This window comes from Alnus glutinosa, chromosome 2 (assembly GCF_958979055.1).
Source record: "Alnus glutinosa chromosome 2, dhAlnGlut1.1, whole genome shotgun sequence".
Taxonomy (NCBI): domain Eukaryota; kingdom Viridiplantae; phylum Streptophyta; class Magnoliopsida; order Fagales; family Betulaceae; genus Alnus; species Alnus glutinosa.
In genome coordinates, this window is record NC_084887.1 from 7923219 (window position 1) to 7995307 (window position 72089).

The 72089-nt window shown below is 37.8% G+C and overlaps 4 protein-coding genes, 2 non-coding genes and 1 pseudogene across 6 annotated transcripts; 5 read left to right on the plus strand and 2 right to left on the minus strand.

Annotated features, from left to right (window-relative positions):
• The window catches only part of LOC133860254 (riboflavin synthase-like), an 18987-nt pseudogene extending 3877 nt beyond the window's left edge, over positions 1 to 15110 (minus strand).
• A 1748-nt stretch (positions 15111 to 16858) lies between these two features.
• LOC133861190 (CASP-like protein 1C1) lies at positions 16859 to 19417 on the plus strand. Its single transcript, XM_062296913.1, has 3 exons — positions 16859 to 17218; positions 17310 to 17412; positions 18958 to 19417. The coding sequence occupies exons 1-3, from the start codon at positions 17064 to 17066 to the stop codon at positions 19189 to 19191; spliced, it is 492 nt and encodes a 163-aa protein (XP_062152897.1). The 5' UTR covers positions 16859 to 17063; the 3' UTR covers positions 19192 to 19417.
• Positions 19418 to 29215: 9798 nt separating this feature from the next.
• On the plus strand, positions 29216 to 33547 carry LOC133860837 (uncharacterized). Its single transcript, XM_062296466.1, has 3 exons — positions 29216 to 29522; positions 30251 to 30535; positions 32127 to 33547. Exons 1-3 carry the CDS (start codon positions 29370 to 29372, stop codon positions 33339 to 33341), a joined length of 1653 nt encoding a protein of 550 aa, XP_062152450.1. The 5' UTR covers positions 29216 to 29369; the 3' UTR covers positions 33342 to 33547.
• Positions 33548 to 33691: 144 nt separating this feature from the next.
• Positions 33692 to 33764, minus strand: TRNAE-CUC (transfer RNA glutamic acid (anticodon CUC)). Its single transcript has one exon. It is a non-coding gene; the product is annotated as a tRNA-Glu (tRNA).
• A 4769-nt stretch (positions 33765 to 38533) lies between these two features.
• LOC133860838 (two pore calcium channel protein 1A-like) lies at positions 38534 to 47369 on the plus strand (the record flags this gene model as incomplete). The annotated part of the gene is made up of 8 exons (XM_062296467.1): positions 38534 to 38677; positions 40189 to 40332; positions 40526 to 40633; positions 41488 to 41583; positions 42950 to 43080; positions 44039 to 44112; positions 45800 to 45898; positions 47119 to 47369. Coding segments are annotated over 7 exons (714 nt in total), but the record flags the coding sequence as incomplete, so codon positions are not given.
• A 5167-nt stretch (positions 47370 to 52536) lies between these two features.
• Positions 52537 to 59124, plus strand: LOC133860836 (callose synthase 12-like). Its single transcript, XM_062296465.1, has 2 exons — positions 52537 to 57821; positions 58953 to 59124. Exon 1 carries the CDS (start codon positions 52565 to 52567, stop codon positions 57767 to 57769), a length of 5205 nt encoding a protein of 1734 aa, XP_062152449.1. The 5' UTR covers positions 52537 to 52564; the 3' UTR covers positions 57770 to 57821; positions 58953 to 59124.
• Positions 55491 to 55570, plus strand: LOC133862130 (small nucleolar RNA J33). The gene has a single exon (XR_009899153.1). It is a non-coding gene; the product is annotated as a small nucleolar RNA J33 (small nucleolar RNA).
• Positions 59125 to 72089: the final 12965 nt, after the last annotated feature.

The following is a 72089-nucleotide window of genomic DNA, read 5'->3' on the forward strand; positions in this document are numbered from 1 at the left end:
ATGAAGATTTATATTTTTTAGCTTTTTATTTGAGATGAGATTTACTTTTTTTTAGGTGTGATTGAGTGATTCATCTTTCCTTTGGTTATTAAATAAATTTTATTGTTTATCTAATAACAGATGACAGACACTTTGAGTGATGCAACCACCCCTATTATGGTAGATGACAATTCTGAAACACCTTCCACTGCAAATGTTGAAAGCCCCAGACCTTCCCAACAGTCACAATGTAAAAAATCACCTGTGAATCAATCCATTGTGTGGAGTCACTTTAAAAAAGTGGAACCGATCGATAAGGAAAACCCTAAAGCTATGTGCAACTATTGCAATAGGTTAATAGGGTGTCATTATAAGAGGAATGGCACTTCAGCCATGATGCACCACCTTACCTATAATTGCCCAGACTCTCCACTTAAGAAATCAAAAGATTCAACACTACCCAAAAACCAAACAATGTTGCAAATGTCATTCAAGAAACCGGTAGAAGGTGGTAGTGGTAACCAAATTGGATTCATGAAGTATGATTCAAACAATATAAGAAAGGATTCGATCGATCGACCAAGGATTCGATCGATCGACTAGTACATCCGATCGATTGACTTCAACACAGGAGGCAACTTTTGGATAAGTTCAGTAGCAGAAATTTTTGCCAAAACATTTTTTGGTCCAATCTTGTAAGTTTTAATTTTTGCCCTTGTTGCTACCTTTGTGTCATTATATGTATTTGTGTTAGTCTTTATTTTTCTTAATTTGTTTGTGCTATTTTTCTTTTAATCTTAAAAAAAAAAAAAAAAAAAAAAATTGCTAGTGTGGGTCTACTTAGCAATCTAAGGGCAATGTCAAGGTCAATTCTGGCAAGGAAAGGTCTTGGGATTTAAGTGTGTCCGGTGTGACCCCTCTCACCTACCTGGGAACTAACCTAGATTGTACCTTGGAGAATTTTGTTCCCTATTTGCAATTTCTTCTCTTTATTTATTTTGTTTGTCTTTTTGGTTAAATAATTGTTTGTACGCTGGTGCATGCTTGGTAGAAGATCTTTGAATCTAGACTTGACATCTTTAGATCCCGAGATTGAAAAAACTCTTAGGAGAAGGCTTAGAAATTCTGTTGAGATGGGAGATAACATGCATGCGGGTGAGAATGAGAGGAATCGGGGAGAAAACGTTGATCATACTAGGACACTTAGGGATTTGTTTGCACCCGTTGCAACAAATGCTCCTTCATGTATAGTGTTACCCCCAACCAATGCCACTCACTTTGACCTTAAGCCCCATGTCATCCAACTCCTACCCGCATTCCATGGCTTGGACCTCAAAAATCCTTATAGCCATGTGAAGAAATTCAAAGACATCTGTGCCACCTTCAAATTTCAAAATTTTTCTGAAGAGTCTATGCATCTTAAGCTATTTCCTTTCTCACTCCATGATAGAGCCAAGGCATGGTTGGATTCAAACATGCCTGGTTCCATCACTTCTTGGGAGAACTTGCTGAACAAGTTCTACAACAAATTCTTCCCCATGTCCAAAGTCAATGAGTGTAGGAAGGAAATAAGCTCATTTACTCAAGAAGAAGATGAGAATTTTTTTGAGAGTTGGGAGAGATTTCAAGATATGTTGATTAAGTGCCCTCCACTGCCCTCCACATGGATACGAGAAGTGGAGACTCGTGCAATTTTTCTACCAAGGATTGACTCAATCCAACCGTAGCATGATCGAGTCAATGAATGGAGGCGTATTTTTGAGTTTGACGGGAGAGGAGGCGTATAGGACCTTAGATCAGTTGTCCGACAATTCCCAGCAGTGGGATTTTTCAAGCTGTCGAGATAAAGCTGCTCGCATCCAAAAGAAGGGAGGCATTTATGAGGTGAAATAAGATGTTGGGTTGAAGATGAAGATAGATGCTCTCACAAAGAAGGTCGAAGCTCTAGTTGTAAGCAAATCCATCAGTGCTGCCAACCCATTCCATGTTGATTGATGTTCCATCTGTGCTAGTCCCATGCACTTAGCAAAGACTTGTCCATCTTTGCCAGCTTTTGTTGAGTCACCAATGGAGCAAGTGAACGTTTTCAACGACTATAGGAAGCAAGCCAATGGACCCTTTTCCGAGACCTACAATCTAGGGTGACAAAACCACCCTAGTTTCTCATGGAAGCAGAACCAGCCTATGACTCAAGGGGGAGTTCCTCACCAATCCCACACTCAATACCCCCCTGTATTTCATCAGTCGGTTCACCAGTAAAGTCGTCCTACCCAGCCTGCACCATCATACCATGCCCCTACTCAAGCCCTTGCCTCTTCTTCACAATCCATTCTGGAAGACACTCTCAAGGCCTTCATACAACTTACAGGGCAATCCATCAATGATGTGAAGAATGCTACCATGGTGAACACTCAAGCTATTGCCAAGATGGAGACCTAGATTGAGCAAATTGCTAGTCACCTGGGGGAGAGAGAGAAGGGAAAGCTCCCTAGTCAGCCGGTGCCGAATCCAAAGTTGCAGTTCCATGAGGGAAGTTCATCAAATGCAGGGCACGGGCAGGAGCATGTGCAAGCCGTTGTCACACTTAGGTCAGGGAGACAAGTGGATAACTAAGTGGTTCTTCCTGAAGAGAACCCTGTTGCACAAGAAGGACAAGGAAGCGGGAGCACAAAGGAGAAAGATGCGGAGCCATCCACAGCCACTCCCACTATTGAGATTCCTCCTAGGTCTTTTGTACCTAAGGCGCCATACCCTGACAGATTGCTAGCGCCCAAGAAATGAGGAAAGTTTGAGGACATTCTGGAGGTATTCAAACAAGTGCAGATCAACATCCCGTTCTTGGATGCCATCCAGCAAGTGCCGTCTTACGCCAAGTTCTTGAAGGACTTGATCATCGTCAAGCGGAAAACCAATGTCTCGAAAAAAGTTTGTTTGACCGAGCAAGTCAGCTCAATCCTCCAATGTAGGTTGCCTATCAAGTACAAGGACCCTGGATGTCCTACTATCTCTTGCACGATAGGAGTCAGCCACATTGAGAAGGCTCTGCTTGACCTTGGAGCCAGTGTCAATCTCCTACCCTATTCAGTTTACCTGCAATTAGGATTAGGAGAATTGAAGCCCACCTCCATGACACTACAGTTGGCTGATCGGTCAGTTAAGATGCCACGGGGAATAGTGGAGGATGTTTTGATTAAGGTGGACAAGTTTTATTTCCCCGTGGATTTTATAGTGCTAGATACAGAGCCGGTATAGAATGTTGGAGTTCAAATACTGGTGATCCTCAGGCGACCATTCTTAGCTACGGCTAATGCCCTGATCAACTGTAGGACAGGGGTAATGAAGATCTCCTTCGGCAATATGACAGTGGAGTTGAATATCTTTGACATCAGCAAGAAGCCGAGGGAATGAGATGAGATCGGAAGTGCCTGCTTGATTGAGGAGATCATAGAGGAAGTTATTGAAGAATCAAGCATAGAAGACCCCCCTGGAGGCATGCTTTGCTCAGTTCGGAGAGGATTTGGACTTGGACATGTTACTTGAGCAAGCCAATGCCATTTTAGATTTTGCTCCTCTGGAGAGCAATGAGAAAGAGGAGGCAGCAGTACCTGAGCCTCCAAAGAAGGAACTTAAGCCCCTATCGGACAATCTCAAGTATAAGTTCCTTGGTCCAGCAGAGACTCTGCCTGGGATCATAGCTTCAGATCTTCATGCTGCTCAGGAGGAGAGGTTGTTAGACGTCTTAAGAGAGCACAAGGAAGCTATAGGCTGGACCATTGACGACATTAAGGGAATCAGCCCTTCGGTGGTAATGCACAAGATACATCTGGAGGAAGGCACCAAACCATCGAGGGAGCAACAGAGACGGCTCAACCCATCCATGCAAGAAGTTGTGAGGGGAGAAGTAATCAAGTTATTGGATGCAAGCATCATCTATCCAATTTCTAACAGCAAATGGGTGAGCCCTATTCATGTCGTGCCCAAGCGAGCTGGAGTAACGGTTGTGCAGAACAAGGAGGGCGAGTTGGTGCCAACTCGAGTCCAGTCTAGATGGAGAGTCTGCATCGACTACCGCAAGCTAAACACCGCCACTAGGAAAGACCACTTTCCTCTTCCATTTATTGATCAAATGGTAGAGCGATTGGCTGGGCACGAGTACTACTGCTTTTTGGATGGATATTCTAGATATAACCAGGTCCCTGTGGACCCTGAAGACTAAGAGAAGACGACCTTCACTTGTCCGTTTGGGACGTTCGCCTACCGACGCATGCCTTTTGGGTTATGCAATGCACCCGCTACCTATCATCGGTGTATGATCAGCATCTTTTCTGACATGATGGAGCATTTTCTTGAGATATTCATGGACGACTTCTCGATTTTCGGTTCAACTTTTGAGGAGTGTTTGCACCACCTCACTCTAGTCTTAGTGAGGTGCAAAGAGAAGAACCTAGTGCTCAACTAGGAGAAGTGCCATTTTATGGTAAAGCAAGGGATCGTACTTGGGCACGTCATCTCTCATCGGGGGATAGAGGTTGACAAGGCGAAGGTGGATCTAATATCCAACCTTCCACCTCCATGAACGGTGAAAGAGGTTCGCTCTTTTCAGGGCCATGCAGGATTTTATAGGCGATTCATCCAGGACTTCAGCAAAATCGCCCGGCCCTTGTGCAAGTTGTTGGTAAAGGAGGCCCCATTTATTTTTGATGAGGACTGCAAGAAGGCATTTGAGGCCTTGAAGAAGATTTTGACGTCCACACCTATCATTCGGCCCCCCAATTGGGGCACACCTTTTGAGATCATGTGTGACGCGTTAGATTACACGGTTGGAGCTGTTTTGGGGCAGCGCATTGATAAGCTCCCCCATGTCATCTATTACACGAGTCGGACTCTGAACGACGCCCAGCTGAATTATTTGACCACTGAGAAGGAGTTGCTGGCAGTCGTTTTTGCTTTGGATAAGTTTCGATCTTACTTGTTGGGATCAAAAGTCATCATCTACTCGGATCACGCGGCATTAAAGTATCTTTTCTCTAAAAAGGATGCTAAGTCTTGCCTTATTCAGTGGATTTTGCTTTTACAAGAGTTCGACATTGAGATTCGGGACAAGAAGGGTTTCGAAAATGTGGTGGCCGACCATCTCTCGAGGATTACTGTAGATTTTACTAAGGAGGCCACCCGCATCTCTGAAACCTTCCCTGATGAGCGATTGATGCATATTGCTCATACTCACTCACCATGGTTCGCTGACATAGTAAACTATCTTGTCACCGGTCAAATGCCTTTGCATTAGGGGCGGCAAGATAAGTCCAAATTCATGGCCATGGTGAAGAATTTTTCTGGGACGATCCTTATTTGTTCAAGTATTGTCCCGATCAGATCATTAGGAGATGTGTCCCTGAGCCCGACCAATCTAGTGTCATCTCCTTTTGTCACGATCATGCTTGTGGAGGCCACTTCAGCGCGAAGAAAACCACTGCAAAGATTTCGCAGTGCGGATTTTATTAGCCGACCATCTTTCAAGACGCTCACACTTATTGTGTTTCATGCGAGCTCTGTCAGAAGTTAGGGAGTATTTCACCCCGAAATATGATGCCCCTCAACCCCATTCTTATTGTCGAGATCTTTGATGTGTGGGGCATCGATTTCATAGGGCCTTTCCCACTCTCCTTCGGCTATCTGTACATTCTGGTTGCAGTGGACTACGTGTCCAAATGGGTGGAGGCGGTTGCCTGCAAGACCAATGGCCACAGAGTTGTGGTTCAGTTTTTAAAAGACACTACATTTGCTCGTTTTGGTACTCCTCGAGCAATTATTAGTGATGGTGGAAAGCATTTCTGCAACCGGGTCTTCGAGCAGCTGATGAAGTAGTATTGCATCACGCACAAGGTTGCCACTCCTTATCACCCTCAGACGAGTGGTCAAGTGAGGTTTCAAACATAGAGATCAAGAGGATTTTGGAGAAGACGGTGAACCCGTCAAGAAAAAATTGGTCTCTTCGTTTGAACGATGCATTATGGGCGTACCGGACAGCATTCAAGACGCCGAATGGCATGTCACCCTACCGTATTGTATACAGAAAAGCATGTCATCTGCCAGTGGAGTTGCAGCACAGAGCCTACTGGGCCATTAAGCAACTGAATTTCGATCTCACAAAGTCTGGCTCACTGAGGAAGCTTCAACTCAACGAATTGGAAGAGCTGAGGAACGATGCTTATGATTGTGCTAGGTTGTACAAAGCACGGATGAAGAAGGTTCATGACCAGAACATATTGAGACGATCTTTTGAACCTGGTCAAAATGTCCTTCTTTACAATTCACGTTTGCATCTGTTTCCAGGGAAGCTCCGATCTCGATGGACAGGCCCATTCATTGTTCGTTCAGTATTTTCTTATGAGACCATTGAGATTGAGGATCCAAAGAATGGCAATACTTTCAAGGTGAATGGGCAAAGACTGAAGCCATTTTTGGAGTTACTGAACCCGGAGATTGAGACGACCATTTTGGAGGATCCGAGTTACTAGAAATGATTGTTGTCAGGATGGAAAGTCTGGCTGAAGACTGAAAACTTAGTGCTTGTGGGAGGCAACCCTCATTATTTTTCTTTATCATTTGATCTTGTTTCTTTTTGTTTTAGTTGTGATTTTTAGGACAATGTCTGCCGTTCAAGTTTGGGGGGAATTTTCTCTTGCAGTGTGCCCAGCTTGCAACACCCACTTCGGTATTGTATCTCTCACTACATTGGGGACAATGTGTCATTTTAGTTTGGGGGTGGGATAGACATGTCTGTCTATTTGTTATCATTTATTGTTTTTGTTAATTTTGATTTTTTATTTATTTTTTAAAATAAGATTATTTAAATTTTTTTTTAATTTTTTTTTTTTAATTATTAATTATCGAAAAAGAAAATAGCTTGGGTTTATGAAATTTCAGCTCCGCATAAATTCGATCGATCGATTTACTTTTAAAAACTTTTATTGTTAGTTGAGCATGGTTACATTTTACTATGGTTTGCATATCTTTGGTTTGTCTAACATGTTGAATTTTGCATGTCATTAAAATCTGAAATCTTTTAACTCATCTGTTGGATTATAGAGACTTGACATGTTTAAATCATTTATCACAAGCACGGTAGCATAGGATCTGTGAGGCATGAAATTTGATTTGAGAATGTGTGTCTTGAGACTTATAGGATGACTTGTTGATGAAACCTTGGCTTATTATAAAAATAAATAAATAAATAAATAAAATAAAAAAAAAATAAAAATTGGCTTAGAATAGTATCACCAATTTGAGTTCTCATTGAGTAATCGGGCCCCTTGCCTCACTAAGCATTGGGTGTTTGCGTAAAAAGATGAGAATTTCAAGATTGGTTGTTTGTTTGGCTAGTTTGACTTCGTAGCCTTTTTGACTTGAGTAAGTAAGCCCCTAAGGATGTTTTACATCTAATGCCCTAAAACCACCTGGTTTGGGAGTCACTGGCTCAACACTCGTTACATAGGTCAATTAGAAAGCTTAAGGGAGTCAAGCATTGCACAGCCGACACAAAAATAATGAATAAAAGTAATTAAACATTTAAGCCTTGGTTATATTCATCTGATGGAACTCCTGTGAGTTTTTGATACACATGCTTTGAGAAAAATTGAAACCTCATGATTCTATGTTATTAACACTTTACACTTTTGAACATGTGCTGTCTCAATTTTTCAACTATGAGCCAATCGATTTTTGATAACTTGATGATGTGATATTCATTTTGTTAAACATGCTCATGATGTGTGAACCAGGTGTTTTAATGCGGATTTTTGCTCAATTGATAATATGGCATTTCAATGTTTGTGGATATCATTTCTGGCAAACCCTCACGAGACTTCACTCGTCCACTAGGGAGTCCTAGAGGTTTAAAAGGCTTGTTGCATATGCTAAATGCAATCGTTTCTCCCACGAAAGAGGATTTATGTTTCATGCTTTGATTTTGTTTTTCATTTTGTTTTGCTAAGGTACTAACAAAATGTAAGTTTGGGGGTATTTGATGAGTACCAAATATTGTATATTTAGACCCCTTGATTTACATTAGTTAGACCTTTAGCCTTGCTATTTTCTGATGTTTTTGTTAGTTTTTGTGTTTTTGTGTTTTATAGATCAGTAAGAGAGGAATGACAAAATTTCATGTGAAAATGCTTGGAAATTCGGAAGTCCTGAAAAGTCGATCGATAGAAATTTTGCCCGAAGTCAATCGATCGAATAAAAGTCGATCGATCAAAATTTTCCAGAACTTACTTTTGCATAAGCGCGCCAGAACACCCAATCAGGAGCTTCTCCATGACAAAAAGTAGTTCTCCCTCTGATTTTCGCAGCAGAACACGTTGGTTTCGTGACCTTGGTTGTCTCTAGCAAGATAGGAACCCTAGAGGGGGTTAGAGGAGTCATTTTACATGGGTTTCTAACCCTAATTTCCTTCTATAAAGCCATAGCCATGCCTCCTTGTTGAGAGAGTTCAGAGAGCAGTATCTAGGTTTAATTTCGTGCATTTTATAGTTTATTTCAGTAGCTCTTTTCTTTAGACATTTGTCTTTGTAAAGCTTTTCTTCTATTTTCATGTTTGTTCTTCAAGTTTTTGTGGTGTTCTTAGTCATGGGAGGCTAGAACTCTCAACTAAGGTTAAGGATGAAACCTCTCTATTGATGACACTCACACTTTTGTAGTACTACTTGCACATTTAATGTTATATCATTATGTTGTTCAAGTTCCATTCATTTAATGCTTTATCTTTTGCAATGAATGTGGTTGGTGGTAGAAATAGGACATTTGATGTGTTTCAACCGATGGATACATTGTTTTATCGGTTTGAAAGACGATATCCATTGTGATTTATTCTTTGAATGGATACAATGGATGATTTGATTTCAAATGGGTACTCTTTGTGATTTATCTTTGAGTTAGATTCATTTGATGGTTCTAAGGTTTATGGTTGAGAAACTTGAATGACACCCTAAGCTTAATGCTCTTTGGGTGTTCAAGTGGAAACCAAGAGTGTGAGTTGTTGGATTTGGTTTGGTGAATTTCCTAGCCTTAGTCCCTTTTTACATATTTCATTTCTTCCTCTTTAACTTAGCATTTTTTGTGCATGTTTACCCCTCAAACTCTTGGAACTAGGTTAGAATAAGGTTGATTAAGCAAAACACTAACTTTTGACCATTTTCCTGTGGATTCGACCTCGATCTCGTACTTGCACACACTATGTTGCAAACGATTCGTGCGTTTGCAAGTACTCTTTTAAACTCACAACAATACCCATTAACCTAACATGGCCTTATATACTGGCCTTACAGGAAAACACCCAAAACGACATACCCTACCAACAAAATGCAACTTATAACTAAATGACCAAAACGACATTCAGTAGCATATAAAACGCACGGCCCAGAAGCATCCTTCACGCACCGTTTTAGTCTACTGTCTTTATTCCTCCTGCTACCACGTGTTCCTTCCATAGCCGTCCATTCGAAGTGGGACTTCTAGAACTCTCAGAACTCCTTCTCTCTTCACTTCACGCAATCTCTTTCCTCTCTCTTCAACTTCAAGCTTTCTCCTTTACCGTCATGGCCAACGAAATGGCCATGACAATACCCTCCCCTTTTAAAACACCTTGCCCATAAGGTGTGGGTAGGCGTCTTTCAATGCATGGAACTCTTCCCATGTGGCGTCATCCGCCGTTTGCCCCTCCCATCGGACCAAAATCTCGATGAGGGGTTGATTGTTCTTCGGTCGAGATCTGCGGTCTAGGATCTGTACCGGCTCAGGGTGAAGCGCACCCTGGTTGTCGATCGGTGGAAGTCTCGGTAGAGCAGAGCTAGCCGAACCCAGTTTGGGTTTAAGCTGGGAAACGTGGAAGACGGGGTGGATGCGGGCCTCCAACGGCAGATCCAGTTCATAGGCCACATCTCCCACCCGGCGAATAATGGTGAAGGGTCCATAGAAGCGGGGGGAGAGTTTGAGAGTCTGGCGGTAGGCCGCCGACATCTGCCGATATGGTTGCAATCTCAGGTAAACGCGTTGGCCCACTATAAAGGTCCTTTCAGTTCTTTTAAGATCTGCATAGCGTTTCATCCTCTGTTGAGCTTGCTGTATGTTTTGTTGGAGAAAGCTGATGATCCGCTCGCAGTTGCGCAGCACCTCATCCACGGCTTCAACCCAAGTAGTCCCCGGAATATAGGTTAGAAACCTAGGTGGGGATTGTCCATAAACGGCCTTAAAGGGGGTCATTTTAATTGAGGGGTGCCATGTGGTGTTGTACGAATACTCTGCCCATGGTAGCCAATTAGTCCAGTGCTTGGGGCTATCTTGAGCGAAGCATCTCAGGTAGTTCTCAAGACACTTGTTGACTATCTCCGTTTGACCGTCCGTCTACGGATGATAACTTGTGCTTAACTTGAGAGTAGAGCCCTGCAACCTGAACAACTCGCTCCAGAAAGTACTAGTGAATACAGGGTCTCGGTCAGAAACAATCGACTAGGGCATTCGATGAAGCTTGAACACTGTAGAAATGAAGAGCTGAGCCACCGTAGCTGCTGTATAGGGGTGAGAGAGAGAAACGAAATGGCTGTACTTCGACAGCCTATCGACCACCACCGTGATCACCGAGTGTCCTCTGGACAGGGGCAACCCTTCCACGAAATCCATAGAAATATCCATCCATATCCGAGTAGGAATAGGGAGAGGCTGTAGCAGCTCAGCAGGGGAGGTGTTTTCAGACTTGGTCCTCTGACAAACCTTGCATTCCCGGATAAACCTTTTAATATCCTTTCTCAACCCCTTCCAGTGAAAGTCCCTCTTAGCTCGGTGTAAGGTCTTCTCATAACCTGAATGCCCAGCTGAAGGATCATTGTGTATAAAATTTAACACTTGATCTTTTATCTGAGGTGACTGCCCCAAGAGGATCTTGTGCTTGTACAGCAGAAGCCCATCTTTGAGGGAGTATCTCTGGGAGTCTAAGTCATGGTTATGCCACTGAGACAACAACTGCTTGAGGTCTTCATCCTCCTCATACTGCTGTTTCAAGTCTGCTGTCCAACTAGGAGTCAAAATGGATAACAGGGATAGGGTTAACTCCTCGTCCCAATCCTCCCTCCTAAAAAGAGCATTTGCCACCCGGTTATCCACCCCTTTCTTATACTCAACTGTGAAGTCATAGCCCAATAGCTTAGTCACCCATTTTTGTTGAAAAGGTGTTCCAACCTTCTGCTCAAGTAAGAACTTGAGGCTTTGCTGATCTGTCCGTACGACAAAGGGTTGCCCTAGGAGATAGGGCCTCCATTTCTGGACCGCCGTCACTAGGGCAAACAATTCCTTTTCGTAAGTTGACATGTGGGGAGCTTTTCCTTTAAGGGCCTTACTAAGGAAAGTTATGGGGCGCTTGTTTTGCATAAGCATTGCCCCGATGCCAATCCCACTTGCGTCACATTCGATGACAAATGGTCGTGAAAAGTCGGGTATGGCTGGCACTGGGGCTTGAGTGACAGCCACCTTCAAGGCTTGGAAAGCCTCTCAAGCTGCCTCACTCCAGCCAAAGGAATTCTTCTTAAGCATAGCTGTCAATGGACTAGCTATAGAACAGTAACCCCTGATGAACTTCCGATAATAGCCAGTGAGCCCTAGAAACCCTCTTAGGGCCTTGATATTCTTAGGAAGAGGCCAGTCCACCATAGCCGTAATCTTCCCTGAATCTGCACTAACCTCTTCTGCCTAGGTATTCCACCTCTTCACAACCAAACTTGCACTTAGATGACTTGGCAAATAGTTGGTTCTTTCTCAAGAGATCTAGAGTAGTCCTTAGATGAGTGGCGTGTGTCTCCATGTCCCCACTGTACACCAAGATATCATCAAAAAAGACAAGTATAAACTTTCTCAAATAGGGTTTAAAAATCTGGTTCATGAGGCCTTGGAATGTGGAGGGGGCATTAGTTAGCCCGAAGGGCATAACTAAGAACTCGTAGTGTCCCTCGTGAGTTCGGAAGGCTGTCTTTGGAACATCCTCCTCTACCACCCGAATTTGGTGATATCCGGATCTTAGGTCAAGCTTTGAAAATACCTTGGCCCCCCATAGCTCATCTAGGAGTTTGTCTACCACAGGAATAGGAAATTTATCCTTTACAGTTACCTTGTTTAGGGCCCTGTAATCCATGCACATCCGCCACAACCCATCCGCCTTGCAAACCAACAACACGGGGGATGAGAAGGGGCTGTAACTGTGCCTTATCACCCTAGACTCCAAGAGCTCCTTCACAATCTTCTCTATCTTCTCCTTTTGGTAGTAGGGGTATCTATAGGGCCGAACTGAGATTGGTTGCACCCTGGGCTGAAGGGTGGTAGAATGGTCATGTGACCGAGCGGGTGGAAGTCCCTTAGGTTCCCTGAAGATGTCCTTATATTCTTGGAAAATGGAGGATATTGGACCAAGTACCTCTGGTCGGTGAGTGAGAGAATCTCCTTGGCCTTGCAATGCCCAACAATGAGTAGAATTAGTGACCACCTACAGTAACACCCCTCTTTGTTCCTGTTTAGGCAATCTAAATGAATCCCCTTCCGCGAAACTCACATTCGGGCCCCTCTTCAACCCAAGGAGCACGCACTCCTTGCCCCCATGCTGGAACACCATTTGGAGCTTGCTGAAATCCCACATAATAGGCCCTAGAGTCCGAAGCCACTAGATTCCCAGTACAACGTCACAGCCGGCCAGTGGCAAAATGAAGAGACTAGTGTGGAACACACTCCTTTGCATATTTATCTCCACCTCCCTACTCCGGCCTGGGCTCACTATTTCCTGCCCATTGACTATTTGCACCCGAATTCCTTCCTGTGGTTGTGGCTGAATTCCCAATGTGGCAGCTAATTTTGCATCCACAAAATTATGTGTGTTGCCCGAGTCGATTAACATGACCACCTGGTGGAGCCTAAAAAACCCAACTATCCTCATTGCTTTCGGGCTTGGCGTGCCTGTGATGGCGTTTAAGGAAATCTCGGGAAACTCCTCTAGGAAGAACTCCCCTGGATCCTCTTCACCCGCAGCTTCCACCTTCCCCTGCGTCTTTTCACCTTCCTTAAGAGCTTCAATTAGGAAAAGCTTAGGCACCGCACACACATGGCCTCGGGTCCATTTTGAATCACATGAATAACAGAGACCCTTCCATCGTCTCTCATCCATCTAGGCTGGTGTAATTTTTTGCACAGGTACTAGTACTTGACTCGGGTGGGCTTCCCCTTTACCTGTGGGCCCGATCCCTGTCTGGGGCACAAAACCTGGTCTGCCTTGTCCAGGTGCACTGTTCTGGGTAGTATTAGGGAGTCTATTGTTCTTCACGAATCCCACCGGCAACTTAGTGCTCCAACCTTGTCCGGATTGGTGCACTTGGTTCGAACTCCAACTAAGGCGGGCATTTCGTCGACTAGTCACCAAACACTCATCCTGCATTCTTGCCAGAGAATAGGCATCAATCAAGCTCCTCGGATTAAACATCCTAACCCTAACCCGGATATCATCACGGAGTCCTCCCAAAAAACAGCTGAGCTTATGGCCGTCGGGTAACCCGTGAACCTTAAGGGCCAGTGTGTCAAACTGGTTCTTATAGTCCTCGAGTGCGCCCTCTTGCTTTAATTTCGACAGTGTTTCCATCGGGTCATCATAAGAGCTTTGACCAAAGCGGATCTGCATGGAACGAACAAACTCATCCCAAGTTCTCACTGAGTTGCTAGCCTTTAGCTCTCAGTACCAAACCAATGCCTTCCCGTCCATGTGAAAGGAGGAAAGAGCAATTCGGTGCTCTGTGGGGGTGTTATAGAAGTCAAAGAACTGCTCAGCACGGCAGCTCCAGGTCTCGGGATCTTCACCGTCAAACCTAGGGAAGTCCAATCGGACTGTCTTGGCCTTGATAATTGCGTCCCCGGAGGTAGATCCTTCATGAAACGAAGTCTCCCCAGCAACAAAGTTCTTGTCGGACTATCCCCAGAGAGGCACATGCTCTCCAGACCCATTCCCGTGACCACCTTTATTAGCCAACATCTCCTGAATTTGCGCCAGCATTCGTTGCTCCTGCCACTGCATCTGTTCCTCCAGTCGGTTAGCCCGAGCCTCCTGGGTAGCAGCTTGGGCCTTTAAGGACTGCATAGCCACCTGCAAATCCTCCATTGAAACTATCACCTGCTCCATCCGTGTTACCCGTTCCTGCAATTCTTTAACATTCTGAGCTTCTTCTGCCATGGCTTGGGATCTAGTTTTCATGAGCTACGAACCTGACTTTGATACCAATTGTAACGGGTATCTTAAGATATTAGGGTTTAGATGAATTGAAAATGGAATTGGGAGTGTGATTAATGGATTGAATTGGGGAAATACTGAAAATTAAGATATGGCAACTTTAAGGGTGCCTGTCCTCCAAGAGCATTCAAGGTGCTCAGCCTCCAATTACAAGTAAACAATTAACCAGATTCAAGATAAAATACCCATTAACCTAACATGGCCTTATATACTAGCCTTACAGGAAAACACCCAAAACAACATACCCTACCAACAAAACGCAACTTATAACTAAATGACCAAAACGACATTCAATAGCAAATAATACGTACGGCCCAGAAGCATCCTCCACGCACCGTTTTAGTCTACTGTCTTTATTCCTCCTGCTGCCACGTGTTCCTTCCATAGCCGTCCATCCGAAGTGGGACTTCTAGAACTCTCAGAACTCCTTCTCTCTTCACTTCACACAATCTCTTTCCTCTCTCTTCAACTTCAAGCTCCAACCTTCAAGCTTTCCCCTTTACGGTCATGGCCAGAGAAATGGCCATGACATCACGTCGATTCTCATGTCAAATCCGCCGTGTTCAGCAATACCCAGCTGTTTGATTTCGCCCATTTCTTCGACGATGCCGGTGAAGAGGCAGCAGATATGTGATTTGAAGTGGGTTTTGATATTGGGTTTGTGGATTGGGAGGAAGAGGGTGAGAATGGAGGGTCTGAAAATGGGGTTGAATTTGAGGTGGGCATTGGATGAGATAGTGGGGGGAGTGAAAATGAGGGTCTTACGAAGAGAGAGTTTTGGGGTTTTGGAGAAAAAGCCGAGACAGAAAGTAGAAACTCCCATTTTTCAAAAACTTTCCGTTTGGTTCTCGAGAAAATCTAGGGTTTTGGGGATTGGAAAATTAGGGTTGCCAGATGGGTAGGGAAGGGGGCAGAAGAGCAAAACCCTGAACCTCTGGGTACAAAAGTCAACCATAACGTCGTCATATCTAAATTAGACGTGTGAGTGTGACTAAACCCTTCTGGGCCAGCCTATTGACATAGTGATGCTTTTAACCCACACATACATGTGCTACCAAGATTTTTGGTTTCCAGTTCTGCAAATTTTTTTTTTTTTTTTGGTGGGGGGGGGGGGGGGGGGGGGGGATTATTAATCCAAACTAATCATTATTTGAGTAACTATTTTGATAGAAAGTTAAGCAAAAATTATTAACCTCTTATGCAAATTGCGGTTAGTAATTTTAAAATAAACAAACACAGTTATACTTATATATATATATATATATATAGGCCATTGGGTTTCATCTTTAGTTTAGGGTTTTTTATTTTTAGGTCATGTGAAATCAAGATATAGATTTCATTTAAAACACTAAGAGTACTCATAATGATATCTTCATATTTAATTCTTCTCTATATTTTTAACAAAACCCACAAATAGACCCATATGACATACTCTTTAACAAATGTGTCAGATTTTCTCTCAAGATTCAAAAAGTCAAAAAGATAATATTATAATTTTTTTTAATAATATTTTTTGCAAATCGTGTAGAAAAAAATAGTATTTATTTAAAGACAACAGTATTCATGGTAATTATTGAGTATTTATTTAAAGTAGAGAAACATTTAGAGAGTTTGATAATTTAAAAAAGTGACTAGCTAAAACCCTTAAAGTCGATTTTTTAGAGTTAAATTTAGAGAAATTATGAAGAGGCTATTGTGAATACTTTAAAGGTGCGTGTTAGAATAGTTTCCAGTACGATGTTCTTCACGCTCTCCCGATCACTAAAAAACAACTAAAATTAAGTTAAAAGAGCCTTGCGAGGATCTCACTCCGATACCTAAGTCAGTCTTTGAGAGAAAAGTATGCTCAATGCATAAAATATTCAGTATGTCGTTTATACTTGGCATATTTATAGGTAAAGAGGTTGAGTCGGACCTGAATTAGGTTTTCTACTCTTACTTAAACTAGGAATTGGAGTCCTATCACATTCAACTGGGAGTTGAACTGTTGATCAGATTCTTCAAAGAGCCATTTTTTAACCCAGATTTGGACAACTACCCCAATTTAAATTGGAACAGTGTGTATGACATTGCGATTTCGTAGACAAAAATTACGATTTAAAACCAAATCACATAAAATAAATCGTTTTTAGGATTACGTTTTTAAAAAATTGTGATTTGAAAAACGCAAAAAATCTTACGTTTTCAAACCACGGGCAACTGGATGCTTTTTTGAAAACGTACAATTTCAAAAGCTAAACTATAATTTTAAATGTCAAACTTTAATTTTACCAAACGCTTAATATATCTTTAAAAATCATATTTTTATTAGCTAATTTTGAAAATCGCTATATTTTAAAACCGCAAGTTACGAAACTGTTAATTCGAAGTAACATTTAAGAATGGATGTTTTTCCTACTCTCAAATATATATTATATTTTAATAGCTAGATCCAACCCAGTCTAAGTTCTCTTTCTTTAGCGGTACATCTGATTACCAAAACAAAGAAGAAACGCCTTGCCTTTTACACACCTAAAAGTCTACAAAACATAGCAGAAAAAGTAGAAAACTCTTAACTGGTCACTCTAGTTGATGGTGGCCGGTGAGTGGTGACGGGTGAGAATTTCAACTAAAAAGGCAGCAAAAAAGTAAGAAAACAAGTCCACCACCCTCATCTGCCTTCCTAACACTCTCCGACTAAGGGGCCCCCTTAGCCTTTCCGTACGTCCTGACCAGTTAACATTTCCAAGTAATAAATTTGAAGCTGAGCTTCATCGATCGTAGCAATTAAGCATCCATGGCCAAGATCAAAAGGCTGTGCACCCTTCTGCTCAGGCTCATGGCGCTTGGTGCCACCGTTTCGGCTGCAATTGTCATGGCAACAAGCCATGAAACAACTACTGTCTTTGGAGTTTCTGTCGAGGCAAAGTACAGCAACTCCCCGTCCTTCAAGTAATAAACTTTCTTCAACCAATATCTTCTTCTTCTTCTTCTTCTTCTTCTTTTATGGGTTAATTACTAAAAGCTTGGCATATACATATAGGTACTTTGTGATCGCAAACGCTATTGTGAGTGTTTATGGGCTTTTGGTTCTCTTTCTTCCTTCGGAGAGTATGCTCTGGCGATTAGTCGTTGCCCTGGATGTGGTAATTATCTACAAACCCTTTCTTATATATATATAATAGCTGTTTTTCATTTTTTTACAGCGATGAACAATGAAATGTGGCTCTTGAGGGCTTCATTTTCGATTTTCTTTAATTTGTGTACTTTTAGCAATCAACCAAATGCATTTTCACCCATACATTCTTCTTTCTTTCGACGTATATGAAAATCAGAAAAGAAAATGAACATTTTCAGTCTTGAATTCTTAATATATATATATATATATACCTCTTGTGTTCAAATTTTTTTGACAATGAACACGCCCTCCTCGAACTGACATAATACGCCAGCTGAACTTTGAGACGTTCAGGTGGGCGGTTAAAAATCACTTCGTATCCACTACCTTCTGCCCGTCCGCATGGGTTAAGAGGGTGGATTTTCAGCCCCTAATTCCAAGTACGAAAATACCATATCTCCTATCCGCAAATATGTGAGTGGATAACGGAATATGGGTACACAAAGATGGATTTCACGTACCCATGTATATATATATAGTTTTGTTTTATAAAATAATCTCATTTTGGGATTTAACTCCAAAACACGCCATTGATGGTTTGAAATGTTACTAAAACACTAAATTGACATTAATGTGTGTCAACTATCCAACTATGGACATTATTTCAAAGCAATTGAAGTCAATTCATTTGTTTTTTTATTTTTTCCAAAGAATATAATTCAGTTCAAATTGTATTTTGTAGTTTTTTTCAATTTACTTGTATTGTTCAAAGTTTATAAATTGATTTTTTTTTTTTTTCCAAATTAGAATTCAGTTTTTAAATACTTGTATTACCTAATGGTTACAATTCAATTTTTGTTTTCATATTATAATTTTTACAGGTGTATTTCTCTCAAAAATGGTATTAAGCCCATTTAATAAAGTTCATAAAAAGGGTGTTTTTTTCTTTTCCTTTTTTTTTTTTTAGGAAAAAAAAAAAAAAACAGACCCATATAAATTAAGTAGTACTCCTTAGTTAAAAGAAAAAAAACCAAAAAAGAGCCCAATACAAAGTGATTGTTATGGGCGGATTTCGCTCCCTGACGGGCTAGTGGTGTTAGCTAGGCTATATATGTGGAGCCTAGTTTGTGATCGACCCGGTTCAAAATTAGAAGCGCTACGGTTTAAATAGGTTTTTCTGAGGTTCAGTCCATTAATATTACTAAAAAGATTCACTACCATCTAAATATACAACTTTTCACCATCTTGCCTATATGGCAAGGTGGTCCCTCACCTTAATTTATTTTTAAAAAATAAAAAAATTCAAAAAGTAGTGGGAGACCACCTTGCCACAAAGGTAAGGTGGTGAAAAGTTGTATCTTTAGGTGGCAGTGAATCATTATTCTTACTAAAATTCACCATCCACAAAATGCAGCCACAGATGCGGATAGGAAATAATAAGGGTATTAGCCGCATATACAGTGCGGTTTACGCTTTTATTGAGCTATACAGCTGATATATAGCGTGTAATTGAACTTGATAAAGGACCCTTATAGCACATATATAAAAATGATGCATTCATTATCTGGACCAGGTTTTCACCATGTTGCTCACTTCAAGCATGTCGGCGGCCTTGGCGATAGCTCAAGTGGGCAAGAAAGGAAATTCTTCTGCTGGTTGGCTGCCCATCTGCGGCCAAGTTCACAACTACTGTGACCAAGTAAAAGGAGCTCTTGTTGCTGGCTTCATCGGAGTCATTATATACATGCTTCTTCTACTCTATTCCATCCACACTGTCCTAGATCCTCTTCTCCTGCAAAAGACTTAGATAAGATCCATGGACTCTCAGTTTTTTTTTTATTTTCACTGGTGTGGTAGAGAGCAAGCCTTGTGAGAAATGTTATGTTAATTAGATGATTGTAGAACTGCAAGTATGTCAATTATGGCTTTATAAATCTGTAATTCGAACTATAAAAAGATAAATATGTAATTTAAAGCTCTCTCCTACTTATATAGTAAGGAACCACGCTAGTAAAAAATCAACGTTAGACTTAGCACTTATATATGAGTGTTAGAATAGAAATGTGTTACTTGTACACATTGTACATACTCACATTGGGTGTGGTATGGGTCTCACAACCAATGTGAGTGTGTGTGCAATATGTGTACAAATATCATTCGCCCTTAAAATATATTGTGGAGTTAAAGAATCAAAGCTATAGTTGAATACTATCACCTAATAACAGTTGAAGACTATGACCTAATTACAGTTGAAAACTGTAACCTAAATTATTACTTAGCTACAGTTGAAGGCTATCACATAACTACAGTTAAAGTCTATCACTTAGTCATAATTGAAGACTATCACCAAAGAATTACGTGGTTAGGTCCATAACCAACGTCCACAAAATAAAGTATAAAAGATTACATTTTGCTCTTATTTTTTTTACTGATGTTTACAATATATCAGACTCCTATTATAGGAGATTTAGGGTAGATGAGAATAATATAAATAGACTTGTAGCTAGATGATAGACTTCAACTGTAGTTAGGTAATAGTTTTTTATCTGTAACTAAGTCATAGTCTTCAACCGTGACTAGGTTAACAATGAGCACCTTTATAATCCATCTACTCGATGCGAATAATTTATCTTCCCGTGTTAAGACTAAATTTTTGAAGTGTCACAAAACTTCCCGAGCAAATCTCTTCTCAGGTAAGTTCTTCATTATCCATCTCAACAGAAGCAAACTAAATTAGGAGCATATATAACATATATGGACACAAAAAATTGCCTTTCTCTCCTTTTATTTGAAATATGCATATAAACTATGCGGATGTTAATCGACCAGAATCTGGTTACAACAGTGAAGAATCAAAAGAAAATAAAATAGGCACCATCCCAGAGTGTGCTTTTCATTAATGAAAATTTTCTTATAGGTTTGGTCTTGTCTTCCATACCACCAAATATAAACAGTTTGTCCATGAACACTGAACACAGATGTCTCGACAATATATATAGTTGTGAATAGGAAAATATTTGAATCCTACAGCTTAAATGAGTGTTACAAGTCAATTTATAAACATAATACTTGTTCCGTGATAGTTAAGAGGTTTATAGTAACTAATCTCTTATTAATTAACAACATTCTTGTAAATAATGTGTTGGGCCTAACGATCTGAATACTCGGCCCACTTTAGGGCCCAAGTTTAAAGTTCGTTTAATATAAATCACACATTAAACAACCCACTACATGGCAATAATCAAAAGGCATGTGGCAAGCATCTAAGTCTCATCATTATAAAAGGGACACTCTCCAAATGACATGGACATAGGTATTCCTCCCCCCCCCCCCCCCCCCCTCTCTCTCTCTCTAAGAAGTTCTAAATTCAATTTCTCTCTCTTAGGCAGAAGACTCTCTCTAAGAAACTCACAAATTCATTTAATGTGCCATGTCAGCGTGGCATGTGACATGTGACGCAGATAAAACTTAGTTTGCCACATCAACTCAACTTGGTGTGCCAAAAAAGAATTTAATCATTCTATACACCTAGTAGGGGGTTGAATATGTGTATGCCAAAGTAATCAGGAAGTTAAAATTAAGCAACCACACAAACATTCACCAAACATAATTAAAGCGATAAATCAATCAATACAAGTAATTTAATAACAAATTGGAAACTCTTTAGCACCTCAAAGAGAAACCATTTTATGGCAGCCAAATCCAAAAAATCAATTTGAAAATATAAATCACACTCCAAACAACACCTAGAAAGGGAGGTTGAATATGTGTATGACAATATAGTGCGAAATTAAAAATTTAATCAACCACAAACAAACAATCATTAAGATATAAAAGCAATAAAGCAATTGACAAAGATATTTAGTGACAAAGTGGAAACTCTTTGAACTCAAAGATTAAAAACCACTACAGGTTAGCCAACCCAGGAAATCAATCCAATAACGTAGAATCTGCGAATTATAAGATGTTAATACTCACAAAACCATTGCAGTTAGGGCTGAGCAAATACCTACAAACCCGCCCCGCCCCGCCCCGCCCCTAAAAACGCGGTTTTTAATTTTTTTTTTTGCGGGTACGGGTTTAATTTTTACCAACCCGCGCGGGGCGGGGCCGGGTGCTAGTTTAATCTCTTTTTTTTTTTCCTGAATCCCCGCCCCGCCCCATGTAAATTAAAAAATAAAAAATAAAAACCCTAATTTTTTAACCTAGACTCCCCCCCCCCCCCCCCCATAAATAATATATTTTCTTTTTCTTCTCTTCCTGATTATTCCCAGCAAGTGCCGTTACCCTTCATCTCTTCTTCCTTCTTCTTCTCTTCTTCTTCTTCTTATGTTGTTAGTTTCGGCTGGGCACCATTTTTTGTACAATCATCCAGTGATATGAGATTCAAATGCTCTTATTCCTTTCCTTCATTAAGCCCAAAAGCACAAAGTGATGAGTGCCAAATATTGTGTATTTGGACCCCTTGATTTGCACTAGTTAGACCTTTAGCCTTGTTATTTTCTGATGTTTTGGTTAGTTTTTGTGTTTTTCTGTTTCTGTAGGTCAATAAGAGAGGAATGGCAAATTTCACAACGAAATGCTTGGAAATTCGGAGGTCATGAAAAGTCGATCGATCGAACTTAAAAGTCGATCGATCGAAAATTTGCCCGAAGTCGATCGATCGAAATAAAAGTCGATCGATCGAAATTTCCCAGAACCTGCTTTTGCAGAGCGCGCCAGAACACTCAATCAGAAGCTCCTCCATGACAAAAAGCAGCTCTCCCTCTTATTTTCGCAGCAGAACACGCTGGTTTCGTGTTCTTGGTTGTCTCTAGCAAGAGAGGAACCCTAGAGGAAGGTAGAGAAGTCATTTTACATGGGTTTCTAGCCTTAGTTTTCTTCTATAAAAGCCATAGCCATGCCTCCTTGTAGGGAGAGTAGAGAACAGTAGATAGGTTTAATTTCGTGCATTTTGTAGTGTATTTCAGTAGCTTTTGTTCTCAGACACTTCCTCTTTGTAAAGCTTTTCTTTTATTTCTATGGTTGTTCTTCATTTTCTTGTGGTGTTCTTAGTCATGGAAGGCTAGTAACCTCAACTAAGGTTGAGGATGAAACATTTCCACTGATGACACTCACACTCTTGCTGTACCACTTGCATATTTAATGATATATCATATTTGTTGTTCAAGTTCCATTCATTTAATGCTTTATCTTTTACAATGAATGTGGTTAGTGGTGGAAATAGGACATTTGATGTGTTTCAACCGATGGATACATTGTTTTATCGGTTTGAATGATGATATCCATTGTGATTGAATGATACATTGGATGATTTGATTTCAAATTGGTACTCTTTGTGATTTGTCTTTGTGTTGGATTCATTTAATGGTTCTAGGGTTTATGGTTGAGAAACTTGAATGACACCCTAAGCTTAATGTTCTTTGGGTGTTCAAGTGGAAACCAAGAGTGTGAGTTGTCGGATTTGGTTTGGTAGATTCCTTAGCCTTAGTTCTTTTTAATTTGCACATTTCATTTCATCTCTTTTGTTTAGTGTTTTACTCTTGAATCAATCCTCAAACCTTTGGAACTAGGTTAAAATGAAGTTGATTAAACAAGACACCAACATTTGACCATTTCCCTGTGGATTCGACTTCGCACTTGCACACACTATATTACAAACGATTCGTGCGCTTGCGAGTACTCTTTAAAACACACATCACAAAGCACACCACTTTCACTCTCCTCCTTCACCAAGCAGATATGCAGAGCAGCCAAATACAAATTTCCCGACCCAATTCCCCGAATTCGCTGATGCCATAAGTCTCTATTCGTTTTGCATGTATAAACGTTGTGTTCAATAACTATTTTCTCTATTATTTAAGCTTCTTCATCTTCAACCAATGTATCAATCTGAGAGTTTTTGTTACACCCACGGGAATCCCCGTATACCCACAGATTCCCGCCCCATTCATCCCCACCCCACCCCATCCCCACCCAACCCGCACAGGTGCATTGGGTTTTTCACGGGGGTGCAGGGTCAAAACATCCCCATCCCCCCCGCCCCATGCTCAGCCCTAATTGCAGTCCTCACACTCTTGAAATACAACAAGTAACCCACTTGTCTGCTTCTCTCCCAAAACCTCTGGAGACTTCTTCTTCTTGACCTCCTTAATTGGAATTCCGATTGGCTTCAATTGTTTAAGGTTGATGATTAAACAATAACCAAAACTCTAACAGAGATTTAACATTAACAGTAATGGTCTAACACCTTCTCTTAGCACACTGAATTCTAGAGTAGAATTCTTAATAAATTTGTGACTGGAAGTCCCTTTAAATAGACCTCTGAAGAAAACCCAGTTCAAGTTGGAACAGGATTTCAGAAAAATTTGCCAAATTTTCGGTCTTATATTGCAGGGCAATTTGGGCAGAGTAACCGTCCAAATTAGGAAAAAGCTAATTCAGAGATTTTTGTTTTTTTTTGTGTCAGCTTTCCAACTATGCTGATTTAATTTGTTCATTTCCTTGATTGATTAAGCTTAACCATATCTTTTAGATATTCCAATTTGAGTTGGATTCAGTCTTGGATCAAATTATTCACCAACTTAACCAATAGAGTGAAACTTACAACCAAATAAGTTTTGACACCGAATTTACCAACACGAAAATCCTAACAAAACAATCCACTACAGAAAAATGAGAAATTACAATAAGTTCACACTTACAAAACCTTTGAGTTAACACTCTCTTGTACTGAATAAGTGACTTGTTTGACCATTACCGCAGTAGGTCTCCCAGAAATTTTGGACAATTCTTCTACTTGATCTCTTTTATCGGAAATCTGATAGACTTTAGTTGTTTGATGATGAACTTTGTGATTTGAAAAAAAAAAAAAAAAAAACTCCAAGAGAACAAGCAATGAAAGCTCTCAAGACATAAACTTCTTTTTGGCACATGAATGAGAGGATTATGCATTGTTTAGGCTCAAGAACATGGATGAAAGAGCCTATTTTTTCCCCGCCCCCTCCCAAAGTCGTGCAATAAAAGTAGGGTTTTTAGGTCAAAATCGGCTAAAATAAAATCAATGTAGAAATTTTGATCTATATGATTTAAATTTGATCAACCCAATTGTTTATGATCGATCCAAACTTGCGATCTTATCAAACGAACTTTTTCTTGTCCAAACAAATTTGATCAATCCAATTTGAGTTTGACATTCCAAATTGAATTTGATTCATCCAAATCTTCAACTCTTGATTTTTCTTGGTTTCAGCTCCAAAATTGTCTTGAACACACCCTTAGATCTAAAACTTACATCCAAAATTATTTTGTCACTGAATTAGCCAATTCAAAAACCTAACAAACTGTCTATTTGGAAATTTTGTGACAAAATTTACAATTTACATCTAAAAAAGTAAAGATACAATGAATTGCAACTGAAATTCTATTTAACCACCAAACTGGAATTCCTTTATCATTCATCGATAAAGATCATGTTTCCTGAAACACTCACAAAACATATCAAACGCATGCAGAGTATGAAAAATCAATGTAACATTAATATCACAATTTTGAACAGAATATAATCATTAAGAACTCACCAAATCTACTAGATCACAAAATATCAACATAGATGAGAATATGAGATAATTATTATCAAAATCAATATCATCTATGGTATACAACTAACAACTACTCTCCCTGTCTACAGACACTCCCAAAATATCTCCCCCTTTTTGTCACAAAATAACAAAATGTTTCATGTTCATCCTTATTTTATTCTCAATGAAAGGTTCAACAAAGTATCAAGCAACATGCAATTCAAATAACCAAAGATCAAACCAAATCAATCACCTAAAAAAACTGTAGAGATGAACATCTGTGGGTGATACACAAAATCAATGAACCTATCTAAGAACTAGACAGTGCCACACATGTCTAAAACTCTAACTAGGCTTTATGAATGAGAAACTCAAACACTATCCTCGAATCCTAACCATGATCATGAGCAATGCAAGACCATAAACAGTAAAACACATAATATGCAATGCAAAAAATGTCTTACCAAGTACAACAACAAAAATTGAGTTTCTTAAAAATAGAGTTTGTAAGAATTCTTAGCTAGGTCGAACTGCAAAACATCCGGTGAACAAAATTTTGCAGAAAAAATTATCCCCCTTAATGAAAGACCCAATTGTCAAAATAGCACACAAGATAAATGTATTAATGACTCATGTATTAAGCAATGAATATTCTACACAATAAATGCTCATAGTGTGCAAAATAGACATGACAATCAAAAGATGAATGAATCAAAATTTTCTTCAACAAAAACAAAGTGTTATGTTCCACTCAACTCATGCTTGTGTGTGAAAACTAATCATCAAGCGAGCTTAAGACCTTACTTTTGGTGAGGGGATAGTCCAGTAAGCAAAAGCTTATGGATCCTAATGAGAAAGGTTGGCATGTACATCAAGTCAAAAATCAAACATTATCATACTAGGATCTAGTTATTCTCATTCTATACACTCCCCCTTAGACTTAGTACAAGCTAAAACATTGTCCTTTAGTGATCACCTGTTTTCACAATAAATTGTTCACTTTTGTTTCTATAGGGACATGATAAGCAACAAATAGACACAGACCTTTTGTTCACTATTTTTCCTTTTGAGAATGTGTCTTTAAACATTGATGCTTAAATCAAATAGAAGGAATGCAAGAGTTTTTAGGTTCTAAGTTCAACTAGCGAGTTTGTCATTTTGATAAAAAAGCTAGTCGATCTCCCTCAAATGATTGCCTAATAAAAACTCACATAGCGGTCAAACTCAAAAAACCAAATAGAAGCTGTTAACTGCACAAAGAGTTCAAGCATAGATAAAATGTTCAACAAAAACTTATGCTTAAGCAAGGAAAATACAATCCACAAAAAATATTCATCTCATGTATAGCAAGCACACTCTTAAGTGAAAAAGATGAATTGGCTCCATAACTACATATGAGAAATTGATGGACTTTCAAAGCTCATATAAGGCCATCTCCAGCAGGTAAAGTTAAAGTAGCTACTCAAAAACTACAAATATTTATTTTAGCTATTCTAACAGTTAAAAACACTCCAACAATACTCTTTATTCTACGCTTCATTTTCTTAAAATATTATTTTTCATTCTTTTTTTATTGTTTTATTTTTTTTCTCTCTTCTGTACCCATCCCCAACAACCGGCCAACCCCATCAAACCCACAACCAAACCAGTAAAACCACCCTTGCCCACCCACACCCAAGACCTTCTCCGGCCCAGCTGCAGCCCGCACCGGCGGAATCGGAGCCATACAACATCATACCCATCCACAACCTGCTGGCGGACCACCCATCCCTGCGGTTTCCTGAGGTCCGTGCAGTGACGAGCGCCCTACGAGTGGTGGGGGACCTGAGAGTTGGGTGCTAAATTTGTGTATGAGGATATTCCTGCAGATCTTCAGGAGCCGGCATAAGAGTATCGGTCACAGATGATAGAAACCGTAGTTGAGTTAGATGATCAAGCTATAGAGAGCTACCTAGAAGGAGTTGAGCCTGATGAGGAAACCATTAAGAAATTAATAAGGAAAGGAACCATCTCGCTCAGTTTTGTCCCAGTATTATGTGGCTCAGCTTTTAAAAATAAGGGAGTTCAACCATTGCTTGACGCTGTGTTTGATTATTTGCCTTCTCCACTTGACGTGCCAGCAATGAAGGGGACTGACCCAGAAAACCCAGAAGTGACAATTGAAAGGCCTGCAAGTGATGATGAACCATTTTCCGGACTTGCTTTCAAGATCATGAGCGATTCATTTGTGGGATCCCTTACATTTGTGAGAGTGATCTCTACCTCGGCAAGAAGTCTAACATCTGGATATCCGATCGCCGGGAAATGGGGATGACAGAGAGAGATCGATGGAGAGGGACAGAGGGATGAAGAGGGAGAGGGGGGGAGAGAGAAAATATTAATAAAAAATTTTAACTTGTGTGAACAGTTAATAGGCAACTCTGCCTATTCACTGTTCAATGTTAGATGAAAAAATTTACTTTAGCTATTCTGCTGGAGAGGAGAAAAGAGCAAAAATTGTTAAATTTAACCATTTTGGCTAAAGTAGCCACTTTGCTGGAGATGGCCTAACAAAATATGAAAAGGGCAACTTTCAATTTTTTTTTTACAAAATTTTCAAAACACGCTTGATACCTTAATCTCGGGTTAGGGTTTGGTATAATCGAGTTTGAGTCAATTTGGATCAAGTTGCATTAATCTTTTTAATAAATAGGTCAATCTCGGGTCAGCCTGCTTAGCCCATGGGTGATCCCTTTTACCCCTATAATTATAAAATCATATTGTTTTTCTCTTATAATTAAAAATTAAAAAATAAAAAATAAAATAACAGGTTGGCCGATTAAACGAATTATTCATTTATTTGAGTTAGTTTTCAAATTAACTAACGAGTCATGTTTTGGTCAACCCAACATGACCTGTTTATTAAATGAGTTATACGAGTTGGGTCAAATCAAGTAAACCTAACACGACTTGTTTATCAAATGAGTTGTGTCGTATGACCATCTTATTTAAATGTGTCGTGTTAGATGTGAAGGGTTTGACCTATTTAACTAAATAGATAGTATCAGAGTTGATCCTTAACAGGTTGACACGAAACTTACAAACCAACCCAAATTGTTAGCTCTAAATTATGAAACCCAACTCCATGTGATCTATTAAGCAATATCTCTTATTATTACCATTATTTACAAGTTAATATGGAGACGTGTCGATCAACAGGTTTAGGAGGCGGGCACCAGAATAGAGATTCGGGTCAATGCCCTAAATGGGTATTTGCTAAACAAGTGTAAGTTGAAAAGTAAGTTTAAACGTAAATATAAAATGCAAATTATTTTATAAGATTGAAAAATAGTACTTATAGCATTACATTCGGCTCAATATTTTTTTTTTTTTCTCAATTTTAGCTAAAAAATTAATCAAATTTTTTTCTACCAACTATTTACTTTTACTATTCTATTTAATATTATTTTTCAAAAATTTATTTATTTTTTCATTACAGAAATGAGATAAAATCATAAAATAATATATATATTACATTTGTTGAGCCTACAATACTCATTAAATTTGGTTAAATTTGGTGAGCACAGTAGTAATTTACCAATCTACCATTGGGCGGCTTTTTATGAATGGTAAATTTTCATTCAAATTTACATCCTTTTTTTTTTTTTTTAATAGATATTTCAAATTTACATCTCGACTGATCAAAATAACGGATTATGATTATCTACAATTATTTGTCCGAATTTGAGAGAATTCAGACAGATAATTGTGAGAAACTACTTATGTTTATATCTCAACTGATCAAAATAACGGATTATGATCATCTATAATTATTTGTCCGAATTTTCAGGTGATTGTGAGTAACTACTTATGGGATCCACTTTACCAAATAAAAATTGAACTGTGCAACCACTCTCTGGTTATGTGAGTTTCATAAGTAGTCTCTCACAATTATCTATTCAAATTTTTTCAAATTCGAACAATTATAAGACCATGGTTCCAAAATAACCGGATGTGAATGCCATAGTTAGGTGTAAGGAGTTGCGGGCGCGACCAGGAAAAACATAAATAAACAGTAGAGTCATGAATCGTCATAATCATTAATCAACGTCAATATATTAATAATACATTAATGTTAAGGACTTAAAAGTCACATGCAATATTTAAATACACGAAAATCAAAGGCTATACCTGCAAAAAGCATGGTCGGTGAACCGAATCCTTATCTGACCGCAAGCCCCAACACAATCTTTTATCTAACAAAAACGTTTTCCTCTCGCTTCCCCAAATCCCCGTATAAAAAAAAACCCCACGAAACTTCGTCTCCAAACAAAGCCAAAGAAACTCTCTCTCTCTCTCTCTAGAAAAAAGCCCTAACTTTCTCGCCCTACAAACTTCCTGAATATCTTGATCCTTATCTCTACCGATGGCGTCCGGATCGTCGGGTCGGGGTAACCCGGGCTCCAAGGGGTTCGATTTCGGGACCGATGACATCCTTTGCTCGTACCAGGACTACGCGAGCCAGGACTCTACGAATGGGAGCCATGGCGACCCGGTCGTCGGCTCCAATTCTGGCAAGGTAAATTTTCCGTACTGGCTAGGGTTTCGGTGAAGTTGGAGGTTGATGTAATTTCATCCGTTTAGGATGGGCATTCCTGGAATCTGGGTTTGGGAATGTTGAAATGGCGATCAAGGTTTAGGATGTAATTCAAAAGGCCTAGTTGTTGCTTTAGTTTGTTGAATTGTAAAGATTAGATTTTTCATGTGCTATTATTTATGGTTGTGGATGGTTAAAGCCCTGGTTCCTATAGATGGAAAGAGCTTTAAGTTCCAAAACCTAGTTTTTTTTTTTCTTTAGCTGAGTTCAGTAATAGGATTTTTTCAGATGGGGTTTCATTTTGAGCAAATTAACGAAGCAAGTAATATGTTTTGTTTTAAATTGTATCAGTTTTGAATTGTTCGTAGTAAATTGATACATATGTGTATCTGTCCAGATTTTGAAAGGTTTGCAAGCTTTTTTTTTTTTTCGTTTGAGAAATTTTTCTGTCAATATTATACTAATAAAGCAGGAAAATGCTCAAGTGTCGTGCTGGTTATAGCATGCTTGTGCTGCAACTTTTTCATCCTTTGGTAGTGTTTATTGATTGGATCTAAGATTTTTCTTACATGATTTTTCTTACACGTTGATTCCGAAAAGCATCTTGTTTTGAATGCTAGCTAGTGTTATTGTCTAATACCTTTGAGTGACTACAAATGGTATACTGTTTTATTCACTTTCTATAAGCTCCTGTGTTTTTTTGTGAGCAGGATTTTCAGAAAAGCAGAATGGCAAGATCAGCATTGTTTCCTGCAGTCTATAACCAGCCTGAAGATTCTTTCGGCCAAGATGTGATTTCAACAGTTGAAAAAAGTATGAAAAAGTATGCTGACAACCTTATGCGCTTTCTTGAGGGAATCAGTTCACGGTTGTCGCAGTTGGAATTATACTGCTACAATCTTGATAAATCAATTGGAGAAATGCGGTCAGATTTAGTTCGAGATCATGGAGAGCAAGATTCAAAGCTTAAATCTCTTGAGAAACATCTTCAAGAAGTGAGTCTCAATTTCAAAAGTTTATACATCTGAAGTAGGGGATATTCTTTTATTTGTTTCGTATGAGATATGAAATGCAGCACCCTTGTATGTTCACTTTAGAGGACCTTTATAATAACATAGGCTCACATCAGCTTCTGAAAGTTTCCTGACTGCGGCAAAGAATTGCTGGGTCCTATAATTATTCATTCTGTGGGTGCGTGCAAATAAAGCTTTTAGGAAGATGGTTTTCTGCCCCCTGATACTTTGATGAGCCTGTTCACTTAGGCTGGGTGGAGTGAGAGTTTTAACTACATAATCCTGGAGGAGATTGTGTAATGAGTTAATTAAGTCACATTTTCTGGATACTCTGGTGGAGTACTCCTTAAAATAATATTAGTCATAGTGTAATATATTTTCTCAATTATTAGAAAAATATTATCTTCAAATAAACCTTTTGAACTCTGTTGAATCATGAACCTAGTTGTTGTGGAGTGAGAGTTATAACGTCTACTTGCCTTATCGCATCTTAGGGTTTTGAACAATTTACATACCGCCTTGTCTTTATTGTATTGCATCCTCATTTTGTATTTGTATCGGTGCTACATAGAACATATCACAAAATGCATAAAAGTTATTTATTGTATCTCTCTATGCGTATATAAATGGAAGCATCAAGTGGTGTTCTTTTTCATTGTCCTAGTCTTATGCCCTGTTCACATAAAATGTTTAATCTCTTCATGTTCATCTTAGAATGTTTTGCAGTATCAACGTGGTGTCAGTTATCTTATTTATTTATTTATTTTTTTGTATCATCAATATGATTGTTAATTTACGTTTTCCATTTTCATCTGTTGAAAATAATTGGTGAGCTCGGTTATTCTCTACATTGTCTTATTTTCCTATTGAAGGTATAAAGGCCAGTGGTTTATTGAGTTTTCTTGGGCGCAATAAAAGGATCTCCATGAATTGCAGCTTGGTGATTACAGCATGTTTTGTTTTTCTCTGCTCATTCTTCTTTCCTTTCCCCTTGCCTGGGCATCATCATCATTCTTTTGTTTTGTATGTTTTGTTTCCTTTTTTGTTTTGTTTTTTTTTTTTTTTCAATTTCATCCTCAACATGAATGTTTTATTTTTTATTTTTATCTTAGAATGTTTATGTTTTGTTCTTTGAGTAAGTCTTAGCGAGTCTCTCAGAACAATGACTTTGGATTCAGGATTATGTTCCAAGACTACTGTGATGATATCCAAACATTTCAAAGTTCTCTTTTCCAACTGAAGTCTGCCGGCCATTCTGAGACCAATCTTTTAATCCGCATACCTGCTTTTCTAAAGCAAGATAGATTGTATACAGTCTTATTGAATTAAGAACCATTCACCTTTTCTTTTTCTTTTTTTGTTCCTTTTGTCAAGTTGAACCTGATTTGGACCCATACATGTTTAGAGCTATGGTGTTTGGGAGGGAAGCACTCTGCTTTGCTGTTAATTAGCAGGCTCAAGTCATATCCACTAACATGTTTTACCCTTTTTTCTCTCAATGACTATATGCTGTGATCGTCAAGTACTTTGATGCCATTTGCTACAGTTGATTATTTCATATTGCCCACTGCAGGTCCACAGATCTGTACAGATTCTAAGAGACAAGCAAGAACTTGCTGAGACCCAGAAAGAGTTGGCCAAGCTTCAGCTTGCGCAAAAAGAGTCATCTTCTTCAAGCCACTCCCAAAGCAATGAGGAGAAATCTTCAGCAGCGGCAGCTGATTCCAGAAAGACTGACAATACATCTGATGTACATAACCAGCAGTTAGCTCTTGCGCTACCACACCAAGTCGCACCACAGCCACAGCCTGTGGCACCCCCTTCACAAGCTCCACCTCAGAATCTAACCCAACAACAGTCCTATTATCTCCCTTCGACTCAAGTACCAAATCCACCTGCGCAAACACAACACACTCAGAGTCAATATCCGCCTTCGACTCAATTACCAAATCCACCTGCGCAAACACAACACACTCAGAGTCAATATCCGCCTTCTGATTCTCAGTACCGAACACCCCAACTGCAGGACATCTCTAGGGTGGGACCACAGCCAACTCCGTCTCAAGTGAATCAAACACCACAAGTTCAATCATTCCCTCAATATCAGCAGCAATGGCCCCAGCAATCATCCCAGCCACCACAACAGCCCTTGATGCAACCCCAGATCAGGCCCCTACCAGCAACAGTTTACTCTTCCTACCCACCAAGTCAACAAACGAACCCATCTCCTCCAGAAACACTGCCAAACAGCATGCCGATGCAGGTTCCATTTCCAGGAATTCCTCAACCAGTATCCAGCCGTGCTGATGCCATGCCGTACGGATATGGTGGAGCAGGTAGAACAGTTCCACAGCAGCCTCCTCCTCAGCAAATGAAGAGCACTTTTGGAGCACCACCAGGTGACGGATATGCAGCTGCTGGCCCTCAGCCCACACTTCCTCCAGGAAGTGCATATATGATGTATGACGGTGAAGGGAGGGCACACCATCCACCTCAACCTTCTCACTACACTCAAGGTGGATATCCTCCAACAAGCGTCTCTCTTCAGAATCCACAACAACAAACAACGGCCCCCAATCTTATGGTCCGGAATCCAAACCATTCACAATTCTTTCGCAATCATCCCTATGCTGAGCTGATTGAGAAATTGTCGAGCATGGGTTTCAGGAGTGACCATGCTGCCAGCGTGATCCAGAGGATGGAGGAAAGCGGGCAGCCTGTTGATTTTAATACTGTGATTGACATGTTGAATGCGCATTCTTCTGGGGGTTCTCAGAGAGGATGGTGAGGGCAAAGAGTTTGTCCAATGTTTTTAGCTTACAATATCAGTGACTAATCATTGCGTGTTTTATTATGCATTGAATAAAGGATGATGCAATGTGCACGGTGTTCTTGTATATGTGGTTTGAGAGAGAAAAAATATGATGTATATCTATGAGCTCAATCCAATACTTTTGTTATCCGTTTGATTAGCAATAGAAGTACATTTGTTTCTCTTCCTCTTATTTATTTTCTCTAACTGCCCTAAATGAAGCACCTCATCCACTTTTGCCACTACAACCACTATCATCATCACTCCCCTCCCCAATGAAAAAAAAAATTCCTGTCGCGTGGAAACACTAAACCTCAAAAAGAAAATTCCGTTGCCGGGACTTGAACCCGGGTCTCTCGGGTGAGAGCCGAGTATCCTGACCAACTAGACTACAACGGAGTGTTGATCATGTGTTCAATCTATTTAAATTTAAATTATAACACCCTCAGGATGCTACTCGGCAATGCATATTGTCCTCACTCAATCATTAGCTTATAGCCTTATGCGGAAAAAAAATTGATGAATGCAAAGCATGAGTTTCACATGGCAAATGTTCACTAGTACTATATGATGAACTTACACATAATATGATAGGGACCATAAATACATTGCTTGTTAGTCAAGAACACACTTATTGGTCCAACATTGCAGTATATTATGCATTGTCGGCAGGGCTGGAGCCACATTAAGTATTTGGGCAATAATCTCTCCAAAAATTTCAAAATTCCTTAAAAAATTATATGTTTTTATGCGACAATCCCTTCAAAATTAATTTCTTATCACCTTAATTTTCTTTTTCTTTTTCTTTTTTGGCCCGTCCCCCTTTACCTAAAAGTCTAGTTCTGCCCCGATTGTTGGACACTTTTGGTTGTTGTCCAGATAACAGTTGCTCGATGGCAACCCTTTAGGCCCGGGTTTGTTATGGAGGGAGTCAATATTGAAACTCTCATTAACTATAAGTAATTGGTGGGTGCTCATAACGGGCATGCAAAAGACTAAAGACTAAGATTTCACAAGACAAAGGAAACACGTGAACATAAGATGTTGTTTGTGGTTCGACGAGTTTCCAGTTATTTTGTGCCTTTTGAGAAAGTTTTAAAAAGGTGTTAAAGAGTATTAAATGAAGATAGTCCTACATAAAATAAAATAAAATAAAATAAAATAAAAAAAGAAAAGAGAAAGTGTAGTTGACATTTATAAGGCTCATCACACTTTAAGCGTTTAAAGTAATGTTTTGGTGTATGCACTTACGTGCATACTCACGCACGCGTGTGGCAGTGGCTGTTGGGCATTAGTGGCGCTTTGATGGCAATGGGCTATAGGGCGCTAATCATGACCTTTCAATTTTCGGATGGTCATGATCAATCGATCTGGTGGTTTGATCTAAACTATAAGATGCTTTTTAGTTAAATCCAGTAGTTGGATTTATTGGACCATCACTAAAATAAACTGTAAGGTCAAATCACATTTGATCTAACGGCTGTGATTAATTAAAAACGATCTAATGGTTATTATTAAATAATCATTGACAGTTATTTGATCTGATGGTAAGAATTAAATGTCTGTTAAAATAAGCAGTTTATAACTGTTATTTAAGCAGTTATGGACAGTTGGATTAGCAGATATCAACATAATACAGAAGTAAATATTGTCCTGTTATCAACAAAAATACAGAAGTAATTGTTGTTCTATTATTTTAATAAAAAGATAACAAAATTTCTTTGATCTTCAGTGCTTTTCTAATACTTTCTGTATTTAAAAATTACAAAGTTCTTGTCTGTCTCTTGCTGTAATAGAAAAACTAAAAATATTCAGGTTTAATTTTTCATCCGTACAAAACACAATTAAACAAACAGAGATAGCATAGCTTAGAAATCTCAACCGATATATACCATCGGTTGTATAAAATTTAAGGATCATTGATGAGGATCTTGTTGGCACTTCTTTAGTGAAATTTTGAGTCTTTGACCCAAAATCATAGCTCAATTTGAGTTGACCTCTTCCATCAAATGAGACGGTGGCACGTGGAAAATTTGAATTGAAAAGCAACCCTCAACATGTGTTAAGATGGCATTAGCTTAGAAATCTCAAACGACGAGCTTCAGTTTTACTCTACGGGCATTCTTGGGCGAGAATTCTATATATTTTATTACGAATAATTGCGATTTAATTGGAGTAATTTTCACTATATATATATATATATATATATATATATATATATATATATATATATTTGTTTAGGGTTTAGGGCTATTCGTTTCATTCATATTTGTCAATTTAGGTTTGGTTTAGGGTTTTTGTTTGATATTAATCGATTTAGGTATCAATTAGGAATTTTGGTTTAATTGTTTTCAATTTTCTTTCAATCATCCAAAACAAATTAGATTTAGGGTTTATTCAAAATCTTCTTGAATGCCTTTACTGGTGGTATATTTCTTCTTTTAATTTGCTTTTATATTAATTTCATGTGTTGTTCAATTTTTTTTTGTATGGAAACGGATCCTCTCCGATTTAAATAAACGAGAGAGTATTCAATTCTTTATGGTAGTGTAGGGGTATTTTTAGTATAAAGAACTTGATACTCTCCTGTTCATTTGAACTGAAGAAGATATAAAATACTCCTACACTAAAAGGAACTGGATACTCTCCAGTTCATTTAAACTAGAGAAGAAATAAAAAAAATTGTGAAGGTTTTGGCCTTTGGGAGTGGCCCTTGTGGATGGTTCGGTTACCCCTAGGCCGGCCAAGGGGGTGGTTGAGCCTCCCCTTAGGCAAAATGGGGCTGACTATTTTTTTTAAAGTTTTAATTTTTTTTTTTAAGTTTTATTATTTTTAATTCTTTAATTTTTTTTTATATTGTGCCACGTGTCAACTTTTAAGAGTTAACACGTGGCAGACCGTTAAATATTAGACGGAAAAATAGATAGAGGTACTAAGTTTGTCTTTGCCTAAAATTCAGGTACTATCTATAATACGAATTGAAATTAAGGTACCAAAAAATAAAATTTTTAAACCGCAAGTACAAATATCTATTTAACCCTAAAAAAAAATTGTTAAGTTTGGACCGTTGGTTGGTTTTACAGACCTGCTGTTTTTTTTTTTTTTTAATACCACCTAAGCTGGATGTACAATCAAAAACATAAAACATTAAAGGGGAGAAGGAGGGAAAGTTGATTGATATAAATGTGTGACTTTTGTGAAAGAAAAATGGTAAAAAATAAATAAATAAATAAATAAAAATAAAAATGTTTATTCTTTTGGGAAAGTGAAAATAAGGGGAAAGGGGGAGAAAGTTGTTTGATAATCAAACTCATAATCATAGTATTCACTAGATATGAAGAGAAAACAACAACAACAACAACACCAAAAAAAAAAAAAAAAAAAAAAAAAAAAAAAAGTCATTACCAAGACTAAATCCTTTTTTGGAGAATTAATAGTCTGTGATCATTTCATGAATGAATAGTATGAAATCATCGAATAAAAGATTGTATTAGGATTCGTTAAAAAAAAAAAAAAATCATAATAAAATGAATAGTATGAAATCATCTTAGGATTCGTTAAAAAACAAAAATCATAATAAAATGAGACCACGCACACCCGGAATACCTTCCCTTATTTGCTTTTTCATTGCTAATAAATTAATGCTATGTTTGTTTTAATGTAAAATAATTTCAAAAAATGATTTTTGTTTGACCAAAAACGCTTAGTAAATTTTAGAAAATGATTTACGCTTTTTAAAAGCGTAAATCATTTTCCCAAGACGTCAGACGCGTTCAATCCCTTTTAAACGACATAGTCGACCTTCACGTTCAAATAGTCAACCATCATCGAATTCTTGTCTGTTTCGAAATTCGACAACATCCGGTAAATGTCACCGGAATCCGGTGAACTCAGATTCTGGGGACCAAACTGGTCGTATTCCGGCCATTTGGTCAGAACGGCCGGATCTGGCCAGAACATCCCAGCCAAAACGGCCGGTTGACTGGATAGATTTGGCTCCAATATCCCGGCCAGAACGGCCGAATTCTAGCTGTTCTGGCAAGATTCCGGCCGTTCTATGCCGGATTCCAGTAGTTTTGGCCAGAATCCGACCAACCTAGATGCCAACGAAACTGTCTGAATTCCGGCCTTTTATCTCGAATTCTAGCTATAGTAGCCAGAATCCGGTAAAAGTGGCAGGAATCCTGTCGGTCAGTGACGGAATCTCATCACCTTTGATTTTTATATTATTTTACATTAATATTTATATGTTTTGAATAACAATTGATTTTTATAGGTTAATATGATTGAATAAAAATATAAAAAATATTTGTGTTTTTCCGTACGTGCCAAAAACCGAAAAATGCTTTTGGCGAAAAATATTTTTCAGAAAAATGACTTCCCTAAAACCATTTTACGACGGAAACTATTTTACGTCGAAACAAACAGAGCATAATATTTGTCAACTTATAATAATGTAAGAGCATTTACATTCAACTCAACATTGTTTTTTTTTTTTTTTTTGTAGTAAGAATATTACATTTTTTTTTTATTTGTAATTATAACTACTCCCTTTTTTTCAAAGCTTTATATCTCATTCTATATTTTAACGGTTGATTTTCATTATTTTATTTAAATATATTTTTTTTAAGCACTTACATTTACATGTCTTATCCAATCAACATATATATATTAATTTTAATTTTTAGACTAAAATAATAAATTAAAGGCAAATTACATTTTCACCCAAATTTACAATCAGCCATCAGGCTTGACGAGGTGTGTGAATGCTTTAAGAAATGATTTCTCATGCTCTAATGTTTAATCGAACCCAAGAGGTTAGTATTTTTTAATGAGAAATTATATTTTTTAATCTCTTATTTGTTTTTTTTGTACTTTTTTTTTTTAAAAAAAATCAACCATTAAATAATTTGAATCTACATAACTTATATCAACGGTCAAAAACTGATGCACGTGCGTCTCTTGTTACCTTGCATTTTCAAAATGTGTAATTTTAGAGGAGAGTGCATGGAAGTAGCCGTGAGGGCTAGCTCATGGGAACCTCAAGCGAAAGGTTCAACACGTTCGCATCTCCCTTAATGACGAGACTTTCGTTTCATCCCTGTCGCGCTTTACGTCTCAGATCACCATTTTCCTCTCTGCGCCATTTTTGCTGAAAGAAAGTGTGATTTGGTTTCTGTTTCTTTGTTCTCTCTGAGATTGAGAAGCCTCTGCTGGGCGGTGAAAGCAGTGGAAGTAAAGGTCGCCGGAGAGAGCACTATAAACACTCTGATGCTATTGCTTATCAAAAGGCTGCGGCTCTGGTTGATCTGGTTAGTTCGTTTCTTCATTTCACCTGCAATGTTGTGATGTAATACATAATTCTTAGGAATGTCTGTTCACGTCAAATTTGAATTATGTGCTTTTCGATGACAGTTATGGTGGATTTAGCTGTGGCTTGATGATTTCGAATTGAGTTTGGTAATGGGTTTGTGTTTGGTGAAAATATGCAATGTAATGAATGATTTTAGTGATAGTTGTTTGGCTTATTTTGTTGTTTTGGATTGGAATTATGGATGCACTGTAATGGATGATCTTAGTGCTGGTTGGTCATACTTATTTAGTTTGTTTTGGATGTGAAATTATGAAGAATTGAAATGTGAGCTGATGATATTGAATTGAATTTTCTAATTGGTTTGTGTCTCATAGTGTATGCAGTGGAATGAAAGATCTTTCTTACACTTCATCTAGATTTATTTTGTTTGTCTTGGATGTGGAATTATGGATAATTTAGATGTATATAGATGATTCTGAAGTGAATTTTGATACAAGTATGTTTTGGAATATATTCAATTTAATGAATGACCTTAGTGATGGTTGATTAGTCTGCTTTTTCGTTGTTTTGGATGTGGAATATTGTGGGTTTTATTGATTTGAAGTGAGTTTTATAATGGGTTTCTGTTTGATAGTACTAGAATGGCCAGTCGGGTTACCTAATGATTAAATTTTTTGCGCTGCTTTTGCTATTTTGTATGTGTATTACAATGAAATATAGTTGTGATTTGTTAGTTTCTGAATGAATTTTATACTGGGTTACTGTTTAATGACAGTATTGTTTTATAATGGATTATTATTTGATAATATTGACTTGGCAATGTAATAAATGATCTTAGGATATTCAAGATTAATATTGTAAGCAACTGATAGTGGAGGTGGTATATGTATTTCTGTTTTTAGTTGACTTGTGTTGGGCTTAAATTTTCAATAGAATGTATCAATCTTCTCATATTTTTCTTGTTTTTATATGCCATATTTAATAAAATTCTTGTTAATATTGAATTTTAGTATCCGTTCCAACTGGGTTTGTCTTTGGAATTTCAATCTAGGTTTCCATGAAGACAAGTTATAAGCAGTTGCAAAGAGAGAGAGAGAGAGAGAGAGAGAGAGAGAGAGAGAGAGGGAGGGAGGGAGGGAGGGAGGGAGGGAGGGAAATTTGCTTGATTTTCGAAGTTTCTTTTTAATAAGTTTGCTTATATGTAACTAACCCAAAAAAAAATTGTTAATGTATATCTGTTTGTCTTTCCTTTCATCCTTCTGACATTTTCCCTTTTTTTAACCATTGTATTTTATTTGGAAGACTTGTGAATTGTAACTAAAAATGAAATAAATAGAAACTATAATCATGTCTAGTCTCCCTCTATGAACTTCTATATAAAATGTCTGAGATTTATTTCTCATTTCTTCATTAATGTTCTTATTCTCCTTTTTTTTTTTTTTTTTTTTTTTTTTTTTTTTTTTTCCAAACAAATAATTACTTGTTATGCTTTGAAAATGCATTCTGCAGGCTGAAGATGGTACTGGTCTACCGGAGGAAATTCTTGATCAATCAAACTTCCAGAATGCTGCAAAGTTATACTTCATATTTATTCGATTTGATTTTGTTTTGTCCCTCACTTACTTTGCATTGATAGTCCTAAATTTCTTAGAGGTTTGTACTTTTTTTTTTCTTTAATTTTGGTTGCTATTGTTTTCATTTCCATTCTGTGCATTGGTATAAGGCCTTTTGGCAAAAAGAAAAAGAATAGTGGGTAGTGCTGTCAAGGTATTTGTTTGTTGTTTATTGTTTTTTTTTTGGGGGGGGTGGGTATGTGTTTATTCTTAACTTGCTTAACTTTGTGCAGAAACCTTTGTGGTGTACAAACTATTCTACATATTCTTGTGACGATAGGGAGTACTTTTTTCTTGGGGAGTTCCCCTACTTAACTTGTGCAGAGTCTCTCATTTACAAGGTAAGAGTAGTACGTCAGAAAATTAATATATGGCTTGTAGAATATTTATGACATTTGTTGTTATTGTATCAATAAATTTTATTCCTCTACATTCTATTGGAGCTAGTTAAACGTGAATGGTGTATATATATATATATGCTTTCTGTCCTTGTGTCCAGAAATGCTGTGAATACATTCACTGCGAGTTTTAGTGCACACGCACACACAAGATTTAAGGTATTATGGAAGGCTGGAAGTGCAAATAAAATGAACAAACTGTTTCTAGGAGACTAGGACAAAGCCACTTCTGTTTAGCATCTGTTCTCTCAACTTGCTATCTTCATATGCCAAGTGGTTAAGTTATAAATTTGACATGATTGGAGTTTGTTGTCCTCCGGAATATGTGGTTCAGACATAAATTATCATCATTGTTGTCCTCCTACACCTACAGATGAGTCTCCGGCTAGAAAGAAGGCCCACTATGTTAGGTGGGAGAAGGTGAACAAACTCGTTAGTAGGTCTTGATTGAAAAAGATGATTGTAGACATATGTTGCATATAGAACGTAAGTCTGAAAAAAATTGAAGTAGCATAAGTGCTAGTCTAAATAGTATTAGTGATAGTATTCACTCATGGTTTGAAACATTAAAAGAAAAATCAAAATATTAATCAAAATTATGTTGAGTCAATCTTGTGCGGATGACTCAAACTGCAGAGTTGTTTATGTTAGACATGTTGGGTAGATTTCTAGGGTGAGCTTCTCACCTCTGTTGATGAGATTTTCATATCTTAGTTCTTTTCCAAATGTTTCTTTGGTATGATGTATTAGATAGCCAGTCTTTTGCAAGTTGCATAAGTTTCTGCTTTCTTATGCAGGGCATAACTCTCATCTTACTCGTGATACATACTTTCTTTCAAATTTCATACGAAGGGTACCATCTCTATTGGAGAAATCCTCTTAATTGGTTAAAGGTACTTCCCTCCATATTCTTTATCTTGTAGATTCTTTTGAAGTTCCAAAAAGTAAAAAGCTGACTACTCAAGTTATCTGTTTTTTTATTTTTATTTTTGTACAAACAAGAAGCTTTTTGTTTGTTAGATAGTTTTGTCTATGGCTTCTGCTAGGGATTTAAATTGTTGACTCATATGGCTGAGAAGTTAACCAAAGAGCGTAATTCTTTTCATGGGGTTGACCTTTTTACTTATTCATGTCGTGTTCTTAGATTATCAACCACTTGTCTTTTCATGTTGCTTTAGCCAATTTTCTCTTTGGTTGTCAATGCTCCTAGCTCTTCGTGCAATTTTGGGTCACTGACCATGTCCATATTATCTTGACTGACTTAATCTCATCCTTGTATTTCCACTTATTCATCTTCGGACAGAAATTTCCTACAAACCGGTTTATAAGAAATTTTCTACAACCCACATATAAAAAAGACATGTGTCCTTCTCACATGTTTTTAAGAAGCACATGCTATTGAAATAATATGTGCTTCTCACATGTCAAGGGATACATGTCAATCTCATATGTGGGTTGTAGGAAATTTCTGTACTTCATCTTCATATTCATTCTTATTTTGGTTGCATTTTTTAAATGTACATGGTGCTTCTTGAGTGACCATTTTGCACCTTACCGCACTGTTGTCAAACTTTTTTTGGGTTTCTCTTGTATACTTGGTATGGCCTCTTTTAATAAGATCTTTACTTACAGAAGAAAAAAAAACTCATTTCTTTACTTGATGGTTGATGTTGAACTCATATTAAATGCAATCTGAAAAAAAAGGTTAGCAAGTGGATTTATAGAAAGCGTTCCTTTTAGGATTTGGTTAAATCAAGCGAAAAGTATTGATCATGTAAGACAGCGGGAATGTGCCTTCAGTGTATGAAAAATCCGTATGCAGTTGAATTTATTATGGCTTAGAACCTAGGATTCTAAGCTGTGCAGAGATAGAGATGAATAATTTGTTGAAAAGGGAACGCGGTTGTGAGTAATGAAATATCCTTCATAGAAAGTAAATGGAGCCTCCTACAGTGTGTTACCACTGATTTCTGAATTTTAGAAGCTACAGCAGCATCAAGAATAAAAACATCAACAGCATTAATAAAAATGGGCAAAATAAGCAACAGTGTATCTTACAGATTTTATGATCTTTCAGTTTAGTGTGCAATTCATATGTTCAGTCTTTTGTATGTAAGCCAGAGAAAAGAAAAAAAATTCTGGTATGCAAATGAAATGAAAAAGCCAGCGGACAATATCTGATTTATCTTCTGGAAGTGTAATGTCATGATACTTTCTTCCGCCAGTCTGATTGTAACAGTTCTTTTTTCTGCTTTTCAGTTGACTTGCCTATTAATTTTGGTAGCTGATATACTGGTTTATGCTCTCTATTTGTCACCAGTGGCCTTTGATTATCTTCCTCTCAGAATTGCACCATATATCAGAGTTGTGCTTTTCATGCTGAACTTTAGGTAATGGGTGATAAAATACAGTTTTCTTTTTCATTTGCACTACCCATGTGTGTGTGTCTAGAATTTAGACTCAAGGAATCATAGGCATGCACACTGATTCGGCAGATGTTTGTCTTATGAACTTATGCTTTGAAACATAATAATTGCAGTTAAAACAATAGATCTACAAATTTTTTTATTTTTTTTTCCATGGTGAGAAAAGAAAGAGAGAGCAGAATGAAAATGAGAGGAGGATAGAACAATACAACTTCCGTGTCTATATAAGAGAAGAGAAGAAAGATGAGGGGAGTTAGAGAAGGACGAGAAGATTTTTCAAAACTCTTCATCTTTTATTTATCACCAAGGCTGATTCTATTAAACCTTAACTATTAATAGGCTCTAGAAAACCCTAGAACATGTAGGAACCTTGTAGAACTTTTCCTAACCGATATGTTAATATGCTAAGACTCAAATTTCCTTTACCATGAAGGGCGTAGCAATCTCTAATAATGTTAAATCACCAGTTTTTCAAAAAATTTAAATAAATAAGAAATTACAAATTTAATAATTTAATTAATATTCTAACAGTTTCCCACCCGTGTGGGTTCAAACTCCCCTTCAATTAGTGAGGCCTCACACGTGGTTTAATTGAAATGAGATGTGAATAATGGAGACAAGGTTTGAACTCAGGACCTTTGTTTCAATACCATGTTAAATGACCAGTTATCCCAAAAGTTTAAGTTAATAGAAAATTGTGAATTTAATTATTTAATATTAATATTCTAACAAGTAATATACTTCTTAGTTCGTTAGTAACCGGTAAACTAGCAGGAGTGTCATTTGAAAATAAAAGCACATCATTAAGATTTCTGAGTATGCAATTAGTTAAAGGGTTTCCCTTCACATGTCTTCCAAAAGTTTGAGTGCTGAGGTAGGGCAATCAAAGAACTTACTTTGTGCTCATGCTCTGCGTTTAAAGTGAACCTCAGGTGAATGGATCAGTGTTGTATCTTCATCCTAGCTGGAATGCTTGGCTCATACTTAAGTGTCTTGGTATGTATACCATCTTATTATTTTTACCTTTATCTATGTTGTTGCTGAGTTTGCAATCTTTTTTAGTTTCCAAATATTAACAATATGATGCTTTCCGTTCTTAAGGTTCTCTTTTCTTTTAAAATTTCTGACAGGAAAAATGTCTCTTTTTTTGGCATATTACATTATGCTTTTATCTTTTGCGCTTATTGCTGACAGATTTCGTTCAATGGCAGGCTTTAGGGTTTTTTTTTTTTTTTTTTTTTTTTTTTTTTTTTTTTTTTTTTTTTTTCTTTCGTTTTACGTTTCTTCGAAAGGAGCATGGGCTTTATGCACTCCATTGGCAGAGTGACATGCGTACTTGTTGTTGGCCACCATGGAGAGGTTGCTCGAAGCAGAGCAATCGATGGAGCTTTTGAAGTCCTACAACGATCATGGTTTTAATTTTTGTGGGGATGTTGTTGAATGGTTTTATTTTCTGGTTGTTGTAGATTTGTTGATTTGGGTATGAAATTTCTTGAATTGTATAGGTTTTGGCCGAATGGGGTTTATTGGTGATGGATTGTCATGTGGGATGAGTGTTTTGCTTGGCTTTGATTGGTAGAAATGTTGGATTTTGTTGTTGGCAGATTTGATGATATTACTTGAGTTTTGACTGAATTGGGGTTTTTGTTTGAAAGGTGTCTTGCAGTAATTTGGAATGGGTTTTATAGGATTGAGGTTCCCTTGGGTTTTGAGTGAACAATTGATTATGGATGCTTATGTTTTTGGTACCTTAAGTTGGCGATGTAATTATGGGTTCTTTAGATTTAGTTTCGTGGAGGTTGAGTTTCGGTTCGTTGATTTTTGTGTAAGAAGTGACACTTGTGTTAAGAGATTGGAAATATTATTATGGCCGAATGCTTATTGGGTTTATTATGGAGGATTGTAATTTGTAATTGTTACCATTGTGTAAATGGCCTAATCTAGATGAATTGTTAGTCGTCGTTTACAAAATTATGGGGGGATTAAATTATAGTTAATCCTTGTATCGTTGTTGGAGGTTGATAATGAAATTTTGAGGACTTTATTTGTGGTTTCTAGGTTAAGTCTTGGAGTGTTTCTTGAAATGTGGGCTGTTTTGGTATAGTATCCCTTGGGTGAGTTTTTGAACAATAGTTGAATAATGTTTCGGCATTTGGTTATGTTATGAGCGTGTTTGGTTTGGATTTTAGAAAAGCATGGGGAATGATTAATGTATAAGGGCACTAGGACAATATGATAAATGGGTAAGTGTTAAACGTTAGGTTTTATGAGTTAATTATAGAAATATTTACCTAACTATAAATAAAGTAAGAGAATAAGTAAATAAAATAAATGTAGGAGTATAATCGATAAATGGAAAACGTAAAGGTTGTAATATGGAAATCATAATTCAATGTAAAGGAATTACTAAACCAATATTTAGTGTGCAAATCGTTAAGGTTCTATAAATTAAATGCTCGAATGTTTAGTTAACGAAAAGATAAAGTATTAAATATAATAGTAAATTTATCTAAAGGTTAAGAAATGAAATAAACATGAATCTAAGATCAAGGCTTAACCCAATAATAGTTAGAACACCTAGCTAGCTTTAGAAACGGGTGATGCGACGTATGAGCACGCGGGTAATTCATGTGTCATAGAGTATATGTTCAATAGCGTAGACTAATATTGCAAATGTTCGCAGGATCGTGTCCAGATTGAAGACTTGAATTGATTCTCCAATATAGAGTCCAAGTGACTTGAATCCGAGGGGATGTTCAAGTCAAGAGTCCAGTGCAGCTAGGTGAGTATTCTACTCATTAAGGGACCTTAGGAATTTAGATATATGAATTGCTATGTTTGGTTTAATTGGATGTTAATTCTATGATGATGATTTGGTATATGAAATTATGAACTAAATTGTGAAAATAAAATATGTTGATGAATTGATATTGAAGAATGCATGAGACTTATATTGTGAATGGAAATGTGATAATGAGATAGTGTAGAGATATGTATTAAATTACAAGTGAATGATGACATGACGTTGAATTGATGTTGAGTGTTGCGTTAATATGATATATGTTGCTGAATTGATATTGAAGAATGCATGAGATTTGTATTGTGAATGGAGATATGATAATGAGATAATGTAAAGGTATGCATTAAGCTACATGTGAATGGATAACATGATATTATATATATATATATGTGTGTGTGTGTGAATTGGGAATATGATGATAAGTTAATGTTGAGATGATTGAAATTGATATGTTTGTAATTGTTGGGGATTGAGTAACATGAAATTATATTATGAATGTGGTATGCGCGGAAGGAAGATGAATGAGAATAATGTGATTGAGTTGTGGATCGTGGGAATTGAATATGTTGTGATAATGGTAGTATATGAGTACTTAGTATATAAGGTAAGTCTAGGGTATGTGGCTCAAGCACTTGTGTATGGTTGCCCTGCGGGTATGTAGCTTTACGGGCGGTGTTAAAAGTAAGTCTAAGGTATGTGGCTCTAGCACTTGTATATTGTTGCCCTGCGGGTATGTGGCTTTATGGGCGGTATTAAAGGTAAGTGTAGGGTATATGGCTCTAGCACTTGTGTATTGTTGCCCTGCAGATATGTGGCTTTACGGGCAGTGTTAAAGGTAAGTCTGGGGTATGTGGCTCTAGCATTTGTGTTGTTTGTCCTGCAAGTATGTAGCTTTACGGGCGGTGCGTGTAGATATTCTTGTATACTAAGCGTAAGTCTAAAGTTGTTGCTTCTAGCTGCGGTGTTGGTAAGTCCAGTCTTGGGTTAGAGATAAACAATAAGTGTGATGAATGGGGTGGACTTGGTAAATTGAGATTAATATTGATGAATCTTGTATGTGTTTATGTTTGTGCGCTTTGTTTATTCTATATTGAGTCTTATACCACCGAGACCTCGGTGACTTATAACTGAGGTGGTGAACTCATATTTTTACCTGTACGGTTAACCCCACAACCATACAGACTCTGATGCTTTGGCTGCAGGTTCAGTGGATCTAGTGAATGACGCCATAGCATAGTGCTTGAGACAGTATGATTGAAGCTTAATGCGACAATTGTAATGATTGGATCATGGGTTGTCTACTGTTTAGTAGTCTTTGTTTATGGCTCGTGTCACCTGTGACACTTGTATTTATGAGCCAGTCCTTTGGTATATATTTAATAACTATGTTAAGCCTTAAACATATAGAGATTAATTGGCTCTTTTGTGTAATTGACAATTTTATGATTATGATGTTGACTTCCGTAGTTAGATTCCGTATTCCGTTGCTTATATTACATAACTCTAATATATCAGGTACATGTTAAAGAATGTGTATTACGAGTTGGCTCAGTGACACGTAGTCATGTCACTGTGATGACTTATTTATATATATATAAAGGGGTCGTCACACCCACACGTCCTTCTTTAGAATTAAGAAAGGCATCCCAATTCAATTTCACCACACCAAGGGGAGGGGGTTGCCAAGAAGAAGACTATTGTTCCTGGACAGTGGAGTACGATTGAACTAGAAATGGTGGCACTATAAAAAAAAATAGGTGTTTTGAGCCATTTTTTTGGAGCCGTTTTAAGGCCTTAAAACGCCTTAGAATGTTTTGAGCCGTTTTCAAAACGGCTCAATATATCGCATATTAAAGTCTTCGTTTAAGCCGTTTTGGACTAAAACGGCTCTAATTTGAGCCGTTTTACCAAATCGGTTTAAGCTGCTTTTTAAAACAGCTCAAATCAGTTGAAGTCATTTTGGCAAAAACGGCTCAAACCGGTTTGAGCCACTTTGGTAAAAATGGTTCAAATCTGTTTGAGCTGTTTTGGACCAAAACGACTCTAACTAATTGGAGCCGTTTTAAGGACCCTAAAATGGCTATAATTTTTTTTTTTTTTTTTAAAAAAAAAAAAAAAAATCAATTTTTTTAGAGCCGTTTTAGGGTCCATAAAACGACTCTAAAAGTACTCCAAATAAAAAGAAATTAAAAATATATATATATATATATTTATAGAAACCCCTTTTGACCTTTCCAATACACCATATACATCTGATAAAAAATAACCCCAAATCAGAATTACCATCAATAAAGGTCACAAACCAAACCCTCAAATACTCATATAAATTTATCACAGCATCAAGACCATTAGGTTACTAACATTACCACAACCCACAAAATACACAACTGGTTGGAACACCACAATTTTTTTTCAATTGTTGCAACTGGGACACCCCTTGGCATCTGCATAATCATAAAAGAGAAAAAAGTTTTAGGACTTTCTGCCTAACAATTGAAAAAGAAAAAAAAGAAAAAAGGAAATAGAGATCAAATATGAACTGGGAGATCACAAATAAAGCAACATATTTTTCTCTGAGGCTCTATGATCTGTTATTTAATGACTATGGAAGTCATTGTGCAGAAACTAACCGGAAATCATGTCTCAAGCCGTTGGAAATTCCACCGGAAGCCTCCCATGGTTCTGTCGTTGTCGACCCCTTGCCCAGTTGCTGGAAATCGCCGGAAATTGGCTTTTGGCTCCACCGGATGGGTCTCTTAAGACCCAGGACGGTGGTCAGAGAGAGAGAGAGAGAGAGAGAGAGAGAGAGAGAGAGAGAGAGAGAGGAAGAAGGGAGAAAAAGAACAAGAAAGAAGTAAAGGAGAAAGGAAGATGATGGAGAGATGAGAGTGACAGATCAGAAAAAGAGTGAATGAGATATTTTATGGGTGTGTGAAAGGAAAAAAAAAAAAAAAAATTAAAATTCAAAAACTTGATTTTTTTTTTTTTTTTGCTGTGCACGCGTGGGACCAAAATTTAGAGTCATTTTGGAAGAAAATGACTCCAACAGGAGTCGTTTTCTTCCAAAATGGCTCCAATTGGGAAAAGTACTCATAAAAAATATTTTTTAAAAAACAAATTAAAAAAATTAAAGAAAAAATGAAAATAAATTAAAAACAAATTTTTGTTTTAAAAAAAAAATTGAAAATTATAAAAAATAAATAAATAAATAAGTAAACGAAAATAAAATTAAAACCAGTTGTTATTTATTTATTTATTTTTCTATAGTTTTTTCTTAGTTTATATATTTTTTTTAATTTTAATAATTTTATGAAGAATATTTTTGTTAATAAGGGAAATATTGATATGTTTTGGTAGTTTGAGGGGGGACATTAACACAATTGGTGGTTTGAGGGGACATTGACAATTGAATAGTAGTTTGAGGGGGATATATAGATCGTATCACGATCAATCACATGATTGTACTATGATCGATCACATTGATTGTACCACGATCGATCACACATGATTGTACTATGATCGATCACATTGATTGTACCACGATCGATCACACATGATTGTACCACAATCGATCACATAGATCGTACCACGATCCGTCACATGATCATGTGCGATGGATCGTGGTACAATCTATGTAATTGATCGTAGTACGATAAATGTGATCGATCGTGGTACAATCATGTGATTGATCGGGTATGATCTATGTGATCAATCGTAATATGATCTATGTGATCGATCGTGTTACGATCATGTGATTGATCGTGGTATGATATATGTGATCAATCATGGTACGATCATATGTGATCAATCGTGGTACGATCATGTGTGATCCATCGTGGTACGATCTATGTGATCGATCGTTGTACGATCATGTGTAATTAATTATGGTACGATATTTGTGATCGATCGTGGTACGATCATTGTGATCGATCGTGGTACGATCATGTGTGATCGATCGTGGTACATGGTACAATCTATGTGATCGATCATGGTACGATCATGTGTGATCAATCGGGGTACATGGTACGATCTATGTGATCGATCGTGGTATGATCTATGGGATCAATTGTGGTACGATCTAAGTGTGATGGATCATGGTACAATCAATGTGATGAATCGTGGTACGATCTATGTGAGACCTTTTTTTTTTTTTTTTTTGTTTAAACGGCTTTAATTTGAGGCCTTTTTGTTTTTTGTTTTTTTTGTTTAAACAACTGCAATTAGAGCTATTTTGATCAAAACGGCTCCATTTCAAACTGTTTTTGTTAAAATGGCTCAAATTAAAGCCGTTTTAAAAACAGCTCTAATTTGAGCCGTTTTCAAAAAGCAGCTCAAATTAGAGCTGCTTTTGTTAAAATGACTCAAACTAATTTGAGACGTTTTAGTTAAAATGGCGTCAATTGGAGCCGTTTTTCAAATTAGAGCCGTTTTGTTAAAACTGCTGAAATTAGAGTCGTTTTTACTAGAACGGCTTAAAATTAATTAGAGCCGTTTTAGTTAAAAAGAGCTCTAATTTGAGCCATTTTGTCTCCAACAAAAACGGCTTAGAAAGCCGTTTTTTTTGGTAGTGTGGAGTCGAGTTGCAAACCCAAAGTCTTCGAGGGAGGAGAATGCTGAGAGATAGACCTCATTTGGACGCTTGAAAATGCCCTCATGTAACCATTTGTTTCTACGGAACCATATCCCACAAGCTACCATTGCCATTAGCTCAATCCGATCCGAGTCGAAACGTTGGAAGATAAATTCCAGGAACTACACAAAACTCTGACCCTCCCACGAACACTTTTGGAAGCAGGAATTAAGCCCACCCCACACATCCTTTGCCGCTGAGCAACTCCAAAAGGCATGAATTGTATCCTCCTCTTCCAACCCACAACAAGCACATAAGGCTTCCGTCACCACCATTCTTTTAAATAAATTGAGTTTAGTAGGCAGTAAATCATGACATGCTCTCCACAGAAATTTTTTTACTGGATTAGTGACTTTAAGAGACCACACAATCTTCCATACTGGGTGGTCTTTAACAACGTGAGAGCATTGCCCCCTAATCTCATTCCTTTTTTCCACCCCCAAATGATCGGCACTCCGAATTGTAGAAAAAAAAAAAACAGCTTTTGAGAAAAAAATTAAAAAAAAAAAACTTCATTTTCAAATTTTTTCTAAAAGTACGTTTGAGCAAGAACAATATACTTCCCTAACGCTATAGCAGAACTGCACCATTTCTGTTACAGGTAGAAGACATTTAGGCCTTGTTTGACAAATAACACAAAATTTTTTTACTTTATATTTACATTTTCTAATAATAATTAATATCAAAACATTCCAACTTGTTTCACTTTTTATATCACATCAACAATTTTTTATTACTATTCAATTAAAAAAATCGACTACAATACAGATTTTATTTTAACTTTTTTATACAAATTTTTTTTACTTTTATATCAACTTTAAAATTAAGAGCTCATTATCTTATTCTGTAAGGTACTTTACAAAACATACCCTCATTCTTTTGATTAAAAGAAGAAGAAACAAAATTGATTAGCGAGGTACACATGCTAATATTGTTCAGTCATCAGTGACACGAATGGCAACCACTGATCAGCAATCCAATATGTATATTCAATCAAAATCCAATATAGCCCTTTTGCACGAGCCCCCACAAAAAACAGGTGCAGGATTGCGTACAGTCCGGCAACCCGATCCTAGAAAAGAGACCCAATGCTTTTGACGGCTATGATTTATTTGTTTTTGGTAGGTAACAGTTAGAACTCCTATATTTAATCGACTACAAATTTAAATGAACACGTGAAATAGCAAGAAGAATATAAAGAGACAAAAGGTAATTAGGTAAGCAGCTGCCAGCCTGCCAGGTTCTAAATAAAAAAAAAAAAAAAAAAAAAAAAAAAAAAAAAATCCTAGAAAGCAAAAGGGGAATTAATATTGGAAATTTCTCATCAGTTTCCTATACTTTTCAATTAAAAAATAATTAAATAAGAAAAATAAGAAAAATTCTAAAAAAATATTCAAAAATTCAATAAAAGTAATTTGTTTAATTTTTTTAAAATTTTTTGAATTTTTTTTGAATTCGTTTTATTATTTTTTAATTAAAAAATTACATGTGGCAAGAGCATTATAAGACTATTTAGTTAAAATTGATATTTTAAAAAGATTTTAGTAGTTTGAGAGGTCAGAGTTAGTCTTAGTAGTTTAAAAAGACCATCTAAAAGACAAAATAATAATTTGAGAGGTTAAATTATATTTTTTCCTTTTACTAATTTGCTTTGAAGCACTAGGTAAGATAAATTAGTTGTGAAGGTTGAGTTTCAAACTTCTTAAGCGGTTGATACATGTATATAAGAAAAGTAAGAAATCATTTGCATTTAATTTATAGCACAAGATAAAGGCATTTAATGCTCCATTATTATAGGTTAATGCCAATTTGTCAATAAAAGGTCGGTTTACCACCTACCTTCAACAATTCCAAATCATGTGCGTCAGGAGATGACGCACATGAAGACAAGCACAATTCCAAATCATGTGCGTCAGGATATGACGCACATGAAGACATTGACTCAAAAGTCTCCACACTCATCTATTCTCCACACTCGCCTCCTCTTTCTCCTCTGTCATCCTAAACGCCCTGTTGCCATGAGCCTCAGGCAGCGGCCTTCTCCGGCTGAATTGGAGCCGTACAACATCATTCCCATACACGACCTGCTGGCGGACCACGCGTCCCCGCTGTTTCTCCCAGTGACGAGGGCGCTCCGAGCTGTGGGAGACCTGAGAAAACCGCCCGTATGGGAGCCTCACATGGACCTCCTGGACTGGCTGGCCTTCTTCTTCGGCTTCCAAAACGACAACGTCCGGAACCAGCGGGAGCACCTGGTGCTCCACCTGGCCAACGCCCAGATGCGCCTCTCGCCTCCCCCTGACAACATCAACGTCCTCGACGCCGCCGTTTTGGGTCGCTTCCGCAAGAAGCTTCTTCGCAACTACAACGCCTGGTGCTCCTACCTCGGCAAGAAGTCTAACATCTTGATCTCCGATCGACGGGAGGCCTCCTCAGCCGGCAACCACCGCCGCGAGCTCCTCTACGTCTCGCTCTTCCTCCTCATTTGGGGCGAGGCCGCCAATCTCCGCTTCGTTCCCGAGTGCATCTGCTTTATTTTCGATAACATGGCCATGGAGCTCAACAATATCCTCGAGGACTACATCGACGAGAACACCGGTCAGCCGGTCTTGCCCTCTTTGTCCGGTGAAAACGCGTTCTTGAACTGCGTGGTTAAACCCATCTACGAGACGATCCGGGCCGAGGTTCAGAGCAGCAATGACGGCACTGCACCGCATCGTGTGTGGCGCAATTACGATGACATAAACGAGTATTTTTGGAGTAAACGGTGCTTTCAGAAGCTCAAATGGCCGATCGATTTGTCGAGTAATTTCTTCGTGAGGAGTGGTAGTGGGAAGCGCGTGGGGAAAACTGGGTTTGTGGAGCAGAGGTCGTTTTGGAACTTGTTCAGGAGCTTCGACAGGCTATGGGTGATGCTGGCGTTGTTTTTGCAGGCGGCGATTATCATAGCCTGGGAGGAGAAGGATTATCCATGGCATGCATTGAAGAGTAGGGACGTGCAAGTGAAAGTTTTGACAGTATTCTTCACGTGGAGTGGGTTGAGGTTCTTGAAGTCCTTGTTGGACGCTGCGATGCAGTATAGTTTGGTATCCAGAGAGACGCTGGGGCTCGGGGTGAGGATGGTGATGAAGAGCGTGGTTGCGGCCGTGTGGCTTTTGATTTTCGGGGTGTTCTATGGACGGATATGGTCTCAGAAAAAGGGCGATGGAAGGTGGTCCGCCGAGGCGAATCGGAGGGTGGTGACTTTTCTAGAGGTCGCGTTGGTTTTCGTGTTGCCGGAGATTTTGGCCATTTCGCTGTTTATTATTCCGTGGATTAGGAATTTCATCGAGGAGACGAATTGGAGGGTGTTCTATATGTTGTCGTGGTGGTTTCAGAGCAGGACTTTTGTGGGTCGTGGGTTGAGGGAGGGTCTTGTTGATAACATAAAGTACAGTTTGTTCTGGATTGTGGTTCTCGCTACCAAATTTTGTTTCAGTTATTTTTTGCAGATCAAACCCATGATCCGCCCAACAAAGGCGCTGTGGCATCTGACGGACGTGCACTATGAATGGTATCAGATTTTTAAAAGAAGCAACAAATTTGCGGTTGGGCTACTATGGCTTCCTGTTGCTCTGATTTACCTCATGGATATTCAGATTTGGTATTCGATCTATTCCTCTTTAGTTGGGGCAGGCGTGGGGTTATTTCAGCACTTGGGTGAGATTCGTAATATTGAACAATTGAGGCTGAGGTTCCAGTTCTTTGCAAGTGCTATTCAGTTCAATCTCATGCCGGAGGAGCAGCTGTTGAATGCAAGGGGGATGACGAACAGGTTTAAGGATGCCATCCACCGGTTGAAGCTGCGATATGGGCTCGGTCGGCCCTATAGGAAGCTTGAATCAATTAACCAGGTTGAGGCAAATAAGTTTGCTTTGATATGGAATGAGATTATTTCAATTTTCAGGGAAGAAGATATCATCTCTGACTGTGAGCTTGAGCTGTTGGAGCTGCCACAGTACTCTTGGAATGTCAGGGTCATCCGCTGGCCTACTTTCCTTCTCTGTAACGAGCTGCTGCTTGCACTCAGTCAGGCGAAGGAGTTGGTGGATGCTCCTGACAAGAGGCTCTGGTATAAGATATGCAAGAATGAGTACAGGCGCTGCGCTGTGATCGAAGCTTATGAGTCTCTCAAGCACTTGCTGCTGCTTGAGATTATAAAACGCAACACCGAAGAGCATTCCATTATGACCGTCTTTTTTCAAGAGATCGACCACTCTATTGAGATTGAGAGGTTCACTAAAACGTTCAACATGACGGTACTACCGCAGCTCCACACCCAGTTGATCAAACTTGTTCAGCTATTGAAGAAACCTATGAAAGATCCCACCCAGGTGGTAAACGCTCTGCAGGCCATTTACGAGATTGCTAAACGGGATTTTTTCAGGGAGAAGAGGAGCGTTGAACAGCCAAGGGAGGATGGTCAGGCTCCTCGTAATCCAGCTTCCGCTCAGGGTCTGCTTTTTGAGAATGCTGTTAACTTACCTGATCCCGAGAAAGAGGCCTTTTATCGGCAGGTTAGGCGGCTGCACACGATTCTTACCTTCCGGGACTCGATGCACAATTTCCTGGAAAATCTTGAGGCAAGACGCCGGATTGCCTTCTTTGGTAATTCCCTTTTCATGAACATGCCACACGCCCCCCAAGTTGAGAAAATGATGGCTTTCAGTGTTCTGACTCCTTACTACAAGGAAGAAGTACTGTATAGCAAAGAGCAACTTAGAACTGAGAATGAAGATGGGGTTTCGACCCTGTACTATTTGCAGACAATTTATGCTGATGAGTGGAAAAATTTTGTGGAGAGGATGCGCCGAGAAGGGATGGTGAAAGAGGCTGAATTGTGGACAACTAAGCTGAGAGAACTCAGGCTTTGGGCCTCATACAGAGGCCAGACACTTTCCCGGACTGTAAGGGGAATGATGTATTACTATCGGGCTCTTAAGATGCTGGCATTTTTGGATTCTGCATCAGAGATGGACATCCGGGAAGGATCACGGGAACTCGGTTCGATGAGACGAGATAGCTTGAGTGGAACAAGCAGTTCAGTGGACTTGTTATACAAAGGACACGAGTATGGGACTGCTTTGATGAAGTACACATGCGTGGTTGCCTGCCAGAGATATGGGACTCAAAAGGCGAGAAAAGATCCCCATGCCGAGGAATTCTTGTATCTGATGAAAAACAATGAAGCCCTTCGAGTTGCCTATGTTGATGAGGTTTCCGCAGGGAGGGACGAGAAGAAATACTTCTCTGTCCTTGTGAAGTACGATCATCAGTTGGAGAAGGAAGTGGAAATCTACAGGATAAAGTTGCCTGGTCCCTTAAAGCTTGGAGAGGGTAAACCGGAGAATCAAAATCATGCCATCATCTTCACCCGTGGTGATGCTGTTCAGACTATTGATATGAACCAAGACAACTATTTTGAAGAAGCTCTTAAAATGCGTAATCTGTTGGAAGAATTCAGGCGCTATTATGGTATCCGTAAGCCTACTATCTTGGGAGTTAGGGAGCACATTTTTACTGGTTCTGTTTCATCGCTTGGTCGGTTTATGGCGGCTCAGGAAACAAGTTTTGCGACCTTAGGACAGCGTGTTTTAGCAAACCCTTTGAAGGTTCGAATGCATTATGGCCATCCAGATGTTTTTGACAGGTTTTGGTTCATGACTCGTGGTGGCATCAGTAAAGCTTCTAGAGTGATTAACATCAGTGGGGACATTTTTGCTGGCTTTAATTGCACGTTGCGTGGAGGCAATGTCACCCACCATGAATACATCCAAGTTGGCAAAGGAAGGGATGTTGGGTTGAATCAAGTATCCATGTTTGAGGCCAAGGTTGCTAGTGGAAATGTTGAGCAAGTTCTCAGCAGAGATGTCTACAGGTTGGGTCATAGGCTGGACTTCTTTCGGATGCTGTCCTTCTTTTACACTACTGTGGGATTCTTTTTCAACACAATGGTGGTGATTCTCACTGTGTATGCATTTCTGTGGGGTCGACTCTATCTGGCTCTTAGTGGCGTTGAGGCTTCTGCCAACACAGAAAGCAATGCAGCACTCGGTACAATCTTGAATCAGCAGTTCATCATCCAGCTTGGTCTGTTCACTGCTCTTCCCATGATAGTGGTCCTAGTGGAGAACACACTTGAGCTTGGGTTCCTTCATGCTATCTGGGATTTCTTGACAATGCAGCTCCAGCTGTCATCTGTTTTCTACTCATTCTCTATGGGAACTCGTGCTCACTACTTTGGCCGGACTATTCTTCATGGCGGGGCAAAATACCGGGCCACTGGTCGTGGTTTTGTCGTGCAGCACAAGAGTTTCGCAAAGAATTATAGACTCTATGCTCGTAGCCACTTTGTGAAGGCGATTGAACTTGGGCTGATACTAATAGTTTTTGCAACGCACAGTTCTATAGCTGCCAACACATTTGTTTACATAGCCATGACCATCACAAGTTGGTTCCTGGTTATGTCATGGATTATGGCTCCCTTCGTGTTCAATCCTTCTGGGTTTGATTGGTTGAAGACTGTTTATGATTTTCATAACTTCTTGAACTGGATTTGGTTCCGTGGCAGTGTGTTTGCAAAATCTAAACAGAGCTGGGAAAGATGGTGGTACAAGGAGCAGGATCATCTAAGGACGGCTGGCATTTGGGGAAAGGTACTGGAAATAATCTTGGACCTCAGATTCTTCTTTTTTCAGTATGGGAGTACCAGTATTGATCATTACTTGTTGTCTTGGATCTCTGGGCTGTATCTGCTAATAGCATATGCGGTAATAGCATATGCTTGGGATAAATACGCGGCGAGAGAACACATCTACTATCGTCTAATCGAGTTTGTCGTGATCATAGTTGCAATACTTGGGATAAGTGCTCTGCTGGAATTCACCGGTTTTACGTTTGTTGATATTTTCACTAGTCTGTTGGCATTCATCCCCACCGGATGGGGCCTGATATTGATTGCCCAAGTATTCCGGCCGGTGCTGCAGGCCACTATACTTTGGGAGCTTGTTATTTCTGTGGCTCGGCTGTATGATTTAATGTTTGGAGTCATTGTCATGGCTCCTGTGGCTCTACTGTCATGGTTTCCTGGGTTTCAGTCAATGCAGACCAGGATCCTTTTCAACGAAGCATTTTGCAGGGCCCTCCGCTTTCGCCAGATTGTTAAAAGGAAGAAGGAACTCTAGCATTTTGCAAAACACTAGGAGGAACTCTATCATTAATTCCTAGCTCTTTGAGGTAATTTCATGGGAAACTTTGTTCTTCTTATTCAGAAGGTTTTTGAAAAATGTTCCTCTTTTCCCCCTCTTTTTAATTAATGTCGTCAAATTCTCTCTTACTCATAGAAACAAACATAAAAAATAAATAAAAAATTAAGAACAAGTATTACTTACGAAATTTCCTTGGATTTTTGCTCTTTTAAGGCATATTTTGGCATAAGATATCTTTCTCTAGCATGGCATATCTAAGTTTTCTCTAAGCCTCGATGATCTTTTGATGTCTTGGAGGGGTGATCTCTTTTTTGTGCACCTCCACCCCTCTGCTTTCTATATTTGTCTGTTTTCCTTGTGGCTTTATGGAATCATCCATAGTTTTCTTCCTTAAGAATTTTAGTAGAGTTTGATTTGCTCATCAATTATGTTCCACATGGTGCTTCTAGAGGTTATACCGGCAAGAATATTTTGAAAAAAAGAAAAACTAATATTTTGTTTTTTGTTTTTTTTTTTTTTTACAAAAAAAAGAAATAAGAAAAAGAAGTAGCACAGAGAATAAATAATCTGTTAAATTTTATCTTAAAAAACGAGTAAAAAAATACTTTCTAATTAAATATTTTACAGCATATTGTTGGATATATCTAGGGCCGGCAAAATGGGTTCACATGTCGGGTTTGGATCAACCCGTTTCACTCGCCAACCCGTTAAGGGTCAACATAGACATAACCCATTTAACTAAAAGGGTCAGGCCCTTCAACCCTAACACGACCCACGTAAAAAATAGGTTGACACAATACGACCATTTTGACCCGTTTATTAAACGAGTCGTGTCCAACAGGTCGTGTTGGGTTGACATGAGTCGACACGACCCGTTTGACCCATTATATAATAAAGTCTATAAAAATAAAAATAAAAACACAAATATAAATATAAACTTAAAAAAAATCATATTGTTTAAATAATCATTTGTTTAATGTATAAAGTTATGTTTTGTCCAATGTTATTTCTAGTGCTAGAATGTTCATAATCCTTAAGATGAAAACTTTTGATAATTGTTCTTTATATGTGTATATGTTTTACATATATAAAAAGAATGGCTATCTATTTTTCTGTTGCATTCGAATCGATAGTTTTTTTCAATTTTCTTTTCCTCTAGATCTTCAATGACTACTTCAAAAACTTGTTAGATTTGACTTCACACCAGAGGAAGAGGAGGAGGTTCGCAGGGAGAATCAATGGAGATTTGGGTGAGGATCTAAAATGATCGAGAACATCTATTTTTTCATGGCTTTATGTCTCTACGTATCTAAGACTTCTTAATGGTTGTTTTGATTTGATTTGATTTGATTTTACCTATTTAAGACTTCTTAATACAATTAATTAATGGTTGTTTTGCTTAAACCTTGGCCCCCAATACAAAAAATTTGGCAATTCTGGACGGTTTGAAACCGTCCAGAAATTGCAAAAAACCGTCTGGAAAAAGTTCCAGACGGTTTTTTCTGGACGGTTAATTTGGGTCGTTAATTCGGGTTATGGACGGTTTGGGTCAAACCGTCCGCAATTTGTTTTTTTTTTTTTAAAAAAAATTATAATCATTATTATTTTCTAATATAATTATAATTATAATTATTTTTGTCCATCCGGCTGAAGGACCACCGGAAGGTTGTCCATTTCAATATCTCCACCATCAAACATTAACTCCAAACCAAAAACAAATACAAAATAAACAAACACAATCCAAACCCAAAAAAAAACCAAAGATTGTTATAAGCACGGTTAGATCCGTCCGGTGGTTTGGGAGATAGTGGTGACGAGGAGGGCCGGAGGGGGGAGAGAAAGAGAGAGGAAGGGCCGGATCTCTCTTTGTATTCCGGCCACAGATCGGGCCGAGCGTGGGTTTCGGCCGGATCTATCAAACCCAAGCACGTACACCGGCGTACGTTCAACAGATCCGGCCAGATCTGACTGAAAACCGTCGAGAGAACCCGTCGCGCATCCCGTTCCAGCCGACCGTCCAGATCCCGTCGCGCGTCCCGTTCCTGTAGACCGTCCAGATGCCGTCGACGTCCGTCTTCAATCGAAGGCCGGAGAGAGGAAGAAGAACGAAGTGGCTCTGAGAGAGAGATGGGTTTCGGACATAAAGAGGAAGAAAGAAACAACAGGAAAAGAAAGAACGATGGGTTTTAAAAAGAAAAAAACAAGAAAAAAAGAAAAAAAAAAAAAAGAAAAAAAGAAAACAGAAAAAGAAAAATGTTACAGACGGTTTCTTTTGAAACCGTCTGTAAACTGTTGAATTACAGACGGTTTTAGAAAAAAACCGTCTCTAAATTAATTTGAATATTAATTTCTAGACGGTTTTATTAAAACTGTTTGAAAATTAAAATATACAGACGGTTTTAATAAAACCGTCTCTAAATTTGCAGACGGTTTTTAAAAAAATCGTCTGGAAATTAGTTTGAATATTAATTTCTAGACGGTTTTATAAAACCGTCTGTATATTTTAATTTTCAGACGATTTTTAAAAAAACCGTCTAGAAATTAATTTTCAGACGGTTTTATAAAACCGTCTTTAAAACTATAATTCTAGACGGTTTTCAAAACCATCTAGAAAAAAACCGTCAAGAAAAGGTTATTTTTTTGTAGTGCCCGCCTGTTCCCATTTATTTTCTCTAATTAATGTATGATGTTCAATGGATCTCGTGGGACTCAATAAAATAATATGGAAATATTGGAAATCTCTCATCATATTTCCTACTTTACTAAATTTCTACACTTTATTTTATGTTAAATATTGGGATTGTATATAATCCAATGTTCTTTTGGCTATTGGGATTTTTTTTTTAATTCTAATCAACTTCTCCGAAAACAGAATCGCACATTTATTGTATTAATCCCAAAGAGGTTGGGACCTTCGGCGGTTCAAAGTTGTTAGCTAATAGACTTAAGCCGCTGTTGTCTAAATTTATTTCTGCCTTTTAAACTGCTTTTGTTCTAGGTTGTCATATCCAAGATAATTCCATCCTCTCTCATGAGATGCTCCACTCTCTTAAATCGAAACGAGGACGCAATGGTCTTATGGCAGTCAATATTGATATGGAAAAAACTTTTGACAAAATAGAATGGGATTTTCTGCTGATTATCATGGAAAAACTGGGCTTTCATCCTAAATGGATCAACTGGATTCGAATTTGCATTTATACTTCTTCTTTCTCAACTCTGTTAAATGGTTCCCCTTTTAGTCTTTTCCGGCCTTCCCGGGGTTTACGTCAAGGTGACCCTTTATCGCATTTTTTCTTTATTTTGGGTACATAGGTTATTTCAAGACTTCTACTTCAAAACTTACAGGGTTATAAAATCTTTAGGGGATGCCTTCCACTTAACCATCTACTGTTTGCGGATGACCTGATTATTTTTACTCATGCTAATTCTCTAGCTCCAGGCAGGTACCATCAAAGATTGTCTAGCTAAATATAATCTTTGGTTTAGTCAGTCGGTGAATGTGTGTAAGTCAAACATAATGTTCAGTCCAAATACTTCCCTTTCCACAAAGGTAAGTATTTTGGATATTCTTCCCTATACTGAAACACCACCTTTGGCAAAGCATTTGGATCTTCCTATGTCTTTTAGAAGATCTAAATAGTCTTCTTTTATGGATATTCTAGATAAAGTGCACAACAAGATACAAAGTTGGAGATCTAAAGCCCTCTCTCAAGCTGGAAAGTCTGTATTAATAAAAGTGGTGGTATCTTCTATTCCTTCGTATGCTATGAGCTCATTTATTTTCTCAGATATTCTTTGTCATCTTCTGGACACAACTTTCAAGAAATTTTGGTGGGGTTTTCCCAAAGGAAAAAATCATAATCTTACCCTCAAATCTTGGAATTCTTTATGTCTGCCTAAAGATCAAGGCGGTTTGGGTTTTCGTTTGATGAAAGACATCAATATTTCCCTTATTACCAAACTTGGTTGAAAAATTCTTTCAAATCATGATTGTCTTTGGGTTTCTCTTTTCCAGGAAAAATATGGCAAGTATGGTTCTCTTATTTCTAGTTCTTTGGGTTCGGACTCCTATATTTGGAATGGTATTAAATCTATTGTCCCCCTGTTGAAATCAGGCTCCTGCTATGTTCCACATGTCTCGAGTTCTCTAGCCATATGGTTTTCTCCATGAATTCCCACAGTGCCTAATTTTCAACCAATTCCACATGTCCCAGGATTGGTTGCTCAACATCCTTTAGCAATTTGAGATCTTATCAATCCTGATTCTTTGACCTGGAATTTGTCCCTTATAACGTTTTTGTTTGATTCCTCTTCTGGGACAGAGATTTTACGTATTAAAATAAGAGCAATTTCTGATGCTCTTCTTTGGACTGCTTCTTCCTCGGGGTGTTGTACTACAAAATCTGCTCATCATCTTTATATTTCTCACAGGCCTCTCCAACCTTCTCCAGTGTTGTCTACTAGTTGGAAAGGTCTTTTGAATCTTAAGCTTAATCATCGGCTGAAACTTTTACTTTGGAAAATGGTTTGAAACATTGTTCCTACAAAGTCTTGCATTTCACTATCCATTCATTCTGGGTTGGATACATCTTGTTCTCTCTGTTCCCATTCTATTGACTCACTGCTTCACTTATTTTTCTCTTGTCCTATTGCACGAGTCATATGGAGAAGTTCTTTTTGGCCTATGGATATTTCAGCCTTGCGTACACTACAAAAAATTTGTCATTTCGCCACGTGGCTACAGTAACCGGTATTGTAGCCACGTGGTAGATTACCCACGTTGCTATTTTGCCACTGGGATAATCCACCACGCAGCGAAAGTCTTTTATGTAGGTAATTAGCCATGTGTATTTATCCACGTCGCCAATTAGCCACGTGGCCAATTGCCACATCACCAATTAGCCACGTGTCTTATTGCCACATCGCCAATTAGCCACGTGTCTTATTGCCAAATCGCCAATTAGCCATGTGGCAAAAATATTCATATTTTTTCAATTTTTTTTTAAAAAAAAAAATTTGAAATTTTAGTCACGTCGCCAATTAGCCATGTCGCTTATTGCCACATCGTCAATTAGCCACGTGGCAAATAAGCGACATGGCTAAAATATTCATTTTTTTTTTAATTTTTTTCAGAAATTGATATTTTTTCAATTTTTTTTTTTTTTTGAAGATTTAAAATTTTAACCATGTGTTTTATTGGCCACGTCACCAATTGGCCACGTTGCTATTTGTTATTTGGAGGGAAGGGACGTAAGCGGGAGTTCTCTTAAAATTCAAAATTGAGGTTTATTTCCTTTTGTTTTTTTTATAAATTATAAGTTTTCTTTTACTTCCTAAAAAGCCGTGCCATGCCTCTCAACTCTCTCTCTCTCAACGTTAACGAGAATGACCACATGTTGCCTTTATTTTTTTTCTTACATATGTCTCTTTCTCTTTCTCTCAATATTGAATCAAAAAAAAAAAAAAAAACTCTCTTTCAACTCTCTTCTTCTTCTTCCTCGTCTCTCTCTGTCTCACTCTCTTTTCTTTGTTTTTTTCCAGAAGATGACGACTCACCCACTGGCCGCACGACTCTACCGGAGAAGCTCATTTGCGTCGTCGGTGACAGAGATTTAGGCGTCGAGCTCCACTCCAGACCCAATCTCACCGGCCACCCATGGAAGATCGGGTCCAATCTTCCATTTTTTTTCTTTCTTTTTGAACTCTCTTGAAACTCTGTGTTGGCCGGATATTAATTTTGGGTTGAATTTCATGGGGGAGGAAGGGGAACAGAAATTGTTTTTGTTTTTTTGGATTGAATCTCTATGCCAGTTATTGATTTTTTGGGTTTAATCTCTATGCTGGTTATTGTTTTTCGTCGCCAAGGAATGAAAATCTGCTCCGGAGGTCGACGGGGTAGGAAAATCCGCTCCGAATCTCGCCGGATCTCGACAACGAGTTGGACCCGAAGATCGGGCACGGATCTCGCCGGATACGCCAACCCTTGCCAGAGATCCAGTGAGATATAGTGATATACGTACGCATACATATATCGTATATGATCGATATTGGAAAAATAAAAAAATAAAAAATAAAATTTGCTTTTGGTGACGTGGGTTAGGGGTAGTTGGCTAAAAATACCTATTTTCCTTTTTCTTTTCTTTTTTATTTTTTTTTAAATAAAAAAAAAAAAAAAAAAAAAAAAAAAAAAAGCATTTAGCCATGTGGGTGTCCCACGTGGCTAAATGATGCGTGGCTAAACAACCACGTATGTGAAAAGCCACATGGCTAATTGACATTTAGCAACAACCGGATTAACTACGTAGAACCCACGTGGTTATTTGCACGTGGTGAACCGTTAGCCACGTGTATGTTGGCCATCCATATGGCTAATTGTAGGTGGCTAAATGTCAAATTTTTTGTAGTGGTATATCTACTATGTCTGACTAGTTGAATATTATTCTTCATCCGGAGACGATTGGTATTCCTCTTGTGGATACCCACCTATTTCAGATTTTTGCTATGGTTGCTTGTGATCAGATATGGTTCTCGCGAAATAAGGCTTTTCATGAAGGCTTGGGTCCAAATGCTTTATCTGTTTCTAGCTTCTACGGTTAATCAAGTCTCCAAGACTCATTTCTTTGCCTGGTCTAATAAAATTATTTAAGTGAAGCAAGTATGGAAGAAGCCAGATCCTGACTGCTTCTAGTTTAATTATGGTACTGCCATTCGAAGTAATTTCTCAACACAAGCTGCAGTTTGTCGAGATTCAAATGGATCCATTCTCAAGTGTATTACTAAACTTAGTTCACCATGCACGCCTTTGTATGGGGAAGCTATTGCTGCCCTTCTTGCTGTTCAACTCTACTCTTCAATGCAGCTGTCTCATGTTATTTTCGAGGGTGATTCTCTCACAATCAACCTTGCAATCAATAATCCGACAATCACTTAAGATTGGCGTATCACGTCAATTCTCTCGGATTTCTTTTCTACCATCCCATTATCAACTAGTTGGTCAGCTAGTAATTATAACCGAAGTGCAAACTTCTGTGCTCACCATGTGGCTAATTGGGCCGCAACTAGATTTTCTTCTAGCTGCATTCCCACCTCTTCTTTTTCTTTACTTTCTGGAACCATTCCTCCTTGTTTTGGGATGGATTCCACTTTCTCTTTTAGGGTTCCTTAATTTTCTTGTTTTTCTCATGTTGTACTTATATATATATATATATATATATATATATATATATATATATATATAGCGTTAGGGTCATTTTTCCCAACGCTCTCCCCCTCTCTCTTTCCTGAGACTAGTCGACAAACTTGTTTCGTCGACACCTTTTCCACCGGCCGACCTTCACCTCCATCGTCCTAGATCTGGTTCACCTCTCTCCTTCTCCTTCTCTCTTCTCTCTCTCTCTCTCTCTCTCTCTTCGGCCCACGCCCAGATCTGGTTGTAGTTGTTCTTCATCGGTGTCATTTTGAGCAGATTATTTCTTCAATCAGATCTGATTCAAACCAAGGTTAGGTTTTTCTGATTTTTTATTTTTTTTTTGGAAAAAAACGTAATTATGATTGTAAAGTTTTGGAAAAAATTCATAATTATCATTACCAAATAATTACTATATATATATATATATAATATCTGCATAAAATCTCCATAGTTGGTTATTAATATAACATTCAAGGCTTGCCCATGTCCCTCTCGCTCACATGACTATTTGGATTTGGTGATATATAGAAAGTGTAAGTCTAATTTAATTGGACGTGATTGCAATGGTTTTTTTTATTGGAGTTCTCTTTTTCAATGAACTATCTAAATTAAATCATGCTCATGAAAATGAAGTTTAATTTATCATGTTAGGAGAAAATGATAACATTCTGTTCCAAAAACTGTAATTTTGCAATATATGTAAAGTAATTCCGTAATTCTTTCAATAAATGTAGAATAAAATAATAAATGAAAAATTTGTGAGTTCATACACGAAAACAAATGAAAAAGAAATGATAGACAAGTGTACACCCCGATTCCTTTATTTATTTACATTATTGAGCATGGAAAAACGTTTTCATCACTAAACATTTGTATGAGACCACATTGCACGTATCAGGAGAGCTAGCTCTTCCACATAACTAGAATCAGGAATCATAATCTTTTGTGTTTTTTTGTTGAACTTACACTAGGATAGTAATCTATTGAGAAATTTTGCCAAATGATCTCAATGCTGATCTTTGTTTTCAAAGAAAAAAAAAAAAAAAACCACGTCACCGTTGATGTAGAGGAGATGTAAAACAAGTGTAGAAATAACATTTCTCCTTTACTAATGACCTCCCCTTTCTAGATGCCAAATCGGTGGCTCAATTTGAAAAACCAACCGTTTTTTTGTTCCTGACTCCTCTTTTTCCCAATATATGTCGCCCTCAATTTTATTTTATTTTTAATATAATTTGAGAAAATGAGTAAGTCTTAAAACATATTTTGTGTTGTAAAATCAAATAAAATAACAAGACAAGATAAATATATTGCAATATGTGAAACTAGTTCTTCAGAAACTATGTATGGTTCTTTTCTATCATTGTGTTTTACATACTACTCAATACTCCATTTTATGAACATAAAATCATAATGGAAGGTTAAGGAATATGAAAGGTAGAATATGAATCAAAAGGCTACATCAATGTATTACATGAATGTTATAAAAATTCTAAAATATGAAATGAATGTGTAAAATTCCAAGAGACGGAACTAAATGATCATCCACTAAATGCATGAATGCATTCGTATACTTAGGAGTGCGTCATTAAAACTTTGTAAAGGAAAACCCAGTGGGGAAAATCTTAGCAAAGGAAAAAGAGTACAATTAGCATAATCATTTTACTCCCCTCATTAGCATGAAGAACTTCAATTGTTTATGATGAAGATCCTTGAGTCGTCACATCCCAATGTTATTCACCAACTTCTTAAATGTTGCAATTGATATAAATAAATCTGTCAAATTGTCACTCGATCGTATTTGCTTCACATCAATATCACCACTCCTCTGAAGCTCATGTGTATAAAAGAATTTCGGTGAAATGTGTTTTGTTCTATCATATTTAATATATCATCCTCTGATTTGTGAGATACAAGCAGCAGTATCTTCATAAAATATTGTCGGGCTATCTTTGATTGTGGATAAACCACAGTTTTCTCGAATGTGTTGAATTGCTGATCATAGTCATATGCATTCTTGGCTTGCTTCATGAATTGCAATAATTTCTGAGTGATTTGAATAAGTAGCAACAAGTGTTTGCTTGACAGATCTCCATGAAATAGTAGTATTTCCACATGTAAATAGATATCATGTTTGAGATCTACCTGTATGTTGATCAGAAAGAAAACCCGTATCTGCATATCCAACTAACTATGAATTTGAACCTCTTGGATAAAATAATCCTGTGTCAGTTGTTCTACGAAGATAACATAGAACATATTTGACCCCATTCCAATGCCTTCGAATTGATGTAGAACTGTATCTTGCTAGTAAATTAACTGAAAAATCCTATATCAGGTCTTGTGTAATTTGCAAGATACATCAGAGCACCAATTTGTAATACCCGAGAAGGACACCTCACTTAAGTTATCAAATTATGTGCATAAATATAAGATTTAAGAAATGCTCTTAGTCTAATAGAATTATGTAGCTATGCATGTAGAAAGTTGGATCAGTAAAGCGAAGTCGATCGAGCGACTTTCTGGTCGATCGAGCGATTATGGGTCGATGTCGATCGATCGACTTAGTTTCGATCGAGCGATTTTATCCAGTGCGACGCAGCTTACGGGTGAACAGCAGAAAAGTGATTTTTACCTTTGATTTTAAACCCATTGCTCATGGACGGTTCCAGATGATTGAAACTTATTTAGTTAGCCTAAGTTAGCTTAGTTTGGTTGAAATTGAACTAGATATGGTGGTACAATCTAATCATGACTCAAGATATGGAAGAAAATCTAATCTTGGATATTAGATGATCTTGCATGGATATTTCTCTCTCTTGCTGCCAAAGATCCAACCCTTGGAAGGATTTGTGCTGGATTGATCTCAGCCCTTCGTGACTATTATATATAGCTTGCATGGGATACTAAAAATCAGCCTAAACTCCCCCCATGCCACTCACGTAAGCTCCCCTCCCCTTCACTGTTTTGGTATTGAATCTCCCATGGAAAAATCTCTCTCATTCTTCTGTGGAAGCCAGCACCTAGTGATAGAAATAAAGCCCTGAATCCCCTCTTGTTTCTCAACAAAACACCAATAACCAACATCAGAAACCTCTCTCAAATTCTAGCTCAAAAGCCAGCAGCTCCCAACTCATTTCAAGCACCTTGCTTTGAAGTTGGACCTCCTTCTTTCATCCAATCTGTTGGGTGCGAATCTTGGTAAGTAAATCTCTCTTTCTACTCTCTAAAATTCAGTATGTGATCCTAAGAATCATGGGTAATTTCTCCTCTTGAAAGAATTACACTCATGAAGCTTTAAACAAGCAAGATAATAGCTTTGCTTTAATACTTTTGTGGAAGTGAGCTGTTGAAGTATGGGTGTACTGATTTATGAAAAGGAAGGTGTGTGTATATATATGTGTGTGTGTGTGTGTGTTGGAATTCCCTGCATGAATCAGAATATTAAAGTATGAACTAGTAGGTAAGTGTAAATGGTATATGGTTAATGCTTGTGTGTGTGGAAAGTATTATTTTAACTACATCAAGGTATGAGAGAGAGTTGTATATATATATATACATCAACATACTAGTGGAGTTAATGGCTAGTAAAAAGGGATGTTCTAGTTTCATTATTCAATAACCTAAGATGGCATTCAATACCTTGATTAAGAGAACCAAAAACGGAAGTATTAGGACAACGGTTAAAATGGTACTTTAAGGATAAATATAGTAAACATATTTGCATATTTTATTATTTCTAATAACTTGTCTAATAACAAGCTGTTGGATCAAGATCCACGGTGGGTATGCGAGGCTTCACATGAGTTCCAAGGTTCTCAGTGAATGAGGAGATACCTGAAAAGATTAATAAATACAAAACTGGTGTACCAAGGTCACCAGGGAAACCAAGGTTTCCAGGAGCCAAGGCTCCCAAAGATTATAATTAAAAGTTAAGTGAGGAAACCAAGGTTTCAAATAACACGCTAACCGTGCCAAGGCCAACAGAGTAGTGGAAAAAAAGGAAATGCCCAAAACTCTATATTTAAGACTGTCATTGCTTTATGATTACATTTATGTTCACTTTATGTCTATGACTCACGATCATGGATTATATTTTGTATATACATGTGATTATTTGGCCATTGCATTATGTTGCATTTACTAAATAAATCAGCTCTCATATTATTATTGGAAACAGTGGACTTACTTTAGTCTTTATGTTGTTTTCTTCTCCTTGTATGGTACTTGTAATGGTTCAGGCTATGAAGAAGAAGAGGATTATCAGGACTATCCCGACACGTAGATGGTCCCTGGTTCAGTTTTGTAAGGCTGGAAAGCCTAAGTTTTGGGACTACCCTGTTATAGTCCATTAGCCTATCTTAAAACAATATTTATAATTCCCCAGTTATATATATATACTTTGGCTTGTATAATTATTTAGCCCTGAGTGGCATGACTAGTATTGCTGTCTGTATAATTATGCTGACTGACTTATTTTATATATATTTGAGGTATTCTCAGTAGTAGCTCTGAAGTGTCAACCTATTTCCAATTTATATTATATTTATTCCGTTGCCAATAATTACCTCTGATAAGTTAGTAATGTCTTGTGAAAATTCGAAAATTTTCACCTACGCTTTTTGCAAAAGCGGGGCGTAACACAATTTCATTTAGATATGGTAATTCAGGACCAAGAATTTCTTCGTCATCTTTTCAAGGGTGAAAAGTGTCTTTTTCACATCAAGTGATCAAACAACCATTGGAGTGCTCAAATGATGAGCTTTCTCTATGTAAAAGTGCTTCAAGACTTTTTCTGTATATGTTGACTGATGAACAAGAATTCTATTTGTAAAATGTTCAATTTGTAAGCCAAAACAAAAAAAAAAAAATTCTTGCCAAGATCTTTAATCTCAAAGTTATTTTTTAAATAAATGAGCTATTCTTATCATCTACATAAACTGCAATGATACCAAATCCAGATTTTGATTTCTTAATGGAAACGCATGGACAAATTGGATTATTCTAAAATCCTTCTTTCAATAGATATTCACTAAGACGATTGTACCACATGCGTCCAGATTACTTTAACCTGTATAAAGATCTTTTTGGCTTGATAGAATAAACACTTCAGGATTTGAAATTATATTCTTCAGGCATTTTGTATCCTTCAGGGATTTTCATGAATATATCACTATCAAGTGATCCATATAAATATGGTGTAACCACATCCATTAAAGGCATACCCAAACTTTTTGTAACTACCAAGCTAATAAAAAATCTAAATGTAATTGCATCCACTACAAGGGAATATGTTTTTTCATAATCAATACCAGGTTTCTGCAGGAAACTTTGTGCAAAAAGTCTTGCTTTGTATCTCACAATTTCATTTTTTTCATTACGTTTTCGTACAAATACCCACTTATATCCAACAGGCAATACACCTTCAGGAGTTTAGACTACAAGTCCTAATACTTTACGTTTTGCTAGCGAGTTCAATTCTGCTTGAATTACTTCATTCCACATTCTTCGACGGTTTGTGGTTCAATATCATCATTACTTTTGGTAATTTCAAATGCAACTTAAAATGAAAATATGTTGTCGACAAAAATTTTGTTTTTATCCACTATTTATCCTGTACTTACATAATTTATTGAGATCTCATTACTTTCAAGTACCTGTTCCTCTTCAGGGGGTAACTTTTCAAGAAATTCCTCTTCAGGGGATTCATTTCCAGGAGATCGAATTTTGTACAGAAAGTTTGGATGGATCAATTTTCGTTGCATGTTTTGTAGGTAAGGCCTCTTCAGGAGCACTGATTTCATTTCCTTGTGCTTTTCTCTTCCGGTGAATCTTATCATTTGCATCAATAGTTCTTTCACATTTCAGGCGTGCCTTAAACTCATTTGTTGTTGTATTAATTGATTGTCCTATGAGGACTTCTATCTTCGCTGGAGTATTAGCAACCGGAATGTGAAACTTAACTATTTTCTTGTTGTTAGTAAATGCATCTGGCAATTGATTTGCAATACTCTGCAAATGAATGATCCTCTGAACTTCTAGTTTACATGGATTTGTACGCGGATCAAAATAAGATAACGTCGAATTATTCCAAGTTATTTATGGTCGTGCTTTTAGCAACAACTTTTCTCTCCATAGTGATAGGAATATGTTTTCATCAAAATGAAAATCTTCAAATCATACTTTAAAAATATCACCAGTTAAAGACTCAAGGTATCTAATAATAGAGGGAGAATCAAAACCAGTATAAATTCCAAGTCTACGTTGAGGTCTCATCTTAGTGCGCTGAGGTTGAGTAATTGGAACATATACAAAACAACCAAAAATACGAAAAATAAAAAATATTTGGTGGTTGACCAATGCAAGTTGCAAAGGAGAATATTTTTGGTAAGATGTTGTTTGATCCGAACTAATGATGCAACATGTAATATTGTATGTCTCCAAGCATAAACAGGTAGTTTTGATTTCATAAGCAAAGATCATGCAATTAACTGAAGTCGTTTAATAAACGATTCAACTAAACCATTTTGAGTATGGGTATGAGCAATAGGATGTTCAACATTAAAACCGATTTACATGCCGTAGTCATAAAATGCTTAGATGTAAATTCACCCGCATTATCCATCCAAAAAGATTGAATTGGATAATCAAGAAACTGTGCCCATAATTTAATTATTTGGGCAAGAAGTCTAGCAAATGCAACATTACGAGCAGAAAGCAGGTAAACATGTGACCATCTAGTTGATGTATCTATTAAAACCATAAAATATCTAAATGGCCCACATGGAGGATAAATCGGCCCGATATATTTCCTTGAATTCTTTGTAAAAATGATGGAGATTCAACAATTACCTTAGAAAGGGATGGTTTGATAACAAGTTTACCTTGACAACATGTAGTACAAGGATAATCATTTGGTAAAAGAATCTTCTGGTTTTTTTAAGGGATGCCCTTGAGAGTTTTCAATTATTCGATGCATCATAATTGTTCCCAGATGTCCAAGACGATCATGCCAAAGCATAAACATCTTTGGATTAGAGCACTTCTGGTGCATCACAACATGTGATTCAATTGTTCTTATTGTTGTATAATACAACCTGGAAG

What these genes read in the sequence shown, in the direction of transcription:
- LOC133861190 (XM_062296913.1), top strand. Translation starts at nt 17,064, where the DNA reads ATGGCCAAGATCAAAAGGCTGTGCACCCTTCTGCTCAGGCTCATGGCG. An exon ending in AGCAACTCCCCGTCCTTCAA is followed by an intron (nt 17,219 to 17,309) that starts GTAATAAACTTT and finishes ATATACATATAG; the next exon opens with GTACTTTGTGATCGCAAACG. An exon ending in TAGTCGTTGCCCTGGATGTG is followed by an intron (nt 17,413 to 18,957) that starts GTAATTATCTAC and finishes TATCTGGACCAG; the next exon opens with GTTTTCACCATGTTGCTCAC.
- LOC133860837 (XM_062296466.1), top strand. Translation starts at nt 29,370, where the DNA reads ATGGCGTCCGGATCGTCGGGTCGGGGTAACCCGGGCTCCAAGGGGTTC. An exon ending in TCGGCTCCAATTCTGGCAAG is followed by an intron (nt 29,523 to 30,250) that starts GTAAATTTTCCG and finishes TTTTGTGAGCAG; the next exon opens with GATTTTCAGAAAAGCAGAAT. An exon ending in TTGAGAAACATCTTCAAGAA is followed by an intron (nt 30,536 to 32,126) that starts GTGAGTCTCAAT and finishes TGCCCACTGCAG; the next exon opens with GTCCACAGATCTGTACAGAT.
- LOC133860836 (XM_062296465.1), top strand. Translation starts at nt 52,565, where the DNA reads ATGAGCCTCAGGCAGCGGCCTTCTCCGGCTGAATTGGAGCCGTACAAC.